The sequence below is a fragment of the Sceloporus undulatus genome, chromosome 4 (assembly GCF_019175285.1).
Source record: "Sceloporus undulatus isolate JIND9_A2432 ecotype Alabama chromosome 4, SceUnd_v1.1, whole genome shotgun sequence".
NCBI lineage: Eukaryota > Metazoa > Chordata > Lepidosauria > Squamata > Phrynosomatidae > Sceloporus > Sceloporus undulatus.
In genome coordinates this window covers 188005342-188077430 of record NC_056525.1, presented here as the reverse complement: position 1 = coordinate 188077430, position 72089 = coordinate 188005342, and the positions used below count along the sequence as shown (strand labels likewise).

Below are 72089 nucleotides of genomic sequence, written 5' to 3'. Positions count from 1 at the left end.
AGTGGAAGAAGGCTATTAATGGTCTGTCTTTCCTTTCCTTTAGGTATATACTTGATTTTTGCATTTGAAAAGCAACAGTAGAAGAAGAAAACAAAGTTGATGTGCTTGAGCATTCAAAGTGACAACTATTTTATATTTTTATGTTTAAGAGTGTTCAGGACACAACCGAACACACAAGCTTATGTATGGCTAATGGTTGCCTATCTGTGACAGATGGAATACTTGTGTGTAAACACATGAAATAGGAATTGGGATTACTTTTGGGTGGGATGATTAGGGTCCTACTTTTTACAAATAGCAAGCATTTTGAAACACTCAGGGTGTTTTCAGCCACACAATTGCAACTTATTGACCTACTTTATGGCAGCTATCACTGTATGATGGTCCAATTATAATATAGCTTCCATCCATGTGGTAATGCAATTGTTACCAAGGGACTGAGGCTTTTGGTAATGGGATTACCAGACGCTACAGATATTTACAGAGCTTTCCCAAAGTAAATTTTGAAGTAGGCACCATGCAGCAAATATTAATTTGAAATTTCTCATTATGAAATACTGCTGAACTGTATAAAGTTATGAAGAAGTACATTTTCAATTATTGAAACAAATGAGGTGGTATCCAGCACCCACTACAATCAGTAGGAAAGTTATTGCCCCTCTTTTGGAGCTATGCAATCAGCTGTCTCCTTTCAGAAAAGATATCCTTTTCAAGCAGTTTAAGTGAATGAAGGCAGTCTTGCATGCTTGTGAGCTCTGTATGCCTCAAAATGCCAAGCTTTGTTATTTGTTTAGCCTTTGTACATCTCCATTTCACAGTGTAGTATTTTAACTGTTAAATAATTGTAGTTGGTGTGTGTGCTGGAAGAATACTTATTTGCTGTTTGTGCTCATTGGTGTGTACTTTCCTTTCACTGTACCTGGTCAAGATTAAATGGATTTCAGTTTTGTGTTACTGATGTATCCGAGATGTTTTTTTTGTTTGCCTATCTACATGCATATTTATTTAGAACATTCTGAAGTATGAAATAAACAAATAGAAAACAAAATAAGATGAAAATAATTTTGCTGGGTAGAACTGACTGTTATTTTGTGAGCCACTTCAGTGAAACTATATTGGCAGCAAAGATTTGAAAAGGAGTTATTTCCATGAGGGATTAAAGTTTTCAGGTCACAACTGCTTTGCACATAAGATTTTTCTTCATGGAAGTTACTTCACATACAGTGTACTTTATGCATCACAATGTGATTAACATATGGGTTTATTTTGCTATGAACACATAAGGGTACATGATTGTATGTATATGTATATTTGTTGTGTGTAATATCTTTTTTCCTATTTTGAGAGAGGTAAAAGCATTTTTACTGAACCTAGTTCTTTCAAGTAAAGTACAGTGTTCCCTACACATTCACTGGGGTTAGGGACACAACTCACATGAAAGTGGAGTAAACACCTCTTTTTAAAACCTGAGACGTTCTCTCTAGGAATCTCCAGGTCCTCCAGCATGACATTTGGAAGAAGTTGGCCATAAAGTCATACTGGATGATCGAGAGATTCCTAGAGAGAACATACCAGTCACATCTGTGAATGATCAAACATGTAAAAGTCAAAGCTGCAAATGTGGGCCAATTGTATAAGGAGTTTTTGACTACACCACTTGAGAGTGCTGGGAGAAGCCTATGATAAAAGTTTGCTTTGTAAAATAAAGTTGCTATACACAAGAAGCTAAAAAGAGAAGGGATTTAATTTAGTCCTCTCCTGAACTTACTAGTTTTCTTGTGTGCAGGTAACTTTGATGTAAGAAGACTTTAACAGTACAATTGCTTTTCTGTAATCTGAAATAGTAGTACATTCAAGAAATTGTTTTACCATCTCATTTATATACATAAACTTTCTCAGAAGACAGTGCTCTGGACACCACTGATAATTCTAAGCACAGTGTATATTTACAAGCTCTGCTGATTAATACAGCGCGCCCGCACCATACGCGGCCTTGAGCATGCGCGCTCAAGCCGCGGGGCATGCGTGGGGCGGAAGGGGCGGTGCGTCCCATTCAATTGAATGGGCACGTGTGCCCGTTGCGCCCCGCCGCTGCCACGCCGCCGCGCACGAGCCCCATTGTTTCCAATGGGGCTCGAGCATAGGCGGAATTCGCCTTACGCGGCGGGATCTGGAACGGATCCCCTGCGTAAGGCAAGGACGGACTGTAATAGTTTTAATGTTTTTGGAGTAACCTCACTCTGATCAGAGCCTACAGTGTGTACATCCATACCTTTAAATGAGACATTTCAGGAATTATCAGTTCTTGAGAGCTACCTTATTCTCCAGTCATCACAGCTTTGCCTAGTGGTCAGATGCCCTGACCACCAGTATAGGTCAACACCATTTGGCAGTTAAGTGGAGTATGTGTGTTTGTGAGGCAGTGTTACATATAGACATGTATAGTTGTATCTTATGTGTTACAAATTTTAAATGAAAATTGAGTTTAGACCATCTGTTGAAGTGCAGACTGCCTTACATATTTTGAGTTGAGATGATGATCCTCTGGCATGCCATATCTTCATATGATAACTTGCACTTTCATTATTATACTTGATTGAAGTTTGGACTCTATCTCAGCTTAATTCTGAAATTTACTTGGTAGTGTTCAGGTGATTTTACCTATCTCACTTTACTCTGAGGCTAAACTGGGATTATCTTATATTAGGTAGAATACAATAAATGCATGTAAATATTAAAAAATATATGTTTAGTGTCATATAGTGTTAATTTTGCAATTTTTTTTACTGTGAGCATTGTTCTTGGCCAGATCTTTAAAATATTTTTTCTCATTCTCACATACCCCATCATTGTCCAGTAGTGCAAGTTATGTCATGTTTAAATGAAATTCTAGGAAAGTTGGCAGTGATTTGAGAACCTGTCTGGAAAAAGTAAATTGGCTTTTCACACACTGTTTATTAGTTTTTTTCTTCAAAAAATAGGATCGATAGCTAAGCCAACAGATCTTACTTGTTTTTTGTGGGCTTTTCGGGCTATGTGGCCATGTTCTATGTGGCCAACATTTCTGATGTTTCGCCAGCATCTGTGGCTGGCATCTTCAGAGAATGCTTGCCTGGAAAAATGTCTCTCTCTCTCTCTCTGTGTGTGTGTGTGTGTGTGTGTGTGTACACACGCACACACTGTGTGAGCCTGGGAATGCAGGAGTGATTTACAAGTGTATTCTGTGCTGATGGCAGGCCTCATGGGAGGCTAATGCAAAAGAGGATTAGTGTCTGCTAATTGGTGATCATTATCTGCTGGGAAAGCCCCTGACACTGAATGGTTTCCCATTTGCATTTGCATTTACTTGTGTTCTTTTGCCCAAGAACCTACAGCACTTTATAAATAAATCTTAATAATAATAATAATAATAATAATAATAATAACAACAACAACAACTGGATTCATAACTGGTGAAATAAGAAAAAATATTGCCCTTACAGTTAAACATTTTATTTTTAAAACTGGATGCTATTTTTTCTAGTAATCTATAGTATTAGTTTAAAAATAAACTAACATCAACTTTTTAAAATAATGTATTTATTTTCTGTATTTGGAGAGATACTCTTTGTTGTTATCTGCCATCAGGTCAGTTTCTGTTTATGGTTTGGGGGCCAAAATTATGGATTTTGATATGACCCGTAGATAAGTTGAAGATAAAATGTAAGGTATGCAACAAAGGCTCTAAAGAGTGAAGCAAAGGATAACAATGCCAAAGAACTTACAACATTCCAGCAGGTGTGACTATTTGTGCTCACACTAAAGGCTGGATGGATGGGAGAATAAAAGGGAGGCAGTGCTTCTAGGACACATTATACTCTTGGGGATGGTTCATTCTTTTAATAAGAGTTAAAGTATAGACCTTACACTGACCCGTTGATAAGTCAACTCAGGTTTTTGGGTCAATTTTTTTGCTAAAATATCTAGACTTATACATGAGTATATACAGTGATTTGGAATGGAGTCTTCCTCTTTTCCTTCTGCCTTCTACTTTACTAAGCCTTAATCTTTTCTAGTGAATTATGTCTTCTCATGATATGTACATGAGCAGTCTCAGTTTAGTCATCCTGGTTTCGAGGAAGAATTCAGGCTTTATCAGCTTTCTTCACTGTTCAGGTTTTAAAACTATAAATAGACATGGGAAATACGGTGGCATGGACAATCTTACAAAGTGATCTTCTGTTAAGATATATCATTGAAGAGTAAAAATCAGAGACATGGCTGTGTTAGTCTGGAAAATCAGTATGCAAAGGGGACTTGTCACACCATTGAAATGTATGGGCTGAAATAGATGGCCCTGGAGGGGCGGCTTGAACTGCCCCTTCTGAAGCTGTATTGGGGCCGCAGCAACCGCATGCTGTGGCTTCAATCCGCCTTGAAGCCGGCTGAAAAAGGAGTGTCAAAGAGCTGCTCCTTTTTGGTCGGCAAGAAGTCGGCTTTTCTTGCCCCACCATGGCTGGAAGCTGGCTTCAAGGTGCTCTGGTGATGTGTGGCATATAAATGCTGTGCCACTAGAGCACTTGGAAGCCGGTCCACGTCTGGGCAGCTGGGTGGCTTGAAGCTAGCTTATGGATGGCTTCAGAGCGTGTGGGTATAAACGCTGTATTCTGAAGCTACCTGGACAGCGGTCTAAAAGGGCTGTCTGTTTAGGCCCTAACTGAAAGAAAGAAGCTCGGTAGCATGAGCTTTCAAAGACCTGAGTCTGTTTCCTCAGATGAGTGGGGCGCAAATGATGGTTCTAGAAGAGAAAGTAGAATCAAGTCTGAAAACTCATACTACCAGCTTCTTTCTTTCAGTTAGTCTCAATGGTGCGACAAAATCCCTTTGCACACTGATTTTTTTAGACTAACACAGCCATGTCTTTGAATTTTACTATTCAGTGATATATCTTAACACTTTGGGATCTTTTCTGGTTCGTTCATAAGCTGCCTTTCCAAGTCATAGTTTCAATTCTGATTAATGACTGAGCCAAGGTATGAAAAATCTTGAACTGTTTCAATGTCTTCATTGTCTACTTTAAAGTTAAGTAAATCATCTGTGGTCATTATACTCCTTACTTTGGTTTGCTTAAGTGTTGATGTTCACTTTCTTTCTAGCATTGTTACAATATTTATGAGTTCTCACTATCATAGGTTGCACCACCCTTATAGAAGACTTGACTAAAGTGTGTGCTTCCAGTCCAATGTATAACAACTGTAAACCATGACTAACTGGCAGATGTAAAAACCAGGCTAAATAGAAAGAAAGGGATTTACTTACAAATTAGAAATTGCATGCCCTGGTTTTGTGCCCATATATGTTGGAGAGACACAGCAAGTTGAGTTTGTATTGGCATAGGAGTCCCCAGTGCAGTGCCTGCCCTAACTGCATAGGCTGGCACTCTGATAGTGATATACAGAATCGTAACTGAGGACTCAGGGCTGCATAGGTCTTACATGTGTCTGGTATGGTCATGGGACCAAGAGAAAGCTTTTCCCTGCAGATTGTACCCTTCCATTCTCTAAAATGTTAAAAATAAGATTCAGCTGTACAGAAAAGCTAATTCAAATAATCTTTTCATTAATTCCAAACCCTGTGTTAGAGCCAGTTTCTGATAGATCTTGGCCCAAAACACACGGGCCAAAAGAAACGGCTTCTGGATGGGCTGGAGGTGCACTGTTTATATGATGCACATCTCCAAAGAGCCAGAAGCTGTGCCAAGGCTGTGCTCTGGTCCTTTAGACCGGAGCAAAAAGCCAGAATAATCTGGCTTCTGACAGTGTAGCTCGGTCCAGCAGCAGTGGCCTGCTTTTGGAGCGGGCTGTGCAGTTGCCATGGACCCAATCAACTTACAGCTAGAGTGGCCTCGGGCCACACTTTCCCAGCTATCTCATTCACCCCTATGTTAAAGGATCTGAGGAATAGGACAGATTTCTTCTCAGATACCTAGAAAAGTCAATTGCAAAAGAATGGTACTTCTCATTGCAGTAGATACATAGATAGATACATACATAAATAGATACATAATTCTACCTTTGTCCCCCCCCCCCCACTTTTGAGTTCACCTATGCTTCTCCAGCTATCTCGTGTGAAGGACCCCAACTTATTTTTTCTCTAGTGTGCCAGAGACTATGTGCCACTTGCTACATTTTTTTGTTTCCTGGAATCTTGCCAGGGATCAACAGCCAATGGCTCATAGGCTGGCATCCGTCCAGGGACCTCAGCACCTGAACCACGGATTGAAGCTGCAGCTACACAGGATGCTTGATTTCCCCAGCATGCTGTTGGAAGGAAAAACTGGCTACCTGAGTTGAATATAGGCTGTGTTTAGACTTCATGGTGTGTGTGTGTCTGTCTCCCCTTAAAATCTATGCAGGTACAGTATAAGAGGACCTGAACAGAACTCTGCAAGCAGCACTAAACTTTCCAGTAACACCTAAGTACATTTGTTTCTGACGCAAGACTATCAACAGGCTAATGGCAGTGGAGAACTTAGAGAAGGCAAGAATCAAACTGATGCCAGACACAGACTTTCAGCAACAACAACAACAACAACAACAATAATAGGATTTATTTATATACCGCCCAATCACTGGGAATCCGAGTGGTTTACAACAGAGGGGATAATAGACAGTCCCCTGCCCTCAGGCTTACAATCTAAAAGACACGACACAGAAGGAGAAGGGAATGGTGGGGAGGGGGGAGGGAATCAGGTCCAGCAGTTATTCTCTACCTCTGAGGCCTGGCCCAAGGCACATGAATGAGAACTGTAAAGATGGCTTTTATAAATCCTGACTCCTCTGGGCATTGTTCCATCTATCCATTCTTGTTTGTTCTGGATTACTGCAAATAGTATGCACTTGCTTCCTGATTCTTTTAGCTTGGATGCCAGCGTTTGTAGCCAAAATGTCATGTGTGCTATCAACAGCTATCATCTCTCCCAGCAGCCCTGTAGTCTTTGAGTCTAGATCAGTGATTCCCAAACTTTGATCTTCCATGTATTTTGGACATCAGCTCCCAGAAGCCCTAGCTGACTTGGCCAACAGTCAGGAATTCTGGGAACTGTAGGCTAAACAATCTGGAGGACCAACGTTTTGGAAACTACTGCTCTAGACAGTAGTCAGCAGCTACCACTGCAGTATTTTCCAATGTGCAACTGATTACAGGAGGTGACTTTATGAAAGGAGCCAGAAACAGTAAGGTTTTACCTATTCTTTGGCAATAATTAAAAATGCTTTCTCACATCCTTAGCTGACATCTTCAACAGTGAAAACTGCTGCTTACTGAGAAAGTTCCATGAGTTTAACAATGGGCAATTGTTAATTATTTTCATTTCTTATGCAAATACTTCAAAGCTGTATTCAAATTAACATTGTTGAAAAATGACCTTTGGTAAGAACTAATGAGTCAGTAACACACGGCTGACCATTTGACGTATTAATTATGAGTCCTCAGGAAATTCCTCCGGCATCTTTGTTATTTCTTGATCTTATTACTTGTATTTCAGTAATAATTGGTACTTTGGTTGATTTGCAGTAGATAAGTATATGGTTCTTGTTATGCCGTCATAGAAGCAATGACTTTATTGGAATGTGAAGAGAAAAAAAATCAGAGCTGAGGGTGAGTGGACTTTTGTTGCCTGAAAAAGATGCTATTGTCAGAAAGGCAAACCTGTCATGGAGTTTTCTTGGCAAAATCTGCGGAGCGGAGATTTGCCTTCCCCTGAGGCTGAGGGCATGTGACATGCCCAAGGTCCCCAAGTGGGTTTCATGGCTGAGTGGGGAATCAAACCCTGGTCTCCAGAGTTGTAGTCCAACTCTCAAACAGAATAGATTTTTCTTCCTCTATATATCCCAAAGGTGTTCAGCTTGTGCAGTATTGGACTCCACTATTCTGAAGTATGCTGACTGCAGCTGATAGTAGTTGCAACTCAACAACCTCTGTAGTACTTGCTATATTCTCGTGTGGGCAACAGTGATCAGTTTTATTGCCACTGGAACTCTCTGGGGGCTATATGTACTTCCAAAAATGCCAAAAACAAAATCCCCAAAGTGATTGGAAATCCATATCTGCTTCTGAAAGATGTTTTAAATGTTACTGTGAAATCCTTGTGCCAAGATAAAAAGATGTATTTATTCAAATTGCACAGGGAGAAAGGATAGCCTGTGGCATATTTTTGGGTCCTATATTTTAGAATAGTTTCTTTATATCTTAGTTTCCCATATCTTAGGCTAGTTTCCACACCATCACTGTTATACATCTGCTTGGTTTATGAAATTTGACACACTTTTCTGTTAGAACATGTGAACTTTAGTTTCACAGTTCTGAATACTCAGTTTTCACTGGACTGCTTTGGACAGTTTTAATACATTCATCCCGCCTCTGTTATTTACCTCAAGCCAACTTGTCCTTTATGCCTTTGTGCATAAACTCCCATGCTGTTAACCCCCTGGATTTTACAAAAGCTCATTCTTTGCCTATCTGTCCTCCCTTGGCTTTGCCATTTATAATTCTAGCAATTTTTCATCAGCCTGAAGGTCTGAGAGGATTTCCCCCTTGATTGGATTTGCAGTGCATCATATTTGTGCGATAAGTTCAAAACACACTGCAGAAATAATTCAGTTTGAGACTGCTTAAATTGCCCTGGCTCAGTGCTAGGGAATTCTGGGAACTATAGTTTTGTGAGACGTTTAGCTTTTTCTATCAGATTGCTCTGGTGCCATAATAAAATACAATTCTCAGGATTCCCTAGCAATGAGCCAGGGCAATTAAAGTGGTCTCAAACTGGATTATTTATGCAGTGTGTTTTGGGCCATAGTCACATTTTTGTATTTCAATATTTTAGTCACTTTCATCAGTTCAATAATATAGCTATACATTAGTTAGAATATTCTATCTATCTGAAGAATCAATGGTATAGTTTTGGCCTACATGCAGATGATGGTTGTCTTCTTTCTTTCTTTCTGTCTTTCTTTCTTTCTTTCTTTCCTGCTCCCCCCCCCCCCAAAAAACAACAACAACAACAACAACTGGGACTCAAAGCAGCTTACAATTTAAAAGAACAATACAATTAAAAACATACATAAAGGGAGCATTAAAACAGAATTACAATATTAAAACCACAATATTAAAATAACAAAATGCAGTTAGAAAGATAAAAGCAATTTAAAACTCTACAATTCAAATAGCAGAGCACCCTGAGCCTGTTTTTTAAAAAAGAAGAAGAAGCTATATGCATGTAAACTCTATTCACTAGTCCCGCTGCCCAACAGGGACTGTAAAGGAAAGACCTGTCAAACTGCTCCTCTGTAGGATCAGATCTTTGGAATATTAAGCCAACTGGCTAAACATATACTGTAGTTACAACAATTCAGCAGCAACAGAACACTGAAGCATAGGAGTCACAGCAACCCTTTCTATGTACGTGTGAGAGAAAGCACGGCTTCAGCTGCAGGACTGCCCTTCAGTTGTTTAATTACATAAGCCATTTCAGTAACAAAATGACAAGACAGGTGCTTAAAATATAAGTATAGCACTGTATGCAGCCAACATGAGGCTTTGTTCAAACTGCTTGTGGCTGGCATTTCTCAATACCGTATTACATATATGCAAAAATAAATCTCGCCCTTCTTGAACTTTGAATGTGTTCCAGGAACTCATTAGAACAGAAATGGGTAAAAAGAAAAGTCAAGCATGTGGATGTGTTAATCAGCATCCCAACTCACCTCAGCAGCTAGAGCAGATTAATTGGGTGACATAACTGTGGAAGGAGAAAGCCAAGACTGCCAACTCCTTTCAGACCTGCCTTGGCTGTGAGTGAAGCAAGAAAGCAGGAAGAGCAAGGGAAGATCAACTGTGCCTACTCTGAGGGCAGTGCCTGGAAGCTGGATGGCCAATATGACATGATCCACACCTTTCCTGGAAATTAGGGACCTTGAAACTGTGGTGCATTCATTGGTAACCTCCCGTCTTGATTTCTGTTCATGGGGCTACTACCCTCATGCTTGGTTTGGAAACTTCAGTTAGTACAAACCATGGTAGCCAGACTGCTCTCAGGTACAACTACATAACACTGATCTTAAGATCGCTTCACTGGCTGCCTATTAGTTTCCTGGCCCAGTACAAGGTGTTGGTTATCATCTTTAAAGCCCTAAATGGCTTGGATCCAACCTACCTCCGGGACCGGCTCCTTCCATATAATCCACCCTGCACACTCAGGTCCTCTGGGAGGAATCTGCAACTTATAAAAACTAGGTTGTCTGCTACCGCCAAGAAGACCTTTTTGACAACCACTTCCAGACTATGGAATGACCTGGTGGAAGAGATCCGACACATTACTACCTTAAACAGCTTTTAAAAAGCTGTTAAGCTGGATCTCTTCCAGTACCTTTCCTAACAAGATCCCCGGCCAATAAAAATAAGCCCCACTTGTTATTCCCTGACCTGGCTGCAGTTAATGTTTCTTTGTCCATTATTTTAAGTTGTATTTCATGCTACGTTATAATCGCATACTGTTTAATTGTATTTTTAGGGGGGGGACTTTGGAATGTGGGAATGTTTGTTTTAATTGCTGTAAGATGCCCCAGTTGTATTACACAGAGGGGTGGGATAAAAATAAATTTTATATTATTATTATTATTATTATTATTATTATCAGACAGGCTTGAGGGGTAGAATAGACTACAATATTAGACTAGAGATGAACAATGCTGTTGATTGCTTCTCTGTCTTTTTTAAAAAAGCTGCATGCAAATAGAAAAATAATATTAATGAATGCTGCATCCACATTGCAGAAATAACCCAGCTTGATACCACTTTAACTGCCATGGCTGTGCTATGGAATCCTGGGATTTGTAGTTTTCAGAGACACAGAGTTCTGCCTCTGTTATTGAGCTCTGGTGTCACAACAAACTATAAATCACAGGATGCCGTGGCAGTTTAAAAAGTGTCAAACTGGATTATTTCTGCAGTGCGCATGCAGCCTTATATACACTTAAGAATACTAGCCAGCCTGTTACATCCACTTCCAGATTTCTCCATTCTGTTAACCCTCTCACCTGCTTTTTCATTTTCTCCCCTCAAACAACATTCAGCATTTCATGACAATTGAGCACACTCAGTTTTCACTCCCTTTTTGGGAATTGGACACGTCTACAACTTTATTTTCCCAAACATTTCTTTTTAATTCTGCAAGGATTGGCTTTTCCTGGAGCATAATAATGACCATTTAAAAAAATAAATGAATAGTGGCCTGTTTTTGACTATATAATTGTTGGAATGCACAACCTGAGTTAGTGAATAATGGTATTAATGCAAGTGGGAATAACTAGCATGATAATGTAGACACATAGACACAGCTGCAGTATTTAGTTATTAGAATAAGAGAAAGTTTCACTTCACACATTTGTAGCACATCATTTCCTCTGTGTCAACATTTCCTTTTCCTTCACACCAAGGATAAATTAAGTAAAAGTAAAATGGTTTGTTTTTAGTATGTAATTCCCAAGGGAGATGTGAAAATAAACAAGTATGCTTTATTCTTAAAACTTCTACATTAATTGGAAGCGTGAATATAAATCCTTTACTATTTCATCCTGTATAATTACAATGGTTTTACCCCCACAGTAGGAGAAAATGAATATTGCTCTGCAGTGTTCTTCCTATATTCAAATTTCTCTAACTTTTGCAGAGGAAGTCTGCAGAGAAAGTCACACAGTGATTCCCCCCCCCCCCTAAAAAAAATCTGTTTTAGAAATCATAGAACAGGAAGAGACCACCAGGGCCATCCTGGTGACTTGGAGGTCTCTCATTCATGGGGTCAGTTAACAACAACCAGAGCTGACAAAAAGGACAATAATAATAATAATAATAATAATAATAATAATAATAATAATAAGTTTTATTTATAAACCGCTTTTCCGCAGTGATCAAAGCGGTGTACAGATAGAAATAGCAATGAAAAAATATAAAGTGCAGACTAAAAATTGCAATACATAAATAAAACTTCAATAAAAAAATTACAATTATACAAATTAAAACCATAGGATTAATAATAGCTTTATGTGTATAATCACACACATGCACACCATAATATATTTTGTTCTGCTATCACGTAAGGAGATGCGAGAAGATGTTTGCTTTGTTCTAACAAAATTTCCATAGCGTTTAGTGGGCAAAAACAAGAAAAAATGTCATAGTTGAAATGCCTCTGTGTGAGACATTTATTTTACCATTGTCTTGCTTCATTCACAGGATCTTGTAGACATGCTTGGCAAAGTCCAGACATTGTTGTTTCCAACTTTAACCCTCCTGTGTTTTCCCACTGTTTCTTCTGTCCTTTTAACATTTCCACCAGCCCCCTATCCTAATTCAATGGGGGAAAAAAAAGATGAGTCAACTGCTCAATGCCCTTTGACTAGTAGCACTAACAGCTGTCTACCTGGAAGTGTGCCCTCATTGTTTTCCATTAGCAAAGTATTTGCATAAAATGTCAATTAGGTTGCCCTGATTTTGGGACCAAGGACTGTAACTGTGTAGACAAGAGACAGATTGAAAGAATGCTGTCTTATACTTTAACCCTTTCCTCATCAGTTATTTCCCACAATATTAGATCTGGATGAAAGTTTTCTGTGATTTTTTTAGGGAAAGCAAGCAAGTGAGGAATGAAAATATACTATACTAGGATTGTAAGAGTAAGTGACTTCAAGTTGCTTGCCAATTTATGGCAACCCCGTGGTTTTCTTAGGGAAGGAATACTTAGCGATGTTTTTACAAGTTCCATCCTCTGAAATATAGACTGCAGCACCTGACATGTATTGGCACTCTACGTACTAACCAGGGCTGACACTGCTTGGCTTCCAAGAGCAGACATGAATAGGTGCTTTTAGGGTTTATATCCTAATACTGGGATTATCAGGCCTTTTTGTTGATGAAAATCCATCATCACAGGTTTAGGAAAGTGAAATAATAATCTGATGGAGGGCAGTAGAGTTTTGCTGAGGCAGAATTAAAGACACAGTCATATTACTCTGAAAAATCAGTATGCAAAGGGATCTTGTAGCACCTTTGAGACCTTTGTACCCATAAGTGCTACAAGATCCCTTTGCATACTGATTTTGTGGAGGCGGTCAGTATGTGCAAGGTTGGGAATGAAGACTAAGCATAAATATTCCATTTTAACTGCGGATGATTAAACAATAAGTTCCCTAAAGGATTTTCATGTTTTTTCAATGATGAGTAAAAGAAGTCTTTAGCATAATGACAAGTTTGGTACACTTGAATTATTCAGTCTAATCAGTTCTTCTTTTTATTGTGAACACTTACAAAAGAATTTTGCAAAATTAGGCAAATGGATAATAACATGACAGGGGAAATTCATAATATATGCCAAGTAATGTGATTTGAGAAAAGTTGTCAATACAGACTTTCAAATGAAGAGCTTGGGAATTTGGAGAAGTGGTTGCTTTTAGTTCCTTTTAAAAGATCAGCATACTTTGCTGCTATTGTTCAAAGTGTTGTAGGTGGCACTGCATTTTCTTTATAGGTCTGGGGGTTGCGATCAATCCACAATATTCCCCCTACTGTAAGCCTGAGTGACCTCCATGGGATGCAAAACCTTCTAACAGTCACCTTTCCTGGAAAAATATGACCTGACCACAGTTATTAATATCCAGGTAACCTCTAGGTAGACTATACAGGTGTGTTGTATGGTAGGAGATGCTTCTGAAGCTTTCATGAATACATTAGCTAGTCAGGATGCAGCTGCTGGGACAAGCGGTCCAAAACACACTGCAGAAATAATCCAGTTTAGTTCAAAGCTAGGGAATTCTGGGAACTGTAGTTTTGTGAGACATTTGGCCGTTTCTGTCAGAGAGCTCTGGTGCCACAATAAACTACAATCCTCAGGATTCATAAGCACTGAGCCAGGGCAATTAAAGTGATCTCAAACTGGATTATTTCTGCAGTGTGTTTTGGATCCAGCAACATTTGCTGAAATTCCCTCTTCTACACAGCCATTAAAGGTGCAGGAGCCCTGTCCAGTTTTGGTAATATAATGGCAGAACATGTATTTTGCTACTTTTGAAAAGCTTCACTAATCTCCTGTTTATCTATATTGGAACCCATCTCAAAATGATTTATGTTCCTTAGCTTCAAAGGCCCACAGGGCTTGGGAGACAGGTGGCAACTAGTGATGAGATATTTTCAACAGTATTATCCGATCTATAGAATACTTTCCTCTGAAGATTTTCAAGCTATACCATTAAAAAGTTATTAACTGAATCTTAGTTGGTATCACGTGCACAAGTTTTCAAAATCTCTTTATCTGTTCTATCATGTTGTGACATGTTGTTTTATTTTAATTTCTTTTACTGATAGCCACTCTGAGCAGGAGATATCCACAGTTGTCAGTTGCAAAAGCTCCTAGAGGGGTTTGCATGTCAATACATGAAAGCCATCTTCCTCAGGATTATAATCTATTTGTAGATATATACATCACTAAAATAAATAAATAAATATGCCCACAGGCATCAGGACAGACACTTCCTTCCAATTATTTTATGAACCAGAGCTATGGAAGAGGGCATATAAAATAGGTGCTGTCTTTAATGGGGCAAATGTGGATTTTGACAATTTCATTGCTGAATAACTAAAAATGTACATTCCTACCAAACACAGAAATATGTGAATGGCAAGAGGGGAGCCCACTTGTATGTAGGACTTTGTCTCTTTTTTTGCCACAGGAACATAGGCAGCAACTTACATTGAGTTACTCAGATCGACCATTTACAGCAGAGCAGCTGCCAGACTCCATTTCCCATCAAACCTAGTTAGCCTGCCCAGTGATAAGGCATGATGGGAATATGGTTCATCAAGAGCTGGAGGGCCATACATTCCTCGCCTCTTGTCTACACTGACTGGCAGTAGCCTTCTCATCCCTTAGAGAAGAGTCATCCCTTGACTTGCTGTATCTGAAGCATATTTTCTGTCACTGAATTATAGGCCCTCCTAGATAGTTCATTTTGACAAGTGGTGATTCTATTAAGTTTAGAAGAAAAATCTGTCTTTTTTGTTTTGTTTTAATGTCTTTCATCTGCAATAGATCCTTTTAAAACTCAGCACTGAAAACAATATTAGCCAATAAGACAAAATTAGCTTGATATTCTTTGAAAGAAATCTGATTCTTCCCACTTAGCTTCTTATTAAGCTTTTCTTTCTTTCTTGTTGCAAATAACGCATAATTTTCATCTCATTCTTTGATGGCGTACTCATTATTCTGTTCTAATTGAGAATGTCTGCTCCAAAGTGCAAGTGACAATTCTTCTCCTGATGAGAAACGTGGGTGAGTTTCTGAATAAATCTGCATAAAAGCTTCACAGCACTATTATACTATCCCATTGTAATGGTTTTGCTAGGACTGAGACCACATGCTAGATTTGTCTGAAGTCAGATTAGATTTGTCAGTACGCAGAAAATGGTAGTGTTTGGATGGCATACCCATTAAAAATGATGCTATTTAACTGTTTTCATCTGAGAATTGAGGCCAAGTTTGTTGCTGGTGCAATTTCACTGAAATGATGCTTATCTGTAATAGATACACATACTCAGACTCAATATTTATAGTCTTACTTATATATCATGCTCCATTTTGGATTTTTGGTGTAAAAGGGCACTTTATGATGCTTATGGAATGCAGTGGCTTATTGGTTAAGACGCCAGTTCTGATCATCAGAAGATCGGAAGATTGGCAGTTTGAGGCCTGAGTGCTGCATGATGGGGTGAGCTCCTGTCACTAGTCCCAGCTTCTTCCAGCCTAGCAGTTCAAAAGCATGCAAATGCAAAAAGATAAATGGGTTCTACTTCTCAGTGGGAAGGTAACAGTGTTTGGTGCAGTCATGCTGGCCACATGACCATCACAGCAGTCCTCAGACAATGCTGACTCTTCGGCTTAGAAATGGAAATGAACACTTTCCCCTACAGCCGGTTATGACTAGACATTCATGTCAAGGGACTACCTTTACTTTTACTTTTTTATGATGCTTATATATACAGACTTGCACAGTGATGTTCCTGGCTTACTGTTACTTTACAAGGAATGTCAACTTGGCTCATTTTAACAGATTCTTGCTAGCCAAAATGGCAGCCACTATTTTGTATGAGCTGCTTAGTTAAGTACCAATATATTTAACTAAGGCTGCATCTACACTGCAGAAATAATCCAATTTGACTCCACATTAACTGCTATGGCTCAGTGCCATGGAATTCTGGAAACTGTAGTTTTGTGAACTATTTAGCTTCCCTGTTAGGGAGCTCTGGTGCCACACAAACTACAGATTCCAGAAGGTGATAGCCTGAGAATGGCCTCTGAGAGTGTCTCCTGATGATTTTAACACCTAGGCTGATTCATAGAGAATATAGTTTCTTCTTCGTGGTCTCTGCGAATCATACAAATGGGTTTCACTGCGCCTGCGCAGTGCTGTTTGGAAATTTCTGGAATCACTAGGCAAAGTTTACTTTGCAACATATAGAAACTTTTTGGCGGTAACTCCGCCCACCCGTTATAAGGCCCCTGCCTTCCCGCTCTTCTCCCCAGTTCCTTTTTTCCGTCGCGCTAGCTGCTTCAGGGAACTTCGCTCGCTTTAGCTTGCAATCGGAATCACTTTCACTTTTGACCTCGGACTGTTCTTGACCATTCTCTTTCTCCCACCCCTGGTAACTTTGGACTTTCGGCTTGTTGACCTCGTTTTTGGACTCTCCCTTTCACTCTGTCGACTTTGGAAGGATGCCTGCACCCTTCGAGAAGTGTGATGTTTGTGGAGGCAAGGTGCCCATTCAAGATCCGCACTCCTCCTGCCTCCTGTGCCTAGGAAAGGACCACGACCCGAAGGCTTGTCCACTCTGCAAGTCTCTCTCTTCCCAGGCTCGGAAGAATCGTGAGTCCCAGCTGACTTTGGCCATCGCTCAGGGAAAAGTCCATGAGGGGGGCCCACGTCCATCTTCGGCTCCCTCGGCTGCACCGGCTGCCTCCTCTTCCTGGGCCAGCATGTCCAGCGTGGTGTCTGCCCCGCCGATGGCAGAGTCGTCCACCACCACCGATGTGGCCCGTGGTTCGCAAAAACCCAATGCCACCGACAAGCCCTCCAAGCGCCCCCACAAAACGTCGGGGACTGAGGGTTCTGAGCCCAGGGCGAAGTCCAGGAGGAAGCTGTCCCCGGAGGGCTCACGCTCAAAGGATCGAGCGGAGGCGGAGGTCCTGACTGTGCCGGTCCAATCTTCCAAGGCGTTGTCGAAGGCATCTCGACACGCCTCCAAGCTGCCCGAGACGGGGGCATCCTCGGTGACATCGAGGAAGGCTTCACCAGAGGACAGGGGCAAGACATCTAAGCCTCAGTCCGCGGGAGCCGTTGTCCTCTCAGATATACTGGACAACCCCTTCTTTCCCCCCGAGGATCAGGTTGAGACGCCGCAATCATCAAAGAGGAGGCACTCCAAGGAAGCGGCTGAGGACTCCGCACCCAAGAAGTCCAAGTCCAGCTGGGACCAGAGTGGGTCAGCGATGTCCTCCAAGGGGAAGGAGCGCGCTTCCCATAAGCCGCGCTCCCCATCCAAGAAGGCTCGCACGCCAGCCTTCTCGCATCCAGGGGACTCCTCCGCCTTGCATGCGGCTCCCGTCCTGGACACACCGCTGCCTTCGACGGTGGACTTCACCCGTGCCGATGCAGGGACAGTCGGCCGGAGGCAGTCCCCTTCTCTCTCTCTCCACTCGGATGACGCTGAACCGGTGGATGAGGTCACTGACATGTTCTTCGACTCGGAGACAGGGAGATACTACATGGCAGTGCCGAGGGAGACTGCTTTCCGAGAGTTCACCAGGCTGAACCTGCATCCTCTGGCCCCTCAGGGAGAGAAGCCCCCATCATCGCATGCGACGGCTTCAACATCTGCCCCGCAGTGCCCCGCGGCAGAGCCGCTAGCCTTGCAGATCCCAACGTGTCCCGCTTCTTGAGTCCAGGTCCCGGATATCCCGCTGACATCGGACACCGACTCGGAGGAAGAGCCCTTGCCACCGTCGGGGGACCTTTCGGGCGACGACACCTCCGTCCAGGCGTCCCCGCAACGGATGCACCATTCTGAGCTGTCTTCTCCAACTGATGATGTGCATTCGTTCAATGAGCACATCATCAAAATGGCAAGGGCCCTGGACAATGAGCTCTCCTTCCCCGAGGAGGAGGCTCGGGACCCAGTGCAACGTTGGGTGCATGGCCGGGTACCCACACTGCCCTCCATTCTGCTGCTGCCGTCCTTGGAGTCCATCGTCCGAAGGTCATGGGATGCGCCAGCCTCCTTGGTAGGATCGTCCCGGAGGATCGAGTCCCTCTACTGCATCTCCCCGTCGAGTTACTCTTGGTTGGCCGACCACCCCAAGCAGAACTCGGCGATAGTGGAGGGGGCTCAGCAGGGCTTCGTCCCCAAGCAGGCTACTTCTCCAGTCGACCGAGAAGCAAGAAAAGTTGATGGTCTTGCCAAGAAGGCCTACTCAGCGGCGGCCCTCGCGGTCAAGGCCATCAATTATAATGCCTGCATGGGGGCTGATATCCAGACCCTAATGGAGGGGATCTCGCCACTCATCCCGGACGTCCCGGATGAAGTCCAGAGGCGCCTGGTAGAGATCCGTGATGAAGCCCACTCCATCAGCAGCTGGCTCATCACTGCCTCCAGGAATGTGGCTGACTGTGCGGGACGGGCCATATTGGCATCGATGGCTCTGCGCCGACATGCGTGGCTGAGGGGGTCGGACCTCAACTCCAACGTCAAGTCAGCCGTCGAGGATATGCCACTCGACGGGACCGGCCTCTTCCACACCGAGACCGACGAACGCCTGAATAGAAAGTTCAGGATGAGGGCGGCAGCCAAGAAGCACGGGATGTCATCGGCTTCCATCTCGCCCTTCAGGAAGAGGCAGCGTCTGTGGCAGCCCCAAGGTCAGTCACAGGGGCCCTTCCAGCAGGACTGGCAGTCTCAGCAGCAAGGCTCCCAGAGACGCCGTTACCCCTCTCAGTCTTCCTCCTTCTCTGGCCGTCGCAACTTTCCTCCCCGGTACTGAAAGTCCCGCCGGCAGGATACCGACCAGGGGAAGAAGAGAGCCTGAAGGGTTCCAGCGCGCTTCGTCTTTTCCACCCTTTTCTTTTTGGACATTCTGAGGCCCTTTGCCACCCCTTGGGCCTCCATCACGACGGACTCGTGGGTCCTAAACATCGTCCGTAGGGGTTTTTGCCCTGAGGTTCCAAGAGCTCCCCCCAACCGGAGCCTTCATGTCCACTCTCTCCTTGGACACCCTTCTCGACGAAGTGTGCACCTTGTTAGACAAGGGGGCAATTTCCCCTTTATCGCCTGAACATTACTCCAGGGCGTTCTTTTCCAGGTACTTTACGGTACCGAAGGCAGATGGTGGCATCAGACCCATCTTGGACTTGAGGGGTCTGAACTATTTTCTTGAATACCGCCGGTTCCATATGGTAACCTTGGCTTCTATTCTGCCTCTGCTCCACCAGGACCTGTGGTTCGTGATGGTCGACTTGAAGGATGCCTACTTCCACATCGGAATTCGGGAGTCCCACCGGAGATTCCTCGCCTTCGCCGTCGGCTCCACCGCGTACCACTACAACGTGCTTCCCTTCGGCCTTGCTACGGCCCCGAGGGTCTTCACGAAGTGTCTGGCTCCAGTGGTGGCATACCTCCATCAGAGGGGTCACAGAGTCTTCCCGTACCTGGACGACTCACAACAAGAGCTCCAGGAGGCAGTCTCATTCGCCTTGCACCTTTTGGACTCCCTCGGTTTTGTCGTCAAAGACGAGAAGTCCCACTTCACACCGACCAGGCAGGCCAAGTTCATCGGAGCCATCCTCGACTCCGAAAGATGCTCCGCCTTTCTCCCTCCAGACGTTTCCAGGCGTTAACAGCATCGCTGAGGCCTTGCATCTCCCACAGAAGGGTGAGGGCCAGGGACGTCCAGGTAGCCCTGGGCCACATGGCATCCACTATGTTCGTGACACTGTGGGCAAGGCTTCGCCTCTGACCCCTGCAGTCCTGGTTCCTCTCAGTCTTCTCTCTGATGGAGGACCCTCCGTCCAAGTGGCTCACAGTACCGAGACCGGTGGCCACTTCCCTGAGGTGGTAGCTGGACTGCCGCAACGTCTGTATCAGGATGCCCTTCCACCAACCTCAGCCTCAATTGACTTTGACAACCGATGCTTCCCTGGAAGGCTGGGGCGCACACCTGCTTGACCTCGTCGTCAAAGGCAAGTGGTCAGCTCAGGACGGACTTCTCCCCATCAACGCGTTGGAGATGCTCACAGTCGAGAAGGCGTTGAGGGCATTCGAGTCTTCGGTTGCGAGCAAGGTAGTCCTCCTGAGAACGGACAACACCACTGTGATGTATTACATCAACAAACAGGGAGGCACCAGATCCAAGACTCTGCTCGAGATCACTCTCCGTATCTGGGACTGGTGCATCCAGAGACAAGTGCTCCTCCAAGCGATCCACCTTCCAGGGGAAGACAACGAGTTGGCAGATCGCCTAAGCAGATCCCCTTTGGTGTGCCACAAATGGAGGCTCCACCCAGAGAAGGTCAGCGACCTGTTCGATCGGTGGGGAACCCCCCAAGTCGACCTCTTCGCGACCGAATGGAACAGCCACTGTCCCCAGTTCGGCTCCAGGAAGTGAATGGACGGATCCCTCGGAGACGTGTTCGCCTTCCGTTGGTCGGGAGAGCTGCTCTACGCCTTTCCTCCCTTTCCTCTCATCATCAGGGTGGTGTCCAAGATGATGACGGACCGATTGGACGCGATCCTGATCACCCCGTGGTGGCCGAGGCAGCCTTGGTTCGCATCCCTTCTCCACCTCTCCAAGAGATGCTTCCTCCGCCTTGACTTCCGTCCGGACCTGCTGTCGATCCAGGACGGCCGGATTCTTCACCCGGACATCGAGAGCCTGCTGCTGGTGGCCTGGAGAATCCAGCCTTAGCCGCTTTGCCGCATGCGGTGAGGTCGGTGATCCTGACCACGCAGAGACCATTCACCCAGCAGTCCTATGCCCACAAGTGGAAGAGGTTTAGCCTCTTCCTTGATCGAAAGGGCTTGTCTCCTGCTCAGGCTTCCACTCCAGTGGTGCTGGAGTTTTTGATGGCGCTTTTGGATGAGGGGCTATGCCTCACATCTATTAAGTGCTACCTTTCTGCCATTTGTTCCAGGTACCAATTTGAGGGTAGAGCTTCCTTCTTCAGGGACCCCTTGGTGAAGAGGTTCCTTAAAGGATGTGCCAACCTGCACCCTCCTGTGTCGGTACCGGCACCGGCTTGGAGCTTGGAGGCGGTGCTGGCCGCGCTCCAATCCAAGCCCTTTGAACCGATGGCCACAGCGGACCTTAGACTGTTGACTTGGAAAACCGCTTTTCTTGTGGCCATCACCTCTGCCCGCCGTGCGGGTGAACTCTGTGCCTTGCGGAGGGACCAGCCCTTCCTGAGGTTTCACAAGGACAAGGTAGTCCTCCAGACAGACATTACTTTTTTGCCCAAGGTCGTCTCTGCCTTCAACATGTGCCAGGACATTGTGTTGCCCACTCTGGCCTCCAATCCGACTTCGGATGCGGAGCGAAGCCTGCACTCTCTTGATGTCAGGAGAGCGCTGGCTTTTTACTTGGACAGAACTGCTGCCTCCAGTCGATCTGAGAGACTCTTCCAGTGCTACTCGGAACCGAAGAAGGGGTTGCCCGTGTCCGCGCAGAGGTTTTCAAAGTGGGTGGCTGGTACCATCCGCCTCTGCTATGAACTGTTGGGCAGACCTCTACCTGGTAGGGTTTGGTCGCATTCGACAAGGGCAGTGTCAGCATCCTCTGCATTCCTGTCGGGGATCCCCTTGGAGGATGTCTGCAAGGCTGCTGTCTGGTCCCAGCCTCTGACTTTCATAAAGCACTATAGGCTGGACACCAGGGCCATCCGAGACGCAGCTTTCGGGAGGGCTGTGTTGGTCTCAGGGTTGCATTGATTGCACTACTGGTGATGGTTGTTTACAAGGTTTATGTAAATAATGCCACTGTGTTTACATTCTGTTGAATGTTGGTTTGCACAATTCCAATGGGATTGGTCTTGCATGACCTTAGATCCCCTTCTCAGGTTTTGCAATGTTATTGCTGTATGGAGTTTTGTGCACAAACAAAAGACTGACTCTTTTTATGGTTCAAGGTTTATTGTTACAATAAATATGCCTTTGGTTTACCATAGCTTTGGTTCAGGACACTCCCTCCGCCGCTTACTTAAGCTTGTCAGTCTAAACCCATTTGTATGATTCGCAGAGACCACAAAGAAGGAGGACAGGTTGCTTACCTGTAACGGTATTTCTTCGAGTGGTCATCTGCGAATACATACAAATCCCACCCGTCCTCCCCTCAGTGTCCTGCTCTTATTGGTTCTTTCCATCGCCTGCTCGGCAGAAAAATTGCGGAACTGGGGAAAAGAGCGGGAAGGCAGGGGCCTTATAATGGGTGGGCAGAGTTACCGCCAAAAAGTTTCTATATGTTGCAAAGTAAACTTTGCCTAGTGATTCCAGAAGTTTCCGAACAGCACTGCGCAGGTGCAGTGAAACCCATTTGTATGTATTTGCAGATGGCCACTCGAAGAAATACCTTTACAGGTAAGCAACCTGTCCGTTTCAAGGTAAGATCTAAGTGAGATGGAACTTTTTAGGTTATAATCATGCTGGCGGAAATATTCTGGGAGGTTTTTACTGAAGAAACAAACAATTCCATGAAAATCACCCCATCCCTTGCTCCTTTTACTGGGAATGGAAGCATCCATTGGCACCAGTTAAGGATTGCCTCTTGAACAAAATAGGTTGAAGAGAGCAAGATTATGTAAAATCTTTCTGTTTGAGGGCTTAATTAATTTTCAGAGAAGGTCTCATGCATTCTAGTAATGGACAGGGGCAAAATGTAATAGTCAGAGCTCTTATTCTCAGCAGCTAAGCCTTAGGCATTTTGATCTTTTAGAAGGGTGAGGTGTACAAAAACTGTGAAACTATCAAATGATGGTGTCATGGGGACAGATGGACCACCATCTGACTAACATCAGAAAGTAGAATGTGGATTTGGTCCTAGGACTTGTAATAGGAGTGTTGGTTTTTACCAGGACTATTTTCCTCTAAACATTTTAGCGGGAAACATCTTTTTGCATCTTTCTCTGAGGCTGCATTCACACTGCAGAAATAATCCAGTTTGACACCACTTTAACAATCAAGGCTTGGTGATATGGAATTCTGAAAATTGTAATTTTGTGAGACATGTAGTCTTCCAGGTGTCACTTGGCTGCAAGTCCCACCTACCCTGTCCAATAGTGACAATTGTAAGGAATTACAATTACAGTTTGCAATTACAATTGTAAGGAATTACATGGGGCAATTTAATGGGTTTGATCATCCTGAACTATTACTCATCTGAGTAATAGTTAACTATTACTTATCTTAAACTCTTATGCAGTTTTTTGGCTATGCAATTTAGCCAGACTTTTCCAAACCACTATCATGGAAGGCCAGGAAGCTTTATGCTTCCTGGAATGCTAAAATGTAGTTCACATACCAACTCAAGGTTTCCTAGTTAGATACAAACCTATCTATGCCTTATTTTTTCCCCTTTCTTGAAAGATCTTAGCTGGTATGCATTAAGTATCATCTACTTGACTCCATCCCAAAAACGACCATCATTTGCTACTCTGTGTTATGTAGGGAGATGGGAGTGACATGTTATGCTGAAGTAATAAACTTCATTTTTCACACTTTTCCACAGTTTCCCCCACAGTTTTCCTACTTTTTAAAAATATACCATTAAAAAGGTATTAACTGAATCTGGGTTTTATTTAGCTGGTATCGTGTGCACATATTTTCAATTTTTTTAAATCTGTTCTATCATGTTGTTGTGACATGCTGTTCTATTTTAATTTGTTTTATTGATGGCCACTTGGAGTGGATGAAACTGCAGTGCAAAGAACTCAACAAAGCAAAGTAAAATGGCACAGGAAGCAGAGGGCTGCCTCCACCCCTGTTTTAAGGACAATGTTTGCTCTTCAAAAAAAGAGCCTTCAAATGCACGGAGAGAAAGAGGAGAGAGGTGAGGGAGGATTTTTTCTTCTCCCACCAATACCTCTGTATCTTGATTCACTGGCATGAAGAGAACATAACAGAATACAACCCCGAAACAGCAGAAATGGGAAGAAAGACCATGATATTTCCAATTGCAGCTTATAAATGGAAACTCACAATTGAGTTTATTGTACTAGCCAAAGGCCATGACAAATACATGAAAATACAATACACACACACACACACACAATATAATATAAGATTCTCATTTTAAAATGAAATCCCCTCCTCCCAACCCCTGCAATCATAAAATAACAAAAAGGGTACAGTGACCATATAAAATTAAAAGATTAAAGTAAAATAAGAAGAACATTAAAATTAAAGGTGGTTTGAAGCAGGTTATCTATCTTTTAGGGGGATTAACAGTATCAGTGACAGCATTATTGACAGCAGGGGGAGGCTAATCTGGAAAGGCTTTGTTTATAAAATGAATATGAAATGTTATTTCCATGTTTAGACTTGGGCCCATCTCCATTATATCTCATTATGTATATCCAAATATTCCAAAATCTGAAAAAATCTGAAATCCAAAAGACTTCTGGTCCCAAGCATTTTGTATAATGGACTCTCAATCTGTACAATAATATAACAGACTATCAAAAACTTGATAATAAGGGAGAAATGCTAAAGTACAAATAGAAAAATCAACAGCAAAGGTTTAAGAAATCTCCCTCTTGGGTTGCTATACAAGGGACAGATAAGACTGCAGCTTATATTAGAAAACATCAGTATGGAGAGACACTGGCAGAATGGAATGTTCGGAGCAGCAAATTGGAGACAGGCTGGCAAAAAGGTGAGGGCCTGCCTGATGAGCGGCTATAAAAAGGAGGAGCAGCCATTTGGAGGTCTGAGTGCATCAAGAGCTGCTGAGAGCAGTTAGAACTACCAGAAGGGCAGTTAAGAGCATAATCTTAATAGGATTCAGATTCTTATGTAAGGAAGAAAAGATTGGAAAAGGACAAAAGAAGTCTAGTGATATTAGGGGAGAGTGTTATGTTAGTTGTGAAGTAAAGCGCTAAGTTATCAAAGCTGGTATTTAGAGAATTAAGTCACAGCTTCAGATCGGAAACAGTAAGGCAACTTGAACAAAGGCGGTTTGTAACAACTAAAGTAACATATATATTATATATAAGCCCTGGGAACCAGCTACCAAAAAAGATACTATTATACCTTCTGCACGTAAATAAAAGTTATTTTCTTCTTGTTCGCAAAGGAATGGCCTGAAGTGATTTATATAATAATATTTATTTATTTATTTATTTATATCCCGCCTACTACGATTAGATATAACATCAAAACACACTACCAAGAAGATTAAAAACACTGAATAGTAGAGACGCTTAGGTCAATGGAAGGACCAAGGGTTAGAGAGAGTTCTGAGGGAAGAGAAGCCTCAAACTATTTTGGTTAAGACAAGAGAAGAATCCTGTGTAACTCAGTGGTCACAACATAATTGGTGCCAAGCGGTGGGATCCAAAAGTGTGCTGGGATCTGAGAGGCACAGTGTAAGGGGATCTAAAGATCTAGTGTGAGGGATCTGAGAGCGCCAGCGTCACAATCAGGCCTACGTGGATGGAAGTCGACTGAGTCCTCTTGGGTTGGAGAAAACAGGTCAGTGTAGAATGAAATGATTGCCAATAAAATAATTTTATAGACAGTCATTTCATTGTCAATCCATCTGATTATGTCACAGCGTGTGATTTGAACCCCCTACACCCTCCTAATGATGCCAATGATAAAATGTAGGGCTAATAGTATTTGAAATGGATGACATAAAGCACTTGTAAAAGATATACAGAAGGATATAGTAAAGATAATTACGAAGCGGTGTACTGAATCATACCCAGAATCTCTTTAAAATATGCACCCCAAGGATCCATATTTCCATCCATGAAAGTCAATGGCATGGTTCCATTTCAATCTTCACCAATATACTCAGTTGCCTGCCTTCTTTTAATGGAAAATACAGTCCCCTGCTGTTACATACAGCAGCAGCTTTCCTTCATCTCTCTGTTTTTGTGAGATCATGTTGACTGAATGAAAACAGCGAGTCTGCAGACCTTGGATCTGATCATGGCTGGTGCAGAAAGTAATGAGTCTTACTTGTAAAATTTTCTTCAGTTTCAGAACAGGTTTATCTTGTAGCAGAGGGAACTAATGTTTGAAATACAAGAGTTGCACCTGTTTGAAGCTAATTGTGAGGCTCTTTGGATCCATGCCATTATTCTTCTATAATTGATGCTAGTAAAAAGCATTTTTAAAGGCCAATATTAAAATGCCACTATTAAAAGCAGCTTTTTGGTCACAGTGAGTCCTTGGCATGGCTAATTCCTGGTCTGAGATCTCCCCTTGTATGTTGAAGTGAACTGTGGATTGTGTACCTGGCAGTGTAATAATTGATTCTTTCTTCTAAAGGACAATTTACTCCTGTGGTAGCATGGCACTTTTAAAACAAAGAGGACACATCCAATGCTAACACCTGGTTGCCAAATAATATTTGATGCTTTTGCAGTCCCAATGTACCTTGGGTTAATACAAAAGCAGTTAATTGCTGTCATTCAACACATATAATGACAGCAATGTGCATGCCAGGTTCCAAAAAAGAATAATGATTCCACGCTGAAGAGTATGAACCACTCACATGGTTCATTGTCAAGAACAAGAACAGAGAGAGGCAGAAAATTACAATGCTGACTGAAAATTGCAAATGGGAATATTTCCTCCATGATTTTCTTACCACTCTAGCCTATTCTATCCTTGACTAGAGTACACAGTGTCAAGTATTTGGGTTCTTCAGCTGGTGCTATACAACAAGAGATGTCAGAAGAGTCTTGGTAGCTAGACCCCCTCCAGGTCTTGTCTCTGATATTACCACAACACCATTTCCCTTTTGCACCATCCAGTCAAAATGGCTTTAGAGCAGACCCTGGAAAAGTTACTTTTTGAACCACAATTCCCCAAATTCCCAGCCATGTAGTCCAAAGAAATAATTTCTCAAGCTTTACTTTAGAAGGCCCAAATATATCCTTTGGACCATTTTAATTCTCCATACTGAGAAATATTTCAGAGGCTGGTGAGATATCAATCTGATATGATGTGCTGAAATCAAAATACAGCCAGCCTTTTGTATCCATAGAGCCTGCGTCCACAGATTCCAACATCCACAAAATGGAAATATATAAATAAAAAAACAATAAATTCCCAAATCAAACCTTTATTTTGCCATTTTATATAAGGGATGCCATTTTACTATGCCATTGTATATAATGGGACTTGATCATCCATGGATTTTAATATCTCTCTCTGTGTGGCAGTGGTGGTGGTGGTAGTGGTCTGGGAATCAAACCCCAGTGGATACCAAGGGCCCACTGTATCACCAAAATATCATCCAGTTATTAATTACTAAATTTGTAAGATTTCAGTGGAAGTAGTCAACTAAATAAATTTCAGCTGCAAATTTCAGAAGCATTCTGCAAACAGGCTAGGCACAGAGTCAACTGTGGGGAGCTAGGATGCCATATTAGGCTCCTAGGAGACCTTGGAGGGCAGAACCTCTTATGTCATCCCTACTGCAAAATAAAGTTATTTTATACCCACAAAAATTCTCTAGGAGATGTGCGGTGCATTTTTGCCATTTTTAGGGCCCCTTGGGCTATTTTAGACCCAGAAAAAAAAATAACCCCAAAACAAAGCAAAACAAAGCAAAACAGAAATTAGGAAGCGATTAGAAACCAGTTTATTTCTTGTTTTAAGAAAGGCTTCTCCTGGATCTAAAATGCCCACCTCCCTGGGGAGGCTGGAGAAACATGGCAAAATTGCCTTCCCAGATGGCATTTGGGGGGAACATTTTTTTTCCTGAGAAGTTTTTAATCCTGGGGAAGCCACAAAAACAGACAATACGCCCTAGGAGGGCTGCATGTTGAGTTGTGAGCTGCATTTTCCCCACCCCTGCTCTAGTACAATCCTTTAAGGTCTGTTTAAACAGGGAAATCTTTGCCTGCTGATAAAACAAAAGCAGAGAGGGGGCTCAACTGAGCTTCTCCCCAGAGAGAATACCATAGCCACTGAGAAGGCTCTCTCCCATGTCCTCACCAGAAAAGCCTGGGATGGTGGTGGGATGGAAAGCAAGCCCTTCCCTTAAGATGGTAGCACTCAAGAAGGTTCCTATGAAAATATTCAGGTTTTCAGATAATCCGGACCTAAGATTCAAATCAATCATTTTTGAGTGGCAAAAACTTTTCCCCCTGCTGCAAAGTGAGAAAAGAACTCCCTTTTCACCACCCAGCGGGGAAAGCCGCTAAATTTCCAATGGAGGGAAAGGTTGTTCTCTTCCATCAGGCACAGTTCATTTGCTTCCTCTGCTGCTCACATACTGCATGGTAATATTGCTACAGTCTGTATGTATATGAAGAGTGTTGATCTCTATATAAGGGAGCGTTGGTAGTAGAGAAAACTTTTATTGCCTCTGAGCAGTAGTTGATTGGATAGGTATATCAGTGGGGTTTTTTTGAAAAAAGTGATCAGCAGGGTTAATAGGATAGAACAGATTTTTCCTGCTAGGCAGTTATTTTATTTGTTGAAGGACAACTACCATCATTCTTAGCCAACATAACCAATTGTAGGGATCATAGGAGTTGTAGCCAGCAACATGTGGGGAACCAGCTAGACTTCCTCCTGGCTCCAGATTTTTCTTTTGAAGAACAGAGGGGGGAAAACACATAGTGGTACATGTGTCCATATTGGGGTGGAAATCAAGTCTCCACATGATGCAGCTCTCAACAGCCCTAGCCATCATTATAATTTTAATAACATCTGAAGCTTTCATGATTACTACTCTGCCCTGTATAATTACACTTACTATCTGTGCTTCTGCTTTTGTTACTTTCCCTCTGTTAGGATAATTCCTCTGCTGAAAATATTGCTACTTCTACACAAGAGACATTAATGTGGACAGGAAGAGATGCTGCTGTTTTTGTTGTTCCTTGAATATTTACTATTCCATTCCAAAGTCCATGTAAAGGAAAGCATTGTACTGTCCCTGGAACAACAACAAAAGGCCTATTGAAGCTGTTATTAATATTGCTAAGCTGGGCTATAAGGGAATAAACAGATTGTGCTGGAGAATTTATAAATAAGGAAGATTATGGGAATTTTTCAAAGATAAAGGAATAAACAATTAGGGGACTAGCTCCCTCCTATGAACAGTATTTAATGGAACACAGTTTCTCTTCTGTTGACCGATTTTGTGTAGAGTAGGGGAGAAAACATGGCTTTTGAGGAACTTATTTTTAAGGCTGCAGAAATGGGGTTAGAAACCATGGAGAAACACAGAAGACACACAAACTGTACTTGAAGGGCTTGAAAAGAAATGCATGTAGGGGACCATGTTGTTCTCTGCAGGTGAGAGAAGCTGAGCAGAAAGGACTGCCCAGAGGAAGGAACTGCTTTCAAAAACCGTTGATAGGAACCAAAGTAACGCTATACATAAAAAAAATTTAGTAAAATATGGAGTTGAAAGCTTTCATGGCCAGCAACCATATTTTTTTGGGGGGGGGGGGGTTCATGCTATGTGGCCATGTTCTAGAAGAGTTTCTTCCTGGTGTTGATGCCAGCCACAGATGCTGGCGAAACATCAGGAAGAAACTCTTCTACAACATGGCCACATAGCCCGAAAAACCCACAAAAAACTAATGAGCAAAATATCTGTGCTGGACCATGGCTTCTGCTTTGGTTGCAGCCAAGATGGGTCAGACAGGTTCAGAACTGCAGAATCCTATGCGATAAGGAATCAGGTCCAGAAGAGCAGGATCACAGGAAGGAGCTGTTAGAACATTGAGCAGCATACTGGAGGAGAATACTCTCTAGCCAAGAATAGATTTGTTGACAACTGAGGCCTTCAAGAAGGTTGACAAGCCTAGAGATTTTAGAGGTTTGACTCTAGCTATAGTCCTCAGTGGGCCCACAGTTTTTTCCTGTGGCATCTGCATTGTTGAGAGATAATGAATCCAAAACATGACTGAAAGACTGGAGAAAAAGTGAAGGAGTCAGAGTTGATATTGAAAATGCAGATTTGTCCTCATGTGTGGAAGTGTAAAGGGTTCTTTTTACAATACAGTCCCCTCACGTTGTTGTTCGGACCTCTGAGTTCTGGAGAGAGAATACATATGGGGGGGGGAGTAAGTGATTGGAGCACATATGCATTTTGTAAAGTGAGAGTGTGGTGTGAGAGTGTTACCCAAAATGCAAGGGTTCCCAGGGAATCTTATTTTCAAAACAAACAAAAGAACACCACACAGAGTTTGTGGAATAAAGGCAAGTCTTGGATGGCAGACTTACAAATCAAAAGGCAGAGTTTCAAAAGCAGCTCCATGGTCAGTCCAGGTGCAAGCCAAAGGGTCAAACCAACAGAGTAGTCGAGCAGTCCAAGAAGGTCAAGGGTTCTAGCAAGGGTTCTAGTCAATCCAAAATTCAAAAATCCAAGCCAAGAAGTCAAGAGGAGAGTCCAGAAATAAGGTACGTTCGCCAGGGAAATTAGGTAACCTCTAACAATGGCTCTGGAGTATTTCCCAGGCTTTTATCATCAGCTCTCATGAGTGCAGCTTTTTCTTAATTGCCTGGCGTTTGATACAAAGCTTTGGTGACCGCTGGAGGCACACCTGTTCAGATCTTTTCTGGTTGTAGGTAGGTATGTTGGACTCCTCCTCATTCTCCTCAGTGCCCACATTTCCAGAAGGCTCTGCTCCTGGAGGTTTGGCTCCTGGTTATCTTCTGGGGCAACCATCTCTGCTGGTACTGTCAGGGCAGAGCTAGGGCCAGGCTCAGGCTCAGGCTCAAGCTTAGGGTCAGAATCCTCTCTAGAGTCCTCAACCAGGCTGGGCATGACAGAGATTTACTCCCACCCACAGCCATGCATACAGATATCCCTTTGACAAAGGAGTATTGTTTTTGGAGGGAGTATACTTGGATTTCTGTTCATTTGTAAACACAAGATCTAATAACAATAACAACAACTATAATAAGATTAATAATAATAATTTATATTTCCCGCATCTCCCTGCGGATTGAGATGGGATTACAACATAATAAAAACACAATAAAAGATTACATTAGCCCTTAAACATTCCCACCATTAAAAATAATAAAAATAATAAAAATTCAACAATTAAAATGAATACATCAATAGCACAATCTAAAATAATCAAAATGGAATGGACCGTTAGAGGCAGACCTATCATCCACCATTGCTCCTATCAGTGCAGGGATTATGGAAATTCTGATCTTGATTGATCTATCCTGGCTACATGCTCTTGAGCTCCCCCATGTTGAGCCTCCCAGATCTCTGTATATAGTAAGACAAATTTGCTGCACAGGAGTGCCCTCACTAAGCTATTTCATTTAGATATCAATTTAATATTGGCAAATAATAATAAGGACTGTCTTTGATTAAAGCATGCTGTTGCATACAATTTTTCAATCTCCTTTGTTTGTCTTGTCTATTTTTGTTGGATATGATCAGACCTGTTGTTGTTGTTATTTTACTTTCTGTCTGTTTTTTAAAAGAAAAAATTACATAACTGAAGCATCATCACTTCTGACAAACACATCAGCATTCATTACAGCCTTTTACCCAGTATGTACACACACAATCCCATTTTGCATATTACCCATTCCTTAAAAAGTAAAGATTTACCCTTGACAGAAATGTCTAGTCATAACCAACTATAGGAGGTGGTGCATCTCCATTACTAAGTGAAAGAACCAGCATTGACTGAAGATGACTCCGTAGTCATGTGGCCAGCATAACTGCATGGAATGCTGTTACTTTCCCACCAAAGTGGTGTCTATTTATCTACTTGCATTTTTACATGCTTTCAAACTGCTAGGTTGGCAGAAGCTGGGATTAATGACAGGAGCTCACTTGATGCAGCACTTGGGCCTCAAATTGATCCTCAGAATCCTAAGCCACAATGTCTCATTCCTTACTTATTGTTATGGTGGGAAAAATACAATTTCACGAGCGGTAATGGCTATTCCTCTCCTCTTTGTTCTTAGGGAAAAGAACCTTAGAACTTTACCGCACGGGCCCAGAAGCGTTCTTGGAAATAGCGCCCCCTGGGATGCAATTGGAATGCCTGGTGGCAGCTGTGGCATTCCTGTGTGCGGTAAACTGCATTCTGGGGACCATCACGTTTCCAGAACACACCCTTTTTGGAACGCAACGGGCCTGTTCCTGGGCCTGTGCGGTAAAGTTCCCAGATACTGACCTGGTCACAAAAATCTATGCAGTAGTCCTTTGGTATCCACTGGAGTTTGGTTCCTGCCCCCCCCCCCCATGGATACCAAAATCTGTGGATGCTTAAGTCCCATTATATACAATGGTATATTAAAATGGTGTCCCTTATATAAAATGGCAAAATCAAGTCTTGTTCTTCCAATAATGACATATTAGCTAATGTTTATATACAGCCATGGATACTTATTTCTAAATAACTAATAGAAGGCAAATATATTTAATTAGGCACAAACATTTGAAGATGCAGTCTGTAAAAGCCTAAGACAAAATCTGTTGCTAAATTGCTACAAGGTTGGCTGTTGTTTTTGCTGCAACACATTACACTACTACATTATAATGAAAGACTTGGCCAGTCTGAACATACTTACGATGTATCATGAGCCTTTTTTACTTTTCTTTTTATAAACCAAGACCAGCTATTGTTTGTATCATTGACAAAAGGCCAGTCTGCAGCAAAAATCAATTCTGGTACATCTGTCTCTCAGTCAGTAATAGACCAATATAATCTTGCGGCTTTGTTTTTGAAAAGAGAAATACTAAATCTTAAACCACACCCCAAATGCACTGAGTCTGGCTTTAGTGAGGGCGAGGAGGCAATTTGTACACGTTCAAAGCATTTGTCATTTGTTTTAATTTCTTGCCAGTTCAAAGATCACTCTTGAAATCTTATACTGAAAACAGGTTCTGAAACTCAGTTCTAATTAATTCCGGTTTAAATTAAGCCTTGCACACTATGCACACAAATCATGCCAGTATATTAAAAAAAAAAAAACAACAGCAAGTAATGCTTATGTTATTTAATATATTATTTATATTAATTTATATTATATTAATTTATTTTATAATATTATATTATATTTTACTTCTAATAACAAGTAATACTTGTGTTATTTAATATATAGCATATATTAAATCTGTTATTTAATATTAAGGTTCTTAAAACTGAAAAAGGACAGCTTGGTAATGATTTTTGATTATAAGCATTATCACAAAAATAGTTGCTGGTGGTGGAGAGCTGGGAGGGGGATTCCCATGTTAAAAGGAGGAGATACATCATAAGAAGCAGCCACCAGGTGGCACTAAAAATTCAAGTCTGAGTTGTTGGAAGTCAATGAGAAGTTGGGTGAAAAGAAAGGAGGAGGTGTAGAGGAGGAGCTGGAAGCTGAGTATTGAAGTGATTAACACTGCCAATATAAAAAGGCAGTTCCACAGTAAGTAAATTTTAATACAAGGGAGCTCTGTCTCTGTGGATGTGAATAGAGCTTTCCTTCTGACATGGCATCTATTCCTACCCAAAGAATACAAATGCTTGATGCTGAATGGACAGGTGGACACAAACTTCTCACAGCCAAAGGAACAAAGTGAAGACTTTGAAGACATCTAAGATATCAAATAACAGTACTTGGTAAATATTTACATTTCCCCTTATTTGTAAATTAAATATAACTATTTTTTTTTTGGGGGGGGCTTATCAGAAGCTTTGGAATACTATTTCATTGTTTGCACCAAGAATATATTTTGTGTTCTGTTCTTGAAGGGTTGGGTGTCTTGTGACATTATTCACAATGCTGTTCCAAACATATTTGAATGCAAGCATCTACAGTCAGGTGAAAATTCACATTAAACCAAAACCTTTTGCACTTTTATACAACGGTATCAGCATGCCGTTTTATGAGAGAAGAATCACCTGTATGCTAGACCCTTGAATAGCTGTATGTCTGTCAGTTTAAGATGGCTGGCAAGGGACACAGCTATTTGCTGTTTGTATCAGAGTGCTTGTTGTGACTATCACAAGTGAAAAGATCAAGGGAAGGCTTTAAACCTCTTGCTTTTCCAGCATATGTAATTTGTGCAGAAATCTAAACTTTTATACAGTATAAGTTAAACAAGGCAAGCAGATGTAATCTGATCTTTCTTATGAATGCTGTATTCACCAGGAGTTTTAAGGCTGCCAGGACTGAATTGTCACTAATCTTATGCTGTTTACTATTCTGAAGACTTTTGTTAAGATACCATGTTCCTTACAATGTGTAGAAATTCAGTAGTCAAGACAGAAATAACGGTGGGGGGGGGGGCGGTTAGTTGATGTGAAAGCGTAGGAAGAATCCAGCACCACCACCTGCTGCAGTGTTTTAAATTGCCCGTTTTATATGACATTGGAAACAATCCACATTTTGACACAGCTGTTCCACTTACATGTCTACCTAGTCCTTTAGGTTCCCTTTGTTTTCTTCTTATCAGTCATCTTTTTGTTATTCTTTCTTTTTTGTTGTTGTTTTTGATACCTTATACAGGATCTTCCATTTTCTTTTGAAAATGCATTTGCAAGACTGTTTTACAACCAGTCTGCCTGACTGAAAAGATCATCTTTTAAAAAAAGTTGCATCTTTGCCAGCCAAGATGAACTCATCCGATCAACCCAACGTTCCAGACGTTAACCTGACTGCTCTTGGGAGCAACCTTTCGCTGCCCACTGTCAAGACTAAACCATCAACCTGTGAACAAGTGGTCATAGCTGCGGAAGTCTTTCTCACACTTGGCATTATAAGCCTTCTTGAAAACATCCTGGTCATCTGTGCCATAATTAAGAACAAGAACTTGCACTCTCCTATGTATTTCTTTGTGTGCAGCTTAGCTGTGGCTGATATGCTGGTCAGTGTGTCAAATGCCTGGGAGACCATCACTATATATTTACTAAACAATAGACACCTCATTATTGAAGATGTTTTTGTACGTCACATAGACAATGTTTTTGATTCGATGATATGTATATCTGTTGTGGCTTCCATGTGCAGTTTGCTAGCTATAGCAGTGGACAGGTACGTCACTATCTTTTATGCCCTCCGTTATCATAATATCATGACTGTGAAAAGATCAGGGCTCATAATTGCATGCATCTGGACGTTTTGCACTGGCTGTGGTATCATCTTCATCCTTTATTATGAATCAAAGTATGTCATCATGTGTCTCATTATAATGTTTTTCACTATGTTGTTTCTCATGGTATCTCTGTACATACATATGTTCCTTCTGGCTCGGACGCATGTCAAGAGAATAGCAGCTTTGCCAGGATATAATTCTGTTCATCAGAGGACCAGTATGAAAGGTGCCATTACTCTGACTATGCTTCTGGGCATCTTCATAGTTTGCTGGGCTCCATTTTTCCTCCATCTTATCCTAATGATCTCATGCCCACAGAATCTTTACTGTGTTTGCTTTATGTCTCACTTCAACATGTATCTCATCCTCATCATGTGCAATTCAATTATTGACCCCTTGATCTATGCCTTTCGAAGTCAAGAAATGAGAAAGACTTTTAAGGAGATCATCTGCTGCTATAGCATAAGCACGGCCTGTGGACTGCCTAGCAAATATTAGGAATTATACATAATGGGACTAAAACACCCCAACACTTCTAGGCAAGGATGGGGCCCTCCAGATGTTGCTGGGCTGCCATTCCCATCATCTTGCACCATTACCTAAGATGGTTAGGGCTGATGGAAGTTGAAAATCTCACAACATCTGGGCAGCAATATGTTGGCCATCACTACTCTAAAAACAAGACTGAATGTATCAACTTCATGAGGAAAAGATACAAATACAAAACAATAGTCCAAAACATGTTGCAGAAATAATCCAGTTTGAGACTGCTTTAACTGCCCTGACCAAATGCTAGGGAATTCTGGGAACTGTAGTTTTGTGAGACATTTAGCTTTCTCTGTCAGGAAGCTCTGGTGCCACAATAAACTACAGTTCCCAGGATTCCCTAGCACTGAGCCTGAGCAGTTAAAGCAGCCTCAAACTGGATTATTTCTGCAGTGTGTTTTGGACCACTATTTTAGATTTTTCTTACTGCTCTTCAGTTACGTCCACTTTCGTGTAATTGCCAAGTGGTGAGGTTCCTTTGCCGTATGTAGCACTTGTGTGTCAGAGACTGTGATTAATACTGTGTGATGAATATAATTTGTAAATGTCAAGCTCCATATGCCTCAGCCTCAGTGAAGAAGTGGCAGAATGTCTGTCTGAATGTACACAGTTCTTTATTACTAAAGATCAAAATATAGGAACAAGACAACTGAGTTAATGTAACTGAAATATTTTTCTTTTGTGAGGTGTGATCATTCTGTTTATTGATGTACATTTTACTGTGCCTGTTACTTGAATGTAAAATTTGAATAATATACTTATGAGGACATAAAAGTCCAAAGTCAACATTAACTACTGCAATGTGTGGGGAATTGTTTACAGCTATGGTACTGTCTCCCTTGCATGCCATACAATGACCTTGGGTGGGTGAGTGATAGACAGGATAGTGTGAAAAGGAAAACAGTCCAGCCACAACTCATTTTATGACATCTGAATGCTGATCAATTGCCTGGAACAGCAATGTACCCATGCAATGGCACTTCCTAGCTGGTAAATCCTGTTTGAAAAGGGCATCTCTTTACTACATCTGCTTGTCAAGTAAGGCTTTTGCAATACAAGGATATGATGATGTTTTAACATTGGTGTATATAACCTATTTATTTATTAGGGTCAACTGTGGTATGCTACAAATAATGTGGAAGGTTTGGCGCCCTTTAAAATACTCACTTTTAAGTATGAAAATAATGAGAGATGACAACATTAGGATCGTGCATAAAGATATACTGCTGATGTCTAGTTATGATGAGGCAGAGTTGTCTTCACTGAAGAGATAACCAAGGTTCTGTGATGTAGAGGCTATGCCCCTATTTGCCCAAGTCCTTTGTTTGGTACTATTTCCTTTTAACTAACAGTATAATCACAAATGTCCTGTAACTGTCAGAATAACAGAGACTAAATGTCAAGCATCTTATAGTTTCCATTAATTTTCATAGGATGGTCAATGGCATGCGGAAAGTTCTCACAAACGAAATGTAATTGAATGCTAGCTGGATTTCTGTCCTAGCTTTTTAAATGGTGCAGGAAAGTTACATTTAGATCTAACAAAACACATCGTTTTCCATTCTCTGTGTATGTTTCAATAGCAGCTTAGTAAGCTCATTCTGTAGCTATATTTGCAATAGTTCCAAGGACACTGTTGAGAGGCATTAAATCACAACACAGCAACTACCCAATCAGCCTTGAGAAATCACTTTAGAAAAATGTGGAGCAACTGAAAAATCTGTAGGAACCAAGATTAACATGGAGCAAGTGTCCTCAGAAATCACAGATAGATTTCTGGTAAGCACAATGTTCAGCAAGGTGATAGTTTGGGTTGAAAGCACACCAAGCCATCCTGGAAATGGATGTAGCCAAGGGGGGGGGGGGTCCGTGGGGTCTGCCCCCCATTAGATACAATGAATGGTGTGTGCTGCCACGCCCAAGCTCCATTATAATGGTGGCACTTAGTCTGGACCCCCCTTCCCAAAATCTTGGCTATGTCCCTGCTGGAAATGTAGGGCCCATACAGACAGGCCAAAATAAAGCTGCTTCGGGTCACTTTGGAGGCATGCTGTTTCAATGATGCATGTATCCTAAGAGGCCAGAAGCTGCACCAAAGCTATTCTGCAGGCCTTAGGATCCAAACCCAATTTAAAGTTTACACAAACTTTTTGTAGATATGGGACCAAATGGCAGTACACTGCAGTGCCAGGTATAATGAAAGGAAATTGTGGATTACATCAATAGATAGTTAAATTTAAGAACTAGATCTATTTAAATCAATATGGCTTGATCAGTCCCAATGATTTCCCTTTTAAATATGACTAACTTTGATACAACCCAGTGTTTGGGGAAAAGTTTTAAGTGAATTCCATTTGTATAGAACGTCTGGATAAAAACCAAGGGAAGAAAACTTCAAAAGAAAGAGTTGCTTTTTAAAAGTTGTTTTTGGATGAACACAAACAGATTAGTCATTTTTACTGGATGGCAAATTTAAAAGCATTCTTCAGTTTGCAGTATGAGGTTGGGTAACATAAATATCGAAATATATGTTTACCTTATCATGTGATACTGATATACTGTGGAAATAGATAAATTATAATATGTTCTTATTTTTATTTTGACAGCATATTGTGAGATATGCCATTATTCTCCTTGTTTTGAAGGTTTACTAGATGGAGAGTGTGTGATGAGGAATTCCCATGACAGTGGAATGCGTCTGTAAGTGAGGCAGCACCTGCTCAGGTTCAGTTTGCTGTTAAATAGTGTAAACAGTGTAGTCTCCTACACTGAAATTGTCCTTTCAACAAATTCCACTGACACATTTGTTAAAATGCAGTCCTTAACTATATGAATACATTTTATTCAAGCCTCACACTGAATAGAATACAGTATTAGCAGTATAAACTGTTTTGCATAAGTCCTTAGTGTCATGGAAGCTATATGTTATTAAGAATGGCAAATTTACATAATTTGCAGAGACATAGCTGTGTTAGTCCAGAATATCAGTATGCATAATTTGCAGTAATAGTATGACAAACACAAGATTGCCATTTATTTGTTACATAAGCAAATCAAGCCATGTTCATTGGACATTCCATTTCAGTGTATTATCATACCCTCTAACAAAACATAGATAAAAAACCAGGACATGTATGGCAAATAATATCAGATGTTGGTCAAAATGACCAAAAAACACATTAGCTAACAGAGACTGCAGTAGTTTGCTTTTTCCTGAGCCTACTTGGAAGGAAAAACTTTTGCTTCCTCTTATTCTTCCTGCTGACTTAACTGAGGGTAAACCACTTTTGTACTTAGAACTCATTTGCAACAATTGAAGTGAGCTGAGAACAAAGTAAGAAAGAAACTGGTACATTTGAAAACTAGCTGAAAAAGTGCAATGACAGATTACTAACTGAAATGGTTAGTATTAAAGATGTGTAATATAAATGATATTGTACATTTTCAGTTGTTTCACAGGTGATATAAAATGTATAGTACTTGTTTACTGAAGTGCTTATAACCCAATTTTACTTGAAATAAAAATAGAAGTATCTGAGGTCATTATGAAACTAGTTGGAGTGGAATTGCAGATCTTATGATTTGTAAGAATCCATGCTGCATGAGAATCCTCATTTACTGTTCTCCTTCTGACCTTATTTCTATTCTGTCTTCAGGCTAACCCATCACTTGGAGTGCTAATATTAGAGCCATGTCCCTTACTTCTGAACTTGTTCCCTACCAGATCCTGTCACAGGGCTAAGTCATTTCCTTTCAAACTTTAGCTCTCACAGTCCCTAACCTCTGGACTTTCACACTACCATACCCCAACTGTCTGAAACTAAACCCCATCTGATTCCAACTGTCAGCAACAGAATTCTTCTCCTCTTGCCAGCCAACTCCTGACTGATGATTGCTAGCCTGGCATAATTCTGCCTGTTCTCCACAAACTATGGATTTCACTTTCAAATTTCCGAGCTGAATGCTAGAGATGCAAAGAATTATTTATAAAACTCTCATCCCTAGCAGTTTTTGCCTTATCTATGCTGTGTGAAAGCTCAGCCAGTGAAGCTGCACCTTCTTGGTTGTTCCCATTAGAGGCATGAGAATGAGAAGCAAGGTGTTTTTTTTCTAGACACCTTTTTAATAATCTGTACAGATGAAGGGGAAATCTTCACAGAGTCTAATAAATCCAGCACAAATGCTTTCATAATTTACGTTGATTTAAAACACACACTTACATGGTTCATCCTGTGTTATCTGTGTCAAGTTTGTATTAGAGTAAGAAGATACACAGAAAAAGACTGTTTGCAAAGTATTAATTTGTTTCGTACAATCTGATTTCCAGTACTGTTCCCCCCTCCCCTCTCGATAAACAGCAGTTACAGCTTTTTATTAAGGTGGGAAAAAAGCTTTTAAAAATTGTGCAAAGGTAAATACTGTAAATTGATTATTCTCTTCGACTCCCATTGGAAACAAGAAATCTTCAAATTTACACCCCTACTGAATGCATTGTCTACAATGTTTTATACTTGGATATAAAGAAATAATATTATAACATAGACTCCTATAGAGATTTTTTTTTAAAATTTAGGTCTTCTAAACATACTTGATCAAGTAGTAGTGAAACATAATGGAATAAGTTAGGTACAAAAATGGAATTAAGATGAAACTGGGGATAGGGAGCAAAAAGCCAGAGTTTAATGTTCCCAAATTGCAGCTGATCCTGGAAGAGAATCCATTCTCCTGGTACTAGCATAAACACACACAAACAGAGCACACAGGAGAAAATAAATATTGGTAATCTGTCTGATCAGCTCCTTCTGTGAAAATGAATCACATAAGCAATCAGCCACAAAGAAGGATAGCAACTACCACCATAACTGTTATTCACAATTTTCTACACAAAGGGGTGTGTGTGTCTGTTTTGTTGATCATACAAAAGACTGATGTTTCTATCCCTTCCTGTGAATGATCTCTCATGTGACAATCAGAAGCAGGAACCCTGTTGCAATTTCTCTTTGCACCAGTGATTGTTCACAGGAGGGGAGAATGGAAATTTCAGTCTGTTATGTCTAAACTGACATAAGAACAGAACAAAACAGCTATGCTGCTTGCAGCAGCCCATGCCCTGTAAGTCTGGATTGGGGAAATGTGGTGACTGTTTGAATTTTTAAAAAAACTTTGGGAGAGTGTGCTTGTTTCTGAGGGGGTGGAGCTCCTGTGAGTCACTGGGGGTGGAGCTAGTAGACTAGCTCCAAACAACTCCTCCCAGAGCCTTTCCAGAGCAGTTCTTGCCAGAGAGGGGAGGAGGAAAGAAAGAGCTGGGCAGCCAACAGTCTCAAGAATTTGATCAGGAGGGCTTTAAACTGAGTTTTTTTGGGGGGGGGGGGAGACAATATTAAGGAAGGCGAAAGGGCTGGAGAAAGTAGTCAACCTGACACAGAGGAAACAAGACAAATAGTGCAAGGACCCAACAGTGGGAGGCAAAAAAACTTGCACAGGCAGCAAATAAAGGGGACCCTTGGTCTGCGATGTCTCTACACAGAGCATGGGAAATAAGCAAGATGAACTCAAACTCCTAGTACAACAAAGCAAATATGATATAATAGGCATCACTGAAACCTGGTGGGATGAGTCTCATGATTGGAATGTAGAAATAGAGGGGTATAACCTTTTAAAGAGAAATAGGCCAAACAGGAAAGGAGGAGGAATAGCACTATATGTCAGAGATATTTACACCAGTGAAGAGATCCTGGACATCAATACTGGCAGCCAGGTGGAGAGCATCTGGATAAAAATTAAAGGCGAGGGAAACAACAAGGATGTTATGGTGGGAGTCTACTACAGACCCCCCAGTCAGATGGAGGAATTGGATAATGCCTTTCTAGAACAGATGACTACACACTCAGAAAGGAGAGATGTAGTAGTGATGGGTGACTTCAGCCAAACTCAGCCAAATCCTCAAGGTCTAGCAAATTCCTCACTTGCCTCGAAGACAATTTCATTGTCTAAAAGGTGGAAGAGGCAACAAGGGGGTCAGCTATTTTAGATCTGATCCTAACCAACAAGGATGACTTGGTTAATGGGGTGCAAGTGGTGGGATCATTAGGTGGAAGTGAACATGTTCTCCTGGAGTTTGTTATACAGTGGAAAGGAGAAGCCAGGCATAGTCAAACATGCATTCTAGACTTTAGGAGAGCGGATTTCAGTAAACTTAGAGAAGTATTGAGGGTGATCCCATGGTCAGAAATACTAAAAGGGAAGGGAGTTCAGGCCGGATGGGAGTTTCTCAAAAGAGAGATACTGAAGGCACAATTTCAAACAGTTCCAGTGAGAAAGAAAAACGAGAGATGTCTCAAGAAACCAGGATGGATGACTAAAGAACTTTCAACTGAGCTAAGTTTTAAACAGAACATGTATAAGAAATGGAAAAAGGGGGAAATCACAAAAAAGGAATTCAAAGAAATAGCAGGCATGTGTATGTGTAAAGTCAGAAAAGCTAAAGCGCAGAATGAGCTCAGACTTGCTAGAGAGGTTAAGAACAATAAAAAGGGATTTTTTGGATATGTCCACAGCAAAAGGAAGAAGAAGGAAATGGTAGGGCCACTGTGTGGAGAAGATGGCAAAATGCTAACAGGGGACAGAGAAAAGGCAGCATTACTCAACACCTTCTTTTATTATTATGATTATTAACCTTTATTTATAAAGCGCTGTAAATTTACACAGCGCTGTACATAATTTTTTTAGTCAGACGGTTCCCTGCCCTCAGGCTTACAATCTAAAAGACACGACACAAAAGGAGAAGGGAGTGGTGGTGGGGAATGGGATCAGGTCCAGCAGTTCTTCTCCACCTCCGAGGCCTGGACCAAGGCAGATGGACTGGAGGAAGGGCTTGGCTTCTTAATGGATGCTTAAGAGGAAGCTTCCTGGGTCAGAGAGGGGCTCACCTCTGGGAATGCTTCTCTAAACAATATAGTCTTTAATTCAGTTTTGAAACTGGGTAGAGAAGTGATGAGGTGTGCATGTGGGGGAAGAAGGTTTCAAGAGTAAGGGGCAGCAAGCAAGAAGGGACGAATTCAGGAGGGGGCAGTGGTAGTCCTACACTGTGACAGGAGACCTTGACTACAAGAGCGGAGGGTGCGAGGAGGAATGTAAGGAGAAAGAAGGTCAGATAAATAAGGAGGGGCCAATCCATGGAGGGCTTTGAAAGTCAATAACAAAAGCTTGTACCGGATGCGGAAGGGGAAGGGGAGCCAATGAAGAGAGGATAAAAGAGGAGAAACATGGTCAAAGCGGCGAGCGGATGTGACAATATGGGCAGCTGAATACTGGACAGAGATTAAAAGATGGAGGTGTGAAAGAGGAAGCCCTGTTAGAAGGAGGTTACAATAATCTAGTCGCGAAACCACTAGGGCATGGACCAGAGTCTTGGCAGTAGAGGCTGAGAGGAATGGTCGGATCTTGGCAATGTTGTGGAGAAAGAATCTACAGGTCTTGGCGGTGGCCTGGATCTGGGGAATAAATGATAGAGAAGAGTCAATAATGAAGCCAAGACTGCGGGCTTGATGAACCGGTTGAATACAAGTGTCGTTGACAGAAACAGAAAAGAAATAGTGAAGGGTGGGTTTAGGTGGAAAGACAAGAAGCTCAGTCTTAGACATGTTGAGCTTCAAGCGCCGAAGCCGCATCCACTGAGAGATGGCAGTCAGACAAGAAGAAACTTGCTGTTCAAGCCCCGTCGAAAGGTCAGGGGTGGACAGATACAGCTGAGTGTCGTCGGCGTACAGATGATAGGAGAAACCAAAAGAACTGATGAGTTTGCCTAGGGACAATGTGTATAGAGAGAACAGAAGGGGACCCAAGACAGAGCCCTGGGGAACTCCAACAGATAGCGGAACAGAGGATGAAGTCTGACCACCCGTGACCACTGCAAAAGATCTATCTGACAAGTAAGATTTAAACCAGTCGAGAGCAGAGTCGGCGAACCCAAGGTCAGAAAGTAAATCAACCAGGAGACAGTGATCAACAGTGTCAAAGGCTGCAGACAAATTGAGAAGAATGAGAATAGAGTAGAGGCCGTTTGCCTTGGCCCGCAAGAGATCATTTGAGATCTTGGTGAGGGCTGTCTCTGTAGAGTGCCGTGGGCGGAAGCCAGATTGGAAGGGGTCTAGGATGGAGTTGGCTTCAAGAAACTTAATACAGCGAGAATAAACGACCCGTCCTAGGACCTTAGAAAGAAAAGGAAGAAGAGAAATTGGACGATAGCTAGACAAAGAAGAGGGGTCGAGAGAGGGTTTCTTCAGAATTGGGGAAACGAGAGCATGTTTGAAGTCAGAAGGGAAGGGACCCATAGAGAGAGAGAGATTAAAGATATAGAGGAGTGAGGGCAGAAGAGAAGGGGCTATAGAGATTAGGAGACGGGAGGGAATAGGATCAAGAGAACAGGTAGAAGGTTTGGAAGAATTTAGCATCTTAGAGAGTTTTCTTTTTTTCCCTTTTCCTCAGTGTTCTCAGAAAAGGAAAAGGGAGCTCAACCTGAGGATAATGGAGCAGAGGACAGAATAGGGGAATTTCAGCACACAATAAGTAAAGAGATAGTAGAGGAATACCTTGTTAATCTAAATGAATTTAAGTCTCCAGGACCAGATGAACTACATTCAACTGGCAAATGTAATATCGGAGCCATTGGCAATAATCTTTGAAAACTCCTAGAGAACAGGAGAAGCCCCAGCAGACTGGAGGAGGGCAAACATTGTCCCCATCTTCAAAAAAAAAAAAGGGGGGGGGAAAGAGGATCCCAACAATTATTGTCCAGTTAGTCTGACATCTATACCAGGAAAGATTCTAGAGCAGATCATTAAACAGAGAGGAGATTACCGCACTAGGGTAAAAGCGTTCCCCAATGCGTTCTCACGGGCGCGAGCCTGGAACGTGATGAGAGCCAGAACGCTAGTTTACCGCACAGCGGAACGCCGCCATCGCTGCCGGGCGTTCCAAATGTGTTCCCAATGTGTTCCAGGGAGGCCATTTCTGGGAACGGTTTCAAAACCGTTCCTAGAAATGGCCTCCCTGGAACACATTGGGAACACATTTGGAACGCCCGGCGGCGACGGCAGCGTTCCGCTGTGCGGTAAACTAGCGTTCTGGCTCTCATCACGTTCCAGGCTCGCGCCTGCGAGAACACATTGGGGAACGCTTTTACCCTAGTGCGGTAATCTCCAGAGTCTGTGAACATCTAGAAAGCAATGCCATAATCACAAAAAGTCAACATGGGTTTCAGAGAAAGAAGTCATGCCAGACAAATCTGATATCTTTCTTTGATAAAATTACCAGCTTGGTAGATGAAGGGAATGCTGTGGATATAGTATATCTTGACTTCAGTAAGGCCTTTGACAAGGTTTCCCATGACATTCTTGCAAACAAGCTTGTGAAATGTGGGTAACTGTTAGACAAGGTAACTGTTACATGGATTTGTAATTGGTTGACTGGCCAAAGCCAAAGGGTGCTCAACAATGGCTCCTTTTCATCCTGGAGAGAAATGACCAGTGGGGTCCCACAGGGCTCTGTCCTGGACCCAGTGTTATTCAATATCTTTATCAATGACTTGGATGACAGAATTGGGGGCATACTCATCAAATTTGCAGATGACACCAAACTAGGAGGAATAGCTAATACCCCAGAGGACAGGATCAAAATTCAAAATGACCTGAATAGACTAGAAAGCTGGGCCAAAGCTAACAAAATGAAATTCAACCGGGAGAAATGTAAGGTACTGCACTTAGGGCAGGAAAATGAAATGCACAGATATAGGATGGGGGACACCTGGCTGAATGAGACTACATGTGAAAGGTATCTAGGAGTCCAAGTAGACTACAAGTTGAACATAAGTTAACAGTGTGATGCGGCAGCTAAAAAGGCAAATGCAATTTTAGGCTGCATCAATAGAGGTATAGTCTCTATATTCTGCTTTGGTCAGGCCCCACCAGTTCTGGGCACCCCAATTCAAAATGGACATTGAGAAACTGGAGCGTGTCCAAAGGAGGGCGACTAAAGTGGTGAAGGGTCTGGAAACCATGCTCTATGAGGAAAGACTTAGGGAGCTGGGGATGTTTAGCCTGGAGAAAAGAAGGTTAAGAGGTGATATGATAGCTCTGTTTAAATATTTGAAGAGATGTCATATTGAGGAGGGAGCAAGCTTGTTTTCTGCTGCTCCAGAGAACAGGACCCAGAGCAATGAATGCAAGCTACAGGAAAAGAGATTCCACCTCAATATTAGGAGGAACTTCATGACAGGCTATTCGACAGTGGAACAAACTCCCTTGGAGTGTGGTGGTCTCTCTCCTTGGAGGTCTTTAAGCAGAGGCTGGATGGCCATCTGTCAGGGATGCTTTGATTGAGATTTCCTGCATGGCAGGAGGTTGGACTGGATGGTCCTTGTGGTCTCTTCCAACTCTACAATTCTATGATACTATGTATTTTAAAATGTATTTATGAGGAGAGCAGCAGAGGATGCAAGGTTACAGAGAAGAGAGGTGTGGCAGCATGAGGTGAGGGAAAAGATAGGAGAACGGAGGAAGGCAAGGTGAGCTGTGCAAGTGGTGGCATCCAAGAAGCAAGGGATGGAGGCCATGACAAGGTATGAAGTGAAGTAAGGGGTAGGAAAGGAGAGGGGAAGGTGAGAGTGCTGTGTCCAGGTGCAAGGAACAATAGAATTGGACAGGAGTTGATGGAAAGTGAAAGAGAGGGAGGAGTGGTGGCACAAGATTGACAAGGAGGAAAGGGAGTCTGACACATTGGTTACTGTAACTGTAATATTTGCTAACTGTAACATTTGCTAATGAAATATTAAAACAGAAGAACATAAACTTACCAAACTTTTTTTTAGTACAGAGGCACTTAAGCACAATGGCTAGATAAAAAATAAACAGCACTAAAACTGAAATGGAAAATGAAATAGAAATGGAAGACTGGACACTTTTAAAAGTATTTGGTGTCAGACAATATGCATGTATCACCCTAAACCTTTATACCTTCATTGATGGAACAAATTCATTCTCCCTTTGTTATAAAAGTTTTAAAACGTATTTTTGTATGTTCTAGTAGTTAAAAATGAATACTCTCCTCAGTATCACTCAGTGCGGTAACTCATGGTGTGACTCCCACTGACTTTCTCCCATTTCACATCATACAGAATCCTTAGTAATGCTTTTCTGCACTAATTATACTCATAAAGTGTAAGACTATTTGGCTTTGGCTACACAGGCAAAGACTATTTGGCTATGTATTAGCACCAGTATTAGAGGTGATATGCCTCTCAATACAAATTGTTGAGAAGGAAGAGTAGGAGAGAGCTACATTGTGGGCTTCCTTCAGATGTCTGACCACTACAGAAACAGGAGGCTGGAAGGATTACCCACGTCTTTGGTTTGATACAGCTGAGTTCTCATTCTATTGAGTCACACTCTTATTGCTTAATCTACATATGTAGACAAACACAAACACACAAATTGCAATAAACTTTTTAAAAACTCATTACTGCTTTTTAAATATTTCCCTTGCCTCTTCCATCTTCAGTACCCAAGAATCAATGCTTAGAAATACTTTTAAAAATGTCACAGGTCTCAGGGAGGTGTACTAGAAATCAAACTGAACAGTTCAAAACAATGTCAAACAATAAGAATAACCAAAATGTTAAAAACACATTAAATCATTTACTATTTAATAGCAGTTAAAACAATTTAAAATGATTCACATGCAAACTTGAATGAGATCAAACATATCCACAAAATTTTAGCACACAGCTATGTTTTTACTTGGCACTGGAAGGACAGCATCCTTCTCCTTTCTTTCTTTCTTTCTTTCTTTCTTATATAGTAGTTCTTTGGAATGGCAAACTTTCTTTCCTCCATCTCCTGTAAGATTAAGAATTGTTTTCAGCTTTTCAAGTTCTGCTTTCTGAGGACAAAAGACAGACACCCACCCGCACCCATTCCAAAACAAGCAGTAATTCTAAAACAAAATTCAAAAGGCACTTCACAACTTAAAACATACAACATAGTGATGATGTCTGATAAAACCAAATATTAGTCTTCATTCTTTTTTGCAATCTTACAAGACCATTAGTGCCACCCTATTCACCTTTATATGGAGTATGTTAGACAAAGAGCTTATTGCTGAGCTCGCTTGTTTGATCACTAGCAACCAATTGTTATATCTCATGACCACCTTTCCTCACAATAGTGATAGCTTTGTTGAAACAGAACCATTGGATTTCCAGTTTTGTCTGTCAAATGCCCTCTTCCTCAACAAAGTATGGGTGATGCACTGCTTCAGCTTCAGCATACATTTCTACAATTTCAGTCTGCTGCTGGATAGCAGGATTAAACAACCTAGGCCCTATCTATTTATTAAACCACTGTCCATTTTATCATTTCCTGTTTCCCAATTCCTAATTCTTTTGCTGCCTGCCAGCCTTTTCTTTCTTCCTTCCTTCCTTCCTTCCTTCCTTCCTTCCTTCCTTCCTTTCTACCAGATTTATGAGAAAATGGGCTTTTCTCCTGTGGTGACATCTTGAAGCTGAACTCTCTATCTAATGAGGCTTGCCTTGTTCCATTCTCTGGATTGTTTATGCCAGTGGCTGGGGCCAGGCTAAAATATTCTTCTTAGTGAAACAAGAGATGATGCCCTGCTCAAGTGAACGTACTTAGTGCTCAAGGGTGACCATTTTCTTTTGGTATCTGAGGCAGAAAATCTTAAAAGTTTCTTCTTCCTGGGAAGAAAACTGGAACAGCAACAAATGGAAGAAGTATCAATATCCTGTCCCTGCATGATACTCTAAGGTGCTTTAGGTGGCCTGATCATTCTGTCTAATGCTACAGATAGCCCTGCAGGCATCTGGTCAAAATGTTTCTACTTCATGCAGTCTTTTTAAAAAGCTAGTGGTGGATGTTGGCAGGGCTCTATCCCAGTGAGGTGCTGCTTTCATTGTTAATGCAATTATAGTTGCTTATAACTGGACCAAGCAGCTCCTGTGTTAGAGTCTTACAGCTAACAAATTCTAGTAGTTGTGTAAGTAATTTTGAATTTGTTTAGAAGAAAGTCAACACAAGAATGGATGGGTGACCAGGCAAATAGGGAGACTCAAAGGTGTACAGGATAACAGTATATGAGTTAGAATATTATTCATTAATTAATTAATTTAAAGGATTTTTGTATCTCCATCTGGCCCCCAAGGACCTTTAAGGCAATGAACAAATAAAAAGTTAAAAGCCAATTAAAACAATAGCAAAATAAAAAACATTTGAAAACACATTAAAATATTCTTTAAAACTCCTAATAGCAGTCTAAAGCAATCCTAGACTCCAGTTTTAAAACAAGTAAAACAGCAATTTCAAACATCGAAAACCATATTGAGTCCCAGTCCTGGGAAAAGAGCGGGATACAAATAAATATAATAATGATGATGATAATAATAATAATAATAATAATAATAATAATAATAATAATAATAATAATAATAATATTGAACAGCAGTCCACTGTTATGACTGCCCACTGGAAATATAAAAAAGATGGGCACAGCCTAACTTCCTTAAATAGGGAAGCTAATCTTTCCTGGCCCAATCATTTAGGGCTTTGTAGGTCAACACCAGCACCTTGAATTGAGCTTTGAAACAAATGGGAAGCCAATGCAGTTCTTAAAAGACCAGTCTTACATGATCTTTAAAAGGCACACCTGACACCAGTCTCACTGCTGCATTTTGCACTAGCTGCAGCTTCCAAACATTTTTCAAGGGCAGACTCAAGTAGAGTGCATTACAGATGTCTAATTGAGAGGTAACTAAGGGGCTCAGTAGACCACCGCTAAGAGGTGGCGCCACCCCACCCTGGGAAGCCCTGTGTTGGGGATGTGGAAACATTGCCTTTTCTGGTGCCGCCACAGCTTTTCTGTGGCTCTTTGGTGCAGCGTGTCTACACGTTGCACCAAAGATGTGGTGTGATGCCACCCCCTGTGCGGTTGGTCAGCAGGCATGATGCCAGCATGATGCTAACATGGGGACAGGCAGTGAGTGGTCATCATACCCTCACTCTGCCCTCCCACTGGCTTATTTTGCCAGTCTGTTGCCTAAGACATGAACCACTGTGGCCTGATCTGTCTTCCTCAAGAAAGCTGGGCAAAAGTGTTCCTGGCTGCTGCAGGAAACTGGTTTTCCAGAAGCAGCACCTGGTCTAAAAGCACTTCCAAGTTACAAACTTGATCTTTCAGATAGAGTACAACCCCATTCAGAACAAACAGTGTTCCCAATCCCAAGTTGTTCTACTGACCAGCAGCAGTTCCGTCTTGTCTGGGTTAGCTCTTAGTCTGATTACCTGGATCCAGATGACAATTCAGTACTACGCCAGCCCCTTTGGAGAGGCTAGAGATAGAGAAAGGAGAGATAGAGTTGGATATCATCAGCTACTAATGACACCCAACCCCAAAGCTCTGGATGACCTCTCCCAAAAGCTTCATTTCGATATCAAAAAACAAAGGGATAGTATTGACCCATGTGAAACCCTGTTAGCATACTCAGACAGACATTTTTTGGGTCTTGCATCCTATATCCATCACAGCCATGGATTGTAGCTTATATTGTTCAACAATGGAATACTGTTGGCCTTTCAACAGCTGTGCACAGTGCAGCCTCAGTTGCATACTCGTTGACTGCCAGCTGCTCAAGGACTGTGGGGCTATAAATATAGGCCTGGTATAGACGGTCAGGAAGGGGCAGTGAGACACTGCCCCTTTCTGCCCTGGATCGGTGCTGCGGCACTGATCTGGCCTCCACAGAGCACAAAAAGGAGTTGGTTTATCGGCTCCTTTTTGTGCCTCTAAAGAGGTGCCATAGCTGGTGCCGGGCAGCTTGATCACGCCCCTTTGGTGCAGCCCCGTTCTGGTGTTGCATCAAAGGGATGTCATTAACGCACATGCCATCTGAATGGGTGCGCGCAAGTATGGTGCCCGGGCAGCATGGGGAGGGGTGTGAGCGTGGGGATGCTCACCCTTCACCCCACCCACAGACTGGCGCTTTTCACCCATCTGTATCGGGCCATAGCTTGTCTGGTATTTTCATAACACAATTCCTTTTTGGTAATTCTGAACTTGTAAAAAAACACGAACTTGGCCGTTATTCCAGTGCTCACACATTTAAGACTGGATTTTGCATGCTCTATTTCTATATATCTAAACTAAGGGGCTGAACAGACAGCCCATTCAAGGATGGCTGTATGCCACCCCTGGAAGCACTGGGTTGGGGACAAGGCAGCTGCACACCATGCCCCCAACCCAGTGCAAATAGAAGCTGTGAAACACGGCTCCTATTTGTGTCCTAGAACAGGTGCCATAAGCGCTGCAGCACAGCCTTATAATGACCCTTGTGTGCAGCGCTGTTTGGGCATCATCATGGCAAGCAGCCATATGGACGGGCACATGCCAAGATGGCGCCCATGGCACACAGTAAAGACTTTGAGCAACGCTCTGCCCTATCTGAGCCCTAGTTTGGGTGCAGGCTGGCATAAAGTGCTGGTCTGTACACCCGCTAACTGTGGCTGAAACCTGTGAGGCAGCAATGCCATTACTGAATAAGTATGGCACTTCTGAGCATGTGTCTTGTGCTTGATCACACAGACCATCAGTACAGAATCTGGTTCTGTCTTGCTGGTTTTTCTTTCTTTTAAAGAGCTTACAAGGCTTTGTTTACACCAATAACTGTACTAGTATGCCAAAAAAGAGGCAAAATGTTAGAGACTACTGACTCACAGATTCTGGCTCTCTGCCTGGGTTTCCTTGTTTGGTGACTTTTCCTTTCATTATGGAGTGGCTGTACCTTCACAGCTATAATGAGTCTGTTTTAATTGCCATCTCATTATATGTTTACCTTTGGGCTGGCTAGCAGTACTTCAGCCCACCCATTTTCCTCTTTCACTGACCTATTTTATTAAATTGCATTATTACTTAACCAGTGTACATACATTTGAATACGGGTCCTGAAACTGACAACACACACACACACACACACACACACACACACACACACACTGAGGGTGGTATTCTGTTAGTGACATATGCACACATAAGTTGTGCTAAGCATACAGAATGAATGATTTGCCATAGTGCAACAGATATATTCAGCTGACAGCAGAGTTGTGCATACATCAATATTATGCATTGTGTTTATGAACTGTATTGCACATTTCACAATGGCACACAGTCATTGACATGTGTGGCACAATGTTGTTATTCTGAATGGGTTATGTGCAGTGCTGTTATCTTTGAATGAAAATATTTATGCTATGCTGAGAGGATATTGGATTGTAGCCTATAAAAGCCAGGAATTTCCATGCAATAATATCTGGAGTACCACATTTTGTTCACACACCAACACCTGCTGGAGATATAATACTGCTAAAGCCTCCTTAACAGATACATTTGGGAGCTGTCCTGTAGAGGCTTCATTTTTGTGGAAGTAATTAGGTGGACAAGCTTGATACTGGAAAGCTCTTTAAGATTTATATTTAATATATTTAATATTTAGATATGTGCATGCTTGTTTGAATTATTTACCTGTATCTTGAAAACTAACAAATGCCTAGCAGAAGTGGATTTTATGTGCCCTCTTGACTGCTAAAAGATTGATACTTTGATAATGGAAAGATAGCTTTCTTCCACCTGTGATTCAATGGACAGAAAATCTAATAACACATTTACAACATTAAAGAATAATGTACAGATGAAAGCTACAAATAGCCTTATACAAATAGACATCTGGTCAGATTTTATAGAAACTTATTATTAACATGGTTGCTTTTTCTTTTCTTGTGTTTTCATTTTACTACTTTGTTATATTGAAATATTATAGTATGTAGCAGAGAACTTTCTTGTATACTTCTATCATGTGTTTACACATATAATAGCAACAGAGTGGTTTCTACCATCTTGAGATCACATCCTATGAAAAACATAGAACTGCCCGGCAGATTTGGCATGAGAAATAACCACACCACTTGGGGCTTATGGAGGTCCTGTCAGTTTTAAATGGCAGTTTTAAAAATCACCCTGGTGATCTGGTTAGCAGAAAATAAATGGAAATGTTTATGTTTGTCACATTAGCTTCCTGCTCTGTTTCCAGAACCTGTGCTAAATATCTCATTGATCCATTCAGTGTCTCTTGAATAATGTTCTGTCAAAATCTTCATGACCTTATAAATGCAGAAACAAAAGGAAAAAGTGTGAAAATGGCAGGAAGACCTTTCACAGGCATGCTTTGTTAAGCAAAAAGTCAACATTTCCCTGTACAGGTGTACCTCAGTTAATGAAGTAGAAAAGTTCCTGGTCTTTACTTAAGAGAAACTGTGGTATCAGAGGTAGAAATAAAATGGTAAAAATAGGGCTAGCTTCCTACACCACAAAAAAGAAGAGCAGTTAACATGTTTCAGCAAACTTTTTATTCAAAACTATCTACATGCACATGTGAAATTAAACAAGAAGGTCAGGTAAAACCTTTCATAAGTAAAAAATTTTTTTTGAATCTTCTAAAAATCATTTGAAAGCTTCTTCCAAAATGTATCCCAGAAGTGCTGTAGTGGTTTAAGCATTGGGCTCTGACTCTGGAGACCAGGATTTGAATCCCAGTTCATCCGTGGAAACCCACTGGGTGACCTTGGGCAAGTCACACTCTCTCAGCCTCAAAGGATGGCAATGCCAACCCCCCTCTGAAGGACCTTTCCAAGAAAACCCCATAATAGGTTCACCTTAGGGTCTCCATAAGTTGGAAATGAGTTGAATGCACACAACAACAAATACCAAATGATTCCCCCCTCATCATGTCCATCAACTACCTTTGTGAGAGCTGTTGTAATAGTAACTAATTAGTTAAAATAATGTTACAAGCTTCAGAAATAATTGGAATGAAAGGGGATGTATTAAAAACAATTAAATTTTATTCTACTTGTTTGGCTGTAATGGTTTTTGATTTAGAGCAGCATTTAGTGGAATTCTGCTCATGCCCGTGGGAGTAGGAACGTAGCCAGGATTTTAGGAAGGGGGGGGTCCAGACTAAGTACCACCATTATAATGGGGCTTGGGTGCGGCGGCGCAGCAGCACACACCATTCATTTTTCTAATGGAAGGGGGGGGGTCCGGACCCCAAGATCCCCCCCCCTTGGCTACATCCCTGGTGGGAGGGTGATCTTTACAATCCTTACTCCTGCAGCTTTCAGAAGGTCTATTCTGGAGAATATACGTCCCTGGTGGGAGGGTGATCTTTACAATCCTTACTCCTGCAGCTTTCAGAAGGTATATTCTGGAGAATTTCAACTCTCGAGCAGCTAGGAAATGATATAGCAGGGTGGTCAAGAAGGGGAATGGGCAAAGATTTAAACTGGGGGACTGTACTGCAAAATTTAGAAATGTACACTAAATGATAGCTTCATTTAGATTTGCAAAGGTGTGAAATTAATTGGTTGACATAAAAATTAGAATTAAAAGAGATTTACCCTTCATCCCTTGAAGGGACAAGAGAGCATCTACAACCTAACATCTTACACATATGTTTTTGAATTTCACTGTGTTGGGTGAAATTTAGCCTCTGTTATGAGCTCATTCTTATGTCCTGTGATATTAATGTCAAAATAATTTACATCCTTCTAATGGTCAAAGTAGATATGATATCAAAGCCATGGTCTTTATTCCCAGCTGAAGTATGAAATGAATGCAGTTTGACACTGCCTTGAATGTCATAGCTGCATCCTGTGGAATTCTTAGATCTGTAATTTGTCGTGGCATCAGAGCTTTACTTTCTATAAATCCCAGGATTCCACATCATGGAGCCATGGTAGTTAAAGCAGTGTCAAATTGCATTAATTCTGCAGTTGTAGATGCAGTCAGGGTGAGACGTTGGGTCTAATTTTAAGAACAAACTGAACTCTGTGTGAACCACTCTGGAAGAAAAGTCAACTGGATGACAAACTATAGTGATGTAGAGTAGAAGTAGAGAAGAAGTAGAGAAAAAAGACTCCTCTCTCCTTAGGCAGGTTCCCCATTTCATGATAAAATTCAACCTTGCAATTTCCAGCTTCACAGCTAATGGGACAAACACTTAAATACGGCAGTTGTTGTAACAGCAATGACAGACACAGCCAATTCCTATTAACAGCCATAGTCAATTCCTAAGAAATGAACAGGTGAAATTCTATTCTTTGATGTAATACAGACTTTTAAAGGGTAATAAAGTTGGAATTTTTATGAAACATTTACAGCCAATAGTCTGAAGCTTTCTAGGCCAGCCTGCATAGATTTCACATGCTATAATCTATGAAGTTACAGTTTCCTGGTATCACTGAATATTTTAAATATATAGCACAAGTCTTCCTCAACATATATATTTTGGTGTTAAAGATAGTTCATCCCAATGATTGTCGGCACTAATAGTTATGATTGTGGATGATGGTGCTTCAGTGACTGTCTCCAATTTGCCAAATAATTTCTTGAATACAATTTAAAATCCAGTTGGTAAGAACGCATACTAGGGAAGTGTCACTGGAGTGCAGTTTAGCATGACATTGAACGTCAACAGTTCAAGTTGTTAACTGAGAAGCTTCAGGGGCATTAAAAATGTGATAATGGAGAACTCCTTCCCATTCTGTTCATTGCTGGGAGCCATGAGTATTAATGGACAGGTTGACATAGGAAAGAAAGGAAATGGAAGGGGGCAGTCTGTTCCTTCAGATATATAAATCTTGGCCTCAGAGGGAGCGATCAGGCAGACCCAGCAACATCAGGGACTGCCTGAAGGAAGAGGCTCCTCCCTCTTTTAACTGTTCAATCTTGCCCAGAGGAGCGATCAGGCAGACCCCGCACCTCAGATGCCTGAAGAAGAGTCTCCTCCTCTTCCTTAAACTGTCATCTTGGTCCTCGAGGGTGCTCAGGCCAGCCCCCACAACATCAGTGGACTGCCTGAACGGAAGGGCTCCTCCTCTCTTTTACACTGTTCATCTTGGCCTCGAGGGAGCGATCAGGCAGACCGCAACATCACGGACTGCCTGAAGGAAGAGGCTCCTCCCTCCTTAACTGGCCTCTTGGCCTCAGAGGGAGCGATCAGGCAGACCCCAGCAACATCAGGGACTGCCTGCAGGAAGAGGCCTCCTCCCTCTTTTAACTGTCATCTTGGTCCAGCGGAGTGATCAGCGCCCGGAGACCCAGCAACATCAGGGACTGCCTGAAGGAGAGGCTCCTCCCTCCTTAACTGTTTCTTGGCCTCAGAGGGCGCGATCAGGCAGACCCAGCAACATCCGGGACCTGCCTGAAGGAAGAGGCTCCTCCCTCCTTACCTGTCATCTTGCCTCAGAGGGAGCGATTCAGGCCGACCAGCCACATCTAGGGGACTGCCTGAAGGAAGGTGTCCCTCCCTCTTTTAAACTTGTCATCTTGGCCCAGGGGCGCATCAGCAGACCCCGCAACCATCAGGACTGCCTGACAGGAAAGGCTCCTCCTCCTAACTGTCATCTTGGCCTCAGCGGGCGATCAGCAGCCCAGCAACTCAGGGACTGCCTGAAGGAAGAGGCTCCTCCCTCTTTTAAAATGTCACTTCAGAGGGAGCGATCAGGCAGACCCAGCAACATCAGGGACTGCCTGAAGGAAGAGGCCCCTCCCTCCTTAACTGTCATCTTGGCCTCAGAGGGAGCGATCAGACAGACCCAGCAACATCAGGGACTGCCTGAAGGACGAGACTTCTCCCTCCTTTAACTGTCACATTGTATTTTGTATTGCATTGCAATTTTTTACTGTACACCGCTATGATCATTGCGGAATAGCGGTCTATAAATAAAATGTATTATTATTATTATTATTATTATTATTATTATTATTATTATTATTATTATTATTTTCAGGGCACAGCTATGATCATTGCGGAATAGCGGTCTATAAATAAAACTTATTATTATTATTATTATTATTATTATTATTATTATTATTATACAGAACCTTTCAATCTGTTTTAAATGGATTTGTCCAGATTTGAACAATTTTCTGATTGAAATCTGTAATACATTTCTACAGGCTAACTCCTTTGGTTAGGTGACATTATGATTTAACAGCTTGGATGGTGGCTTACATTTGAGGTGTCTGCATGCTTGCACACTCATTTCATCCCAAATGGGAAGTGTGTGTGTGCCCATAACAAAGAAATATATTTAAAAACATAAACTTGATGTTTCTTGTTTCAATTCACTGTGTTGTATTCAGTCTTCAATGCTCCCAAGCCAGGTGTGCAGAAGCACTAATGTGAGACCCTCCTTGTCTAGCAGCTCTCACTATGAAAGATATATGGAAGAGCCACTGAGAATACTGTTAGGATCTCTGATGCTCTTAATAAAGAAGGGGTTGGGCTGTATTTATGCACAGATAAAACATTTCTGCACAAAAATGTGCAGTTTTTATGCAGCATATTGTTCTGAACAGTGAATAGTCTTTGAAAAAGGAGCAGCTTTTAACAACCTTTTTACAGCAGGAAAAAAATTGCTAAAATTACTTGTTGCTTTCTTTGTGAACTAAATCAGTGAAGAATTACATCCCAAATGTGTGTCTGATAGTAATGGAAGAATGGGTCTATGTAACTAAGACTGGAACAGAGATCCTGTGTAGTCCATAGCTACCTAGCAATGAATTGCATCATTTTATAAGCATGGTAATATATGCTATCATTGTACAATAGCCAATCTAATGCTATATCTGCTATAAAGACTCATTTACAGAAGTTTGCAGGCAGCACAACCATATATGAAACCATTTACACTGGCATTGCAGGGATTGGACTACCCTTTTGCAATTGGACTTTGTGGGGACCTTTCACACTACAGAATTATAGCACTAAGATTCCACTTTAACTTCCATGACACCATTCTGTGGACTCCTAGGATTTACAGTTGGGGGGGGGAGGTGTATTTAGAATTCTCATCCAGAGAGCTCTAGTGCTACAAACCCAGGATTCCATAGGTTGCTGCCTTGACAGTTAAAATGAAATCTTAGTGGCATAGTTGTGTAGCATGAAAGGCCCCCACAATGTCCTGTTCTAATCGCAAATTGTCCATCCCAAAGATTCACATTAGGCTTGCAAGGCAACGGGAGTCTTCCTGGGGCTGCAGAAAAGAAAGGAACCAGAAAATAAACTCTCCTTCTTCCAAGTTTTCTAGGACTCCAGATTCTTGTTTTTGAAAGTCCTAAGTCTCTGACCTCCAGATGTACAACAGCAGTTCATTTCTACAAAGACTAACCATCCCTTACTCTTACTTTGTAGCAGATACATAAGGTATTTGGAAGAGAGGAAGAGCTATCTGGCTACGATCCTGCAGGGCTCAGTGTAGTATAGTAGTTCTGCATGTGGAACCATTTACCAGCACTGGACCTTTTGTAGAGCCACTGAAGTTTCTCTATCCATACCTGGAGGAGAGCGGGGGCATTGGAGAAACATCTGACTATGTCCCTGTAGTCAGATGCGAAGTGATTATCTCATCCACTGAGGACCACTGTGTCTTCTAGAGATCACAGTGGCTGAAGTAATTGCTTCTTATCTGGCTACAGGAACATAGCTAGACACTTCTGCTATCCCCTGCTCCAAGCATGAATAGCAATGGGCAAGGACCCTTTTTGGACTGATAGTAGTAGTAGTAGTAGTAGTAGTAATAATAATAGGATTTATTTATATGCTGCCCAATCACTGGGAATCCGAGCAGCTTACAACAGAGGGGATAATAGATGGTTCCCTGCCCTCAGGCTTACAACCTAAAAGACACCACACAAAAGGAGAAGGGAATGGTGGGGGGGGGGGATCAGGTCCAGCAGTTCTTCTCTCCCTCTGAGGCCTGGATCAAGGCAGATGGACTGGAAGGAGGGCTCTTCTTCTTCAGGGTTTGGGGGGAAGGAACAGAGGTTTTGACTGCTGTGTAGGGAAAAAGGAAATACATGTTTCTGCAGAACCATATATAAGCAGGTGTAGGATTAACTTACACCTGTGTATGCTGCTGTCGGTGAGTGTAAACAAAATATATTTAATTCCATACAAATAAGGTTCCCTGAGAGGGTCCCATATATAGAGTCAAAGGTAAACTATTGTACTGCCGGGATTCCAGGATTTAGGGTTTTATGAGTGACTGGCAGTGTTTTTGGGAGGGATTCTATATGCTCAGTGAATAGCATAAGATTCTGCAGAACAACATGTGTCAGCAACAAGAAGATAAATGCATCCTACAGGAAGAATGTGAGAGAAAAGGCTTAAACAGATAGTGTGGGATTTCACTCCTCCACCCCTTCCTCTTTTGATTTAGAATTTGACTCAAACAACATTACTGGTGATGTGTAATTTCTTTGTAAGGAACCTCTGCCTTATTATAAAACTATCAGAACAAAGGAATAAAAGAGAGACACCTCAGTACTGTGTTTATACACCTTCACACAAATTACATGCATTAACTGATGAGCCGCATCATTAATGTGAGTGAAAATAAATGTAGAACTTTTATCAAAACTTTTTTTTAAGAGTCACTTTAGGTGTTATAAAATCCGAGTTTTTAAATGAAGGGTAACTCATTAAACCAGGGGTGGGCTAACTGACACAGACCCCACTTTTATCACTTCTGAAGCCCCTCTGAAAGTCTCATCACCCCATTGTTTTAACAACAAATTGTTTTGGCAGGAATGGTCCCCCCCCAAACCATGCAGAAAGTCCTTCAAGTATGTAAAAACACACAAATCTCCTGCAGCACCCCAGAAACACATACTGCCCTCCAATACTTCTGCTTTTCTCTGCAGTCCCTCAGTTCCTGTCACCATTTTGTGAGAGACTGCAGAGGAAAATTGAGGCCTTTCTCTCTGTTTCTGTGCATGTCTCTTGATGGGAATGACTGCAGGGAATATTGGCCCTTTGCACTAAACATACACGTGAAACCTGAAAATAGGATTTAAAGGAAGCAGACAGCTTAACTGAAGCATAAGTGGGTATAATATCAAGTGTTGTGCAGCCTTTTTATCTGACATAATAGATTCTGAATGTATATTGGCCAGTTTTCCTCATCCTCCCTGCTGTGTGGAGAGACCATCCAGAAGTCCCACCTGGGAATAAATGAGGCTTTCTGTTGCAAGAGCTCTCACTTTTTTGTAGTAGTAGTCTAGTTTCCTCCACAAATAGTAGTTTATTCAAGGAAGAATTCATGTTGCTTATAGACAGAGGAAACAGACATTTGTAAAGTTATGATGTGTTTTTCTGGCAAGTCTGTTATTGTTTTCTTAAATTCAACCAACATGATCTTTCTGTGTCCTTTCCACAACAGAACAGAAAGATTCAACATGGGAATATGAATATATCTGTCACTGAAACAGCAAAGTGCATTCAGTAGGAATAGCCCACTCATTCTGTGATACACGTTTCGATGTACACCCATATCCAAACAGCAGACATTTCCCTTAAGTATATAATCTATATACATGTAAATCTCATTAAAATTCTTAGCCTGCTTCTTGGTTAATTATGTTTATTGGTGTACTTATATTTGAAGCCAGATAGAGGTTACTTTGAGTTGTCCATAATGAATTTTCAGAGCTCTGTGTAAAGACAATTTAATTATGCAATCTATGAGGTACAGTCAATAATTACTGAAAAAAATCACAAAATGATGGTCATGGTACATCAATTCATACTTCCTGAACTTTGAAGTACAACCTGGATGCTTTCATAGTTAATTGCTATCAACAGTTGATGACAATTTCTTCTTCATGTTCTGGAGAACTGATTTCTGGGATGCACTGCAATAAGCTGTCTGAATTTTGGTGAATACATTCATTACCTGCAAAAATGTTGCAGTTAAAATCAATACTATTTCCCAAATCATTTTCATGATCACACATTTTCACCCTCAGAATGTAGCACATATTTTATATTTTAAAAGGTGTCCTTCATTACAACATGGAATGAATTGTGAAATTTATTTGCTCAGGATAATATCCGTATGGCAAATTTCCAACTTCAATAGTATTGTTCCAAAAAAATGGTGATAGCCTACCCTGTGATATCCCAGATGTTGGCTTAGTCCAAATGTCTGGGCATCTGACTACAAATACAGCTGATGAGGATGTTTGACAAGAGGGGTCTTTCACTCTAATTCTGGATCTGTGGACATTTCTGCCGGCCAGTACACAAGCAGGGTAATCAGATTTCCTTCTTTCTCATACTCTGGGATTTTAAAATATAACTTTTCTCTGTGGTCCTTCTGCTAATCACTTTTGTAAAACAGGCAAAAATTTGTAAATCTTTGGTCCTATGTGCTTATTTGATATTCTGATCACAAGCAGTGCTACTCACAGTGTTGGTCCATAGATCAGTGCTGGTCCACAAGGCATCAGCTTCTGGTCCTCAGAGAGTTTCCAGCAAAACCTCCAAACACTTCTAGTCAATGGGTGCCAACATGATACGAGTCCCTGGCACATTGGGGGGGGGGGGTCTTACACTTCAGGCAGTTTAAAAAGCAGTAACCTAAAGACCCATTTGCTAAATTCCCCATTTCTGTAGGCCATGTCAGTTATGCATCTAATGGACCAACTGTTTCCATCCAGTTTTCTAATAACTCCAAACAGAGTTGCTGTAGGAGGTTCCAGAGTGACTTATCTGCAGAGAAACCATTTTTGGGCCTTTTTTTTAAAGCACACATACTTATTTAGTGTACGTATAACTGCTGTGGTAACATCTAGACAGGATCATTTTCACTTACCTGAAACAAAGAAGCTTTGGCTTGGAAATAATCAGTGAGATGTCTTTCTGAAATACATTCATAATACTCTTTTACTCCTAGGACTGTAGTTCCTGTTGCAAGAAAGTTTTTTATTATTATTAAGGCTACTACTAACCTGCTAAATACATTTGGGAGAGAGTGCTTTCAAGTCATATGGCTATCCTCATCAGCTTGCCACAGTCCTAGGATATAATTTATTCTGAAACCAAAACAACTATTTTAAACATCTTTACAGATAAGAACAAGACTGTAGCTCATAGGAGATTATCACATGGATAAACAACCCGACTGCTCCTTAACGGGATACAGCTGGGTTGTGGGATGCAGGTGGGTATTATCAGTCGTAATTTGCCAATGATTCCGCCAGGTGATTGCATCCCGGCTGCATCCTGGGTCCCAGGAGCACTTCGGAGGCTGCTTTTCAAATTCAGGAGCTTTCTGTCTTTGAAAAGTGGCCTCCAAAGTACGCCTGGGACGACACAAAGTGGAAATTAGTTTAAAAATTAACACATCAAGTAATAGAAAACAGAAATCAAGAATATACAGAGACGATTTTATTAATATTTGGTCTGTCTTTATTCAATTTACTCAGAGTAGCAAGAACCAAAATAAACAACCATGTTAAATATCAGGTGAATCTGTTTGAATAATCAGTAAGGTGAAATCTGATACTAAAATCTGAGAGGATGAAACAGGTGTAACAATGATTGTTTTTGAAAAAATCTATAGTGCTTGACAGGGCATACATTCCTCCAGAGTTGACACATCATATGTTCCTCAGAATCACTGTAGCTAGGTTTGTCCCATTGTATAATTAGTTTTTCTATTTGTTGTACTTGTATGTTTATTTGTTTTTGGATTGCAGCTGATGAGTAAAGGATTAAAAATTTAAAGAAAACCTGTTTGCTCACATATATTATGTTGTTTTTGTTGTTACTGCTGATGCTGTGTGTGTCATCAAGATGTATCCAACTTATGGTGGTCCTAAGGTGTTTCTATCACAGTGTTTTCTTGGCAAGATTTGTTCAGGGACAGGTTTGCCATTGTCTCCTTCTAAGGCTGAGAGAATGTGACTTGCCTAAGGCTAACTGGTGAATTTCCATGACTGAGTGGGGATTCAAACCCTGGTCTCCCAGAGTCCTAGTCCAACACTTTAACCACTATACCATGCTGGTCTTCTCTCCCTTTCTGTCTTCACACACTCGCTATTTTTTATTTTTAAAACTAATTCCTAACTCTTTTACTACGGGTTCACTTTTCCTCCTTGTACATTCGAACCAGCATGACCTGGGAAGATTATAAGAATTGGCTTAGTTTAAATATACACTGCTTCTTTCATCCCTAAATGCTATTCAGTCTCAATAGTGCAGGAAGTTTTAACCATTCTGTACTATAGATTGTCAGGTTGTCAGATTAGGTTTTGCTATATCAGTCATAAGCAATTTAACAGTCTCAATAAAACTGTGGTTGTCATCCTGTTGCCTAGAGGGACCAAGTATTTACCGCAAGCATTTCACCATCTTCAGAATTACTGAGAGCTTTTGAACCACTTGTCATTAAAATCCCATTTTTTTAATTACCATGTCTCTAGATTCTAATTTGACATGTGGCACCTATTTTAAGAAAGAAAGGCAATGTCCTGTCACTTGTCATTTACACTTTTTCATCAAGGATATCCTAGAGTTGAAGATAATATGGGAAAAGTCAAGGAAAAGAACCAAAGCAATGAACAGCCTTCATTTGAAGAAAAAGGGAAGCATATGAGTCTTTAAAATTTAGGAAAAGGAGGACTAAGAAGTACATGACAAAAATTCATAAAATTATGTATGGTATGGAAAAAGTTGAGACATTTTTTTCTCTGAATCGCAAACTACTAGATGAGGACTGGCAGCAGTCACAGTCCAGTTGAGTCCACAAAAATTTAGGTCATATTACATGTTAGTCTTTATGGTGCCATCATTCGTTGTTTTTATTCAAACAGAAAGCTGGATTCCTGCACTTTTGGGCAAATTTCCTTTGATTCACAATATATATTATTTGCATTGACAAAGCTGCCAGACAATCTATTCCACACATTGTAATCAAGCTTTGTAATGAAGTATTTGAGTAGTTGTTGGCAAGATATTACACCCAAAATTCAAGGATACATTACATATCTAATCTGTATTATATGTGTGTGTGTACCTATGTATTTGCCTCTCTCTCTCTCTTCTTGCAATGTTTGAAAACGTTCTTTTTTGTATGTGAATAAAAAATGTGAGGAGGATAAAGTTGCATAGATCATCACTTGGTCATCCCATTTGGCCACCTAGAGTGCTTTGAAGGTTACTTTTTAAAAGGAATTGCTACCATTACTTATTGTAAGTCAAAACCTATGGAAGTTCCACTGTTTAAATAAGTTTGTTCTTGTTGGAATTAATATTTAGATTTAGGCTCATAATACTTTTTCACTCTTTTTGGAGGTGGGGAAACCATCCAAAGTAGTAAAAATAGCATGACATTTGAAAAAGAAATCCCCTCAGAATGCCGCCCCAGGTGTTTTGTCCTCAAAATAACAATAAATAAACGGTATATTTTACATAAAATAAGTAATAATGTCATCAGTTGTTTAATAACTTTCAAAGGGAAAGTAATTAAATTGTTACTTTTTTGCTATCTTCCAAAGTAATGTGTTATGGGTAACATTGGGTGCATCTACACTGTTGAAATAATGCAGTTTGAAGCCACTTCAAGTGTTGTAGCTCCATCCTATGGAATCCTGAGATTTGTAGTTTTATAAGGTCTTTAGCCTTTGCTGCCAAAGCATGTTGGTGCTTTACAAAACTACAAATCCCAGAATTCTGTAGGATGCAGAAATGTCAGTTAAAGTGGTGTCAAAACGACATTATTTCTATAGTGTAGATGCACCTATTGTTACCTTTCATGCATTGCTTCCAAGCTCTGGTAATCCTAAAAGAGCAATGAATTACGTTGCACCAATAATGATCACATTTGTTGTGTGGATAGATTCTAACATGACCTGAACACATAAATTAGGAACATCTATTTGAAATGACTATGTTGGATTTCAAAATAATAAGCAATGTAGTGACTGCCTTATAATGAATCATCCTACATCATATGATTGAACACAGCAGAACTTCCAATATATATCCTGGAGGAAGGACATCCATCAGGTGTGTAAATCTATAGAAACAAAACGTATGGGATGTTTACTAACTTCTTTACTGAACATTCTTTAATGAAAAATTATTTAAACACATTTAAGAAATGCCTGCAAATAAAATTGCTTTTAGGACAATTTACCTCCATATTGGAAGGAGCACAATGAATTTTAATAGAAATCATATGGATATGGTTTACTGCATAAGAGCTTTGGATGACTAAGAACTTTGCTTCATCTAAAAAGCATTCATTCCCTGGATGATTAAGCCAAATTTATCTTAATCTTCTTGTGATTGAGGCTTATAATTTAAGGGCTTCAAAAAAAAAATTAACAATCACTTCATTAGTATTCCATGTTCTGTCTTTAAAACACATCTTAAATATTTATATCTATAACAATCTTTGTGCTATAACTGAAACTATAACTGTAATTATTTCTTAAGATTCGTTGAAAGACACTAACCTGTACTGAAAACGAATGTCTATGTGTAGGAACAGGAATTGAGTCTATAAAACCAGGCTCATTGCAGTTGGGTGATGCTTTGTGGTAGAGAGTGTCTAAATTCACGACTTACATCTGTATGTCAGTGCATGGATAACCTACATGTTGGAGCCATGTGTTAAACATCTTTCAGATGCTAACATTCTTGACCTATGACAGTGCCAACAGTCTTATGGCATTGCAGTTTACTGCAATTTTTGGCCCTGTACAGATGGGCCTGATAGCACGTCCTGGCGACGTACTAGGGTTGCCTCGGGGCGTTGCTTATATACACCCCACAACCCTAGTACATCCCCAGGATGTCAAAATGGCGGCGCCCTGTCTACATGGGCGTCACCATTTTGATGTGACGGCCACGTCGCATCCAAATGGCATAGTGCGGCCATTACGTCCTGGCACCTCTGCAGGGTGCTTGTGGCGCCCTTTCAGCGGCGCTGGAAGGAGCTCAGAAACGGAGCTTCTTTCACTGCTTGTATCGTGGCACAGCCTTTTCATGGCTGTGCCAGTGATACAGAAGAGAAAGGGGCCGAGTGGCCCCTTTCTCTCTTTCCCTGCCACTGTCAGGGGGTCCTTGGGGCATGAAGCCCCAAGGACACCCCTTGCCAGGCCGTGGGGAAGCGGCCAGGAAGAGGCCTGGAAAAGCGGCGGATCAGGGCCTCCTGGGCTGCAGCTGTGGCAGCTCAGGCCCCAATCCATCGGGGAAAGGGGCAGGTGCAGGCCACCCCAAAGGGGTGGTCTGTATCCTGCCTTTGTCTCTTATTTTTGAAGCTCTAGTGGTTAGGTCCAGCTTGGCTTATGGCAGCAGAACAACCTCTTAAATGTACTTCTCAGCTCTGGGCTTCGAAAGGCATAAATCATTGGGTCAATCACAGCATTGCACATGATCAGCATCCCATGCACATGAAAAATGGATCCATAGCAAATGCAGTAAGGGTTTTGTGGGCAAAAGGTCATTAGAAGCATATGAAGGACAAAGGGAGACCAGCAGCAGAGAAAAACACCAACTAAAACAGTTAAAGTAATAGCTCCTTTCATGTTAGCTCTCTGGTGAATAGAGCTTGTAGGCATCAAAGCAATCTTTTTGGCATGAGAGCGTGCAAGCAGGAACATATGGATATAAAGGCAAAGGATCAAAATGAGCATAAAACAGAACAGAACAGTAAAGGACACCACTGTCACTGCTTCATAGGAGAAAAGGACCATAGCTATGCCACTTCCAGTGCAGAATGCCCAAATTAACATCAGCACCATTAAAGCCCGTTTCAGTGTCATAATGTTATGGTACCGGAGTGCATAGAAGATAGTTATATATCGATCAGCTGCAATGGCTGACAGGCTAAAAATAGACCCCAGCAGTGATAAAATAAACATGAAATCAATAATGTCATCCATTGTCTTTGCCAATTTTTCTCGACATTTTACGTATTGCATTTTGCAAAAGATGATGTAGAAGATGTTCTCTACAGCCTTGTAGAGGCTTCCTAGCATATCTGAAACTGCTAAGCTACAAATAAAAATATACATGGGGGAATGCAGATTCTTATTCCTCCCCACTGCTATAAGCACGAGCAGATTTTCCAGTATTCCTAGAGTAGCAATGGTGAAGAAGATTTCTTCTGGCACAACTACTGGTGTACAGTCAGAGGTGTTCACTGAAATCTCACTGTTGTTTTCAAATGAATGAATGCTTGTCTGCCCCAGGGGCCTTATTATTTCAGAAGCTCTGTCAGTCCGCATTTTTCTGACCTTTGGGCAAGAAAAAATGTACAGTTACTCACTCTGGCTTTATGCAATGGCAAATATATTAAGCTGAACATCTCATTATAGTGAAATTATGGAATAATTGCTAACCAATCAATAATAGCCAGGGCCTGGAAATGTTACCTTTTTTAAGAACACAAACCCAGAATCCTCTATGAGTTGTGTCCAAAGAGGTAATCCAAAAGTCTGCATTGGGAGACATAGCCCTCCATACCTACCTTTTCAGCACTGCATCTCCCCAACATGTCCACTTCTGTGTTGTCTGAATGTGGAGAGAACAAGTAGCAATACAGAAGATGCCTGTTGCATTGCATTTAGTTGCAGGAAGAGAGCTGGAATATCTCTGCTCATCTCCCTGCTCTCCACAACATGGAAACTGTTATGTTGGGTGAGTGGAGGTTTGTGCTGCTGAGAAAGTAGGTTTTGGAGGGACTTTTGGTCATTTTGTGCATAACAAAGTGAATTGTGATGATATGAAGCAGACTTACAGCATTGTAATTACTTAACAGGATGTCAGTTGACTTTTTTTGACATTATTCATATCTAGGCATTATGTCTGGACAAGGAGCAGCATGGGCCAAGTTCTGGCCACATCACCAATGTCCTTCAATGTGCTAGTTTTCATGACTCCATTCTCAACTTTCCTACATTGCACAGGGGGAGCTGAAGGAGGCTACTGCATTTGTTTGGCTGAACACAAGTAGAATTTCCTCATATGCAGGAACATAGCTTTTGTAGCTTTCCCAGTTTAGCTGTGTGCATGTAGGATTCTTAAGTCAGTCATTCCTAGTGAACCTGGAAAAGCCTGGGGTAGAGGAGGTAGGGAGAGGGTGTTGGGAGCTTTAAGATGACTAACATTCTACAGAGTACCTAGAAAGTACATAGAAAAGTTACCATATTTGTGGTAACTAAACCATTCTGTTATGAAAGCACAGAAGTATGCTCTTCGTGGTTAATAGAAATGCCTCATTCATTAAATCCAAGTGTGAGAAAAGGGAACAGTACTCAACATATAATCCTGAACCTGTTTTGTGATGAAGTGGAGGTTGTTGCTGTGAAGTATATTAAATGTTTCATGTTTTGTTAATTATATGTTTAAAAAGATCCACTCCTCTTTTAACAATCAGTGTGCCTTCTTACACTTTCAGTTTTGGGTCTCACTTTGGGAGAAGTATGGTATGCAAATCAAATATATGCATGCATACACACACACACACACACACACACACACATTTTAGTCACATCTCTACCACCTGGATGCCTGACATTATTTTTATCCACTGTTGAAGGCACACAAATGTCATCTTTGAAACCATTCTAGTTAAGGCTGCCTTGAACAAATACTATTAGTAATTCTATAACATTTATATTCCACCTTTTCCACTAGTAGGACCATGACACTAAATCATATGAAAAAGAATGACTGAATATGGTTAGAGAAGTCCAAGCATCTACTGACTGGAGAAAGTCAGTAAGGAATGATTTCTCCACTGTCTTTCTTTTCTGATGAAGTCATTTATTTATTTAATGTTCCACATTTTTCCCCATACAGGGTTCAAGAATGATTACAATACAGAATACAAAAAGCATGTAGATAAAATAATCATAATATTAAAGAATGATAAAATCCTGCAGTTCTATGAAAACAGCATGGAATTTAAAACATAATAAGTGTTTAAAATATGACAAATGAGAACAAAAGTATACTTTCCCCCCTTTGCTGCAACAAATTAATGGCTAAAAAACCTGTCTGAATACAAACCTCTGTATTGCTGGCAAATGGAGAGTAGAAAGGTTGCAAACTAGCATTCCAAAGAAGAGAGTTCCACATCTGGGAGCAGCCACAAGCAGTTACGCATCTGCAGTCCTCACCAAACCTACCTGTGAAGGTTCTGGGATAGAGACAAAGCTTTCCTCAAAGTTCTCAAAATTCAGGCAGATTCTTAGAGGGAGGGATGGCTGTTCGGATACTGTGGACTCACACCTTCTCATAAATGTGATCAAAGCTGATGTGATGTTGCAATCTGAACAAACATAAAAAATGACCCTGTTATGGCCTCTAGTTCATATTAATTTCAGCATATTATAGTGTAGTGACAAGGAATAGTATGGCTGATTAACAGTGAGAATGATTTCTTACTCTTACAAACTCAAGCTGAGGAGAAAATTCATATCCTGAGACTTAAAGTATTAACTGAATTGAAAAGCAAAAATGTGTACAGCAGATAACAGCACCAATACAATCCTCTATGTCTTTATTCAGAAGAATTTTCCAGAGGAATTATAAGGCTTCTCTCTAATTTAACTTTGTGTAGGTCTGCAGCTCAAGAGACTAACAAATAAATCTTTTTTACTCACAAGCTTTAGTTGTTCAGGAACCTACCTTTCCTGATTCTGACATTTCCTCCAAGGCTGATGATATTATTAGAAACAGGTTAGGCAAATGAATACTTGAGATGCTGCAAAGGCTACTAAAAGTATTTACTCCCTCACAAACCTCCCGTGCTTGCAATTTAGGAATGGCATTTGAAAAATCTTTTAAACATTCTTCCGCAGCAGGAAATTGCATGTAATATGTACACCTGAAGTCATGTGGTTTAGATTTAGTAAACAAAAGCAGTTTGGGAAAATAAGTGCATATACATGTGTGAGAAACAAAAAGAAAATCTTATCGCACCATAGCGTCATAGTGATACATTAGTCCTGCTATTGCTTGAGCCTTATTGCATAACACTGTCGCTCTTATGTTCTCTGATGAGAAACCATTTAGAAACCATTTCTTTTTATTAACACACACACACAAACAAATCATTTAATGACTCCCTTTCCCACTTCTATTGTGCTATGATATCCTGTGTGAAAGATCAGTTTCACTTTTATGCTGATTTTTGGTGATCAATGGAGACCCTGTGGGTGTAGGTTAGGTGCCTTTTGCTCACTAGTGATTGAGGATAAGGAGAAGGTGTGGAACTGAGAAGAGAAAACTTTGGTCACTGCCCCCATCTCTTTTTTCACTGGAGTAGCCCAGTTCACAAGTCTTTGGAGATTACCGCACTGCGTTCTGAGAACGTTCTCAGAACGTGATGAGAACGGAACACATTTAAGAATACCGCACGTATGTGTTCCAATCGGGTTCTCAGAACGTTCTAAATGTGTTCTACATGTGTTCCAGGAGGGGACGGATTGAATGTGTTCCCAGCAAGCTGTAACGTGATGAGAACGTTCCAACAGAGGTCTGTGCGGTATTCTTATCCATTCTCAAATCCGTTCTCTCATTCCTCCGTCTCCTGATTGGCTGAAAGAATGACAGGCAGGGAGGCAGGCAGGCGAGTGACTGCAGTGAGGGAAGGTGTGTGTGAGTGTGTGTGAGGGGGGAAAGAAGGAGGGAGGGAAGGGAGGAAAGTTGGGACAAGGGAGAGAAGAGGAAAGGAGCGAAAGAGAGAGAAAGAGAGAGGGAAACAGGGGGCCAGGGCAGAGAGCAAGAGGGAGAGGGTCTGGCTGCTTCTTCCGGGGGGGGGGGCTCTGGTGTCATGTCCAGCGGGGCTCCTGTGCTGGCAGCCTGCAGGAGGCAGGGATGGCAGGGATGCCCAGGACCTTCTCCTCCTTCCCTCCAGGAAGGAACCCACAAAAGCTCCTCTGTTTGGAGCACCACACAAAAGCAAGCAAACAACTCCCAGAATTCCATAGCAAAGAGCCTGACAAGAATTAAAGCGGGGAGGGAAGCTCACAGGCCCCACCTGGAATATTGTGTCCAGGTCTGGGCACCACAATTCAAAAAGGACATTGAGAAACTGGAGGGCGACTAAAATGGTGAAAGGTCTGGAAACCATGCCCTACAAGGAACGACTTAGGGAGCTGGGGATGTTTAGCCTGGAGAAGAGAAGATTAAGAGGTGATATGATAGCCCTGTTTAAATATTTGAAGGGATGTCATATTGAGGAGGGAGCAAGCTTGTTTTCTGCTGCTCCAGAGACTAGGACCCAGAGCAATGGATGCAAGCTACAGGAAAAGAGATTCCAGCTCAACATTAGGAGGAACTTCCTGATAGTAAGGGCTGTTCGACAGTGGAACAAACTCCCCCGGAGTGTAGTGGAGTCTCCTTCCTTGGAGGTCTTCAAATGGAGGCTGGATGGCCATCTGTTGGAGATGCTTTGATTGTGATTTCCTGCATGGCAGAATGGGGTTGGACTGGATGGCCCTTGTGGTCTCTTCCAACTCTATGATTCTATGATTCTATGAAGGCACACATTACATGCGCCTACACACAGGAGGCAAAAGGGTGACAAGCAGCCAAAAAGGGGAATTGGGATGACAGCAGAGGACTCTTCTTTTCTAACCGGTTTAAAGAGCTGCTATGGCTGCCTGGGCTCTGCCCTTGGCCCTGTCCCCTCCCTAGCAACTTGCTTTCCTTCGGCTTGAAGAGACCTGCATGGAGCTCCTCCTTCTTCCCTCCCTCCCTTCCCTCCCTCCTTCTTTCCCCCCTCTCTCTCTCACACACACACCTTCCCTCACTGCAGTCGCTCGCCCGCCTGCCTCCCTGCCTGTCATTCTTTCAGCCAATCAGGAGATGGAGGAATGAGAGAATGGATTTCTCTTGGCCTTGGTGGAATATGTTCTGGGAACGGTTTCAAGAAAAAGGAAGCGCTGTGCAGTAAAATGCGTTCTCATCACGTTCTGATCACGTTCTAGTTTGCTAATGCTGTAATATCCGTTCCAGGAACGTTCTCATCACGTTACGACACGGAACGTTCTCAGAACGCAGTGCGGTAATCTCCTTATTTTCTCCCTCTGAAACATACAGACACACAGACACATGCCTGGAAATGTAGACAAAAAAGAGTTTAGGGCCCTGTTCAGACTGGCCAGCTGCCCTGAGGGTGGAGTCAGGGCATCATGTCCACATGACACATGGACCAACTCTGCCCTCAGGGCACCATGA

The 72089-nt window shown here is 41.6% G+C and overlaps 3 protein-coding genes across 3 annotated transcripts in view; 2 read left to right on the top strand and 1 right to left on the bottom strand.

The window, feature by feature from the left end:
* RNMT (RNA guanine-7 methyltransferase) overlaps positions 1-954 on the top strand; it is a 24302-nt gene extending 23348 nt beyond the window's left edge. Inside the window, exon 12 of the mRNA XM_042462302.1 lies at positions 44-954. The gene's annotated coding sequence lies outside the window, so the exon portion shown is untranslated. The remainder of the gene's footprint in view (positions 1-43) is intronic.
* A 32641-nt stretch (positions 955-33595) lies between these two features.
* On the top strand, positions 33596-36152 carry MC5R (melanocortin 5 receptor). Its single transcript, XM_042464088.1, has 2 exons — positions 33596-33902; positions 34792-36152. Exon 2 carries the CDS (start codon positions 34898-34900, stop codon positions 35873-35875), a length of 978 nt encoding a protein of 325 aa, XP_042320022.1. The 5' UTR covers positions 33596-33902; positions 34792-34897; the 3' UTR covers positions 35876-36152.
* Positions 36153-66166: 30014 nt separating this feature from the next.
* On the bottom strand, positions 66167-67126 carry MC2R (melanocortin 2 receptor). Its single transcript, XM_042465391.1, has one exon. The coding sequence runs from the start codon at positions 67124-67126 to the stop codon at positions 66167-66169; it is 960 nt and encodes a 319-aa protein (XP_042321325.1).
* Positions 67127-72089: the final 4963 nt, after the last annotated feature.

What these genes read in the sequence shown, in the direction of transcription:
- MC2R (XM_042465391.1), bottom strand. Translation starts at nt 67,126, where the DNA reads ATGCGGACTGACAGAGCTTCTGAAATAATAAGGCCCCTGGGGCAGACA.
- MC5R (XM_042464088.1), top strand. Translation starts at nt 34,898, where the DNA reads ATGAACTCATCCGATCAACCCAACGTTCCAGACGTTAACCTGACTGCT.